This window comes from Panthera tigris, chromosome A3 (genome assembly GCF_018350195.1).
Source record: "Panthera tigris isolate Pti1 chromosome A3, P.tigris_Pti1_mat1.1, whole genome shotgun sequence".
Lineage (NCBI taxonomy): Eukaryota > Metazoa > Chordata > Mammalia > Carnivora > Felidae > Panthera > Panthera tigris.
This window is the reverse complement of record NC_056662.1, coordinates 110245267-110317355: the sequence shown is the minus strand read 5'-3', so window position 1 is coordinate 110317355 and position 72089 is coordinate 110245267. Positions and strand designations below refer to the sequence as shown.

Sequence of the window (72089 nt, the reverse complement as noted above, 5' to 3'; positions counted from 1 at the left end):
AATTGAGATGAAGAATGAGAAATTTCAGCAAACGGGACTTAAAAAAATAGACAAGGAGGAGGAAATAGGCGGTTTAAATAAAAAATGACTTTTCCACCCATAAATATAGGGTTGCCACTTTCACATTACTACACAATCAATTTAACATCCTTGGGTATCATAAGATAACTTTATCATCCATGGCTTATATCCATTTCAAGCAACATTCTTCTGATTTCTAATTTTAAAGTGAATTCTAGATTGTACCAGAATATGCAATAACATATGCCTACACACAAGACCACATCACATTCCTTACGTTAGGCTATATTTTACTGTATTGACACTCCTTACAGTAAAGTAGCATCTGAAAATGTATTTGAAACTGTAAATTAGTATTAAAAATCACACTTTGTTTTATTTCTTCCAACTAAAACCAATATGCTTCATTTTAAAGTTAAAGATTATGATTTCAAATACATGTATCAAGAGCATTATCCTAACTATTAATTACAGATTTACTTTGAAACATAAACTTCTACTCTTCATCACTGTGCCAGTGTTCTAGGGGTGCCATAACAAAATACCACAGATTGTGCAGTGTAAACAACAGAAAGGTAGTTTCTTATAATCCTAGAGGCTGGAAGTCAGAGATCAATGGGTCGGCAGGGTTCATTTCTTTTGAGGCCTCTCCCCTTGCCTTGTAGATGGCCACCTTATTTTTTTGTCTTCGATAGTATTTCCTCTGTTCCTGTCTGTGTCCAAATTTCCTCTTCTTATAAGGATACCAGTCATATTGGATTAAGACCCACCCAAATGACCTCATTTTACCTTAATCACCTATTTATAGACCCTGTTTCCAAATAGAGTTAACATTCTCAAGTATTGGGGGTTAGTATTTCAATATGAATTGGGGGTAGGGAAAGACATAATTCAGTCCAGTCATCTACTAGCACATGATATCTCACAAAGAAAAGTAAGTGGACCTTTTCCTGACTTGTAGTTTTTGACTACAGAAGGGTTCAACCATAGGATCTTAATTGTCTCTCACAGGACAGAACATAATGATGCCTCTGTATAGTTATGGGAAACATGAACACTCAACCAACCTATCTGCCTGTGTCTTCTCAGCACCCAATACTTTACCTCTGAGGAATGGTGTGCCTCTATAACAGAGTAGGCTCAGTATGAGGGAGGCATAATGTTGGCCCATAGAACTAATGCAACCTACACAGAGATCAAAACAAAGACATTGGTTTCATCAGCTCCCCTAACCACCACAAGTAACCAAGTTAAAAATAATATTACAAAGGCGGGGGGGGGGATTTACCAATAAATTTTATCTTGTTTCTCTAAGGCAGTATAAGATCCCAATCAGGGTTAAATTTCATGTAAGCTTACTGTTATGTTTATCCTAAAAAAAAGGTTTGTTTTAATTTTTTTGTTTTTAATTTTCATACATTATTCCCCTTTTGTGAAATAGATTCTATTCTTCCTTCATGTTCTCAAAGTTTACTTATTTTCTAATACTTAATTCCAATCCCACCTCTGGTGATACTTCTTCAAATATTTTAGCTTAGATTTCTCTCTCATCCCTTGGCTTAACAAGCAGTGTAACATAGTTTGTTTTTGAATGGTTTTTGTTTAATTTATGCCTTACGAGTTGTGTTCCTCCCAGCCAGAGAATAAAATTGGAAAGAGTAGAGATTGTAGTTTCTAGTCCTCTGTATACAACTGAGGGAATATAGTAGGTTTAATATATATACATTGACTAATAAACTGGAGTATGTCCATCATGACCATTGTTCACAAGATGCTGTCTCTCAACGATCATTTATAGCCTAGTAGGGTAAATTCTCAATGAAATTAGCAATTGCAATATGTTTGATAGGTATTTTTAGGATGAAGTGCAAGTAGTGAAAATGTGGAACCACTGAAAGGTGTTATCTACAAAACACCTGTGATTAAGTTGCATTTTTAAAACTCACTGTGGGCACTGTGGCTGGATATGGCAATATGCCTGGCAAGAATTTTTAGTGGCCTGGACTTGGCTAATGGCAGGAATGGAAAGAGAAAAATACACCGGATACACATTTAGGAGGGGCAAACAATAGGCACAGCTATGGAGTATAAGAAAAGCAATCTTAAGTGGCATGCAGATTTTAGGCTTAAACACCTGAGTGGATAGACATAATGTTTACAGGAAAAACAAACAAGAAAAATAGATATGGGAAGGAAGATGATGGCTTCATGCCTGATCTTGTTGAGCCTGAAGTGATAAATATCTGAGTAGAAATGCCAATAAATTATTCTAATCTGATTCATGATCTAATGACCTCCCAAAAGCCCATTTCCTAATACCATCACATTGGAGGTTAGGATTTCAACAGATGAGCTTAGAGGGACACACATATTCAGTATGTAACAGTGACCTAAATTATCGTGATAATATAATAGAAGAGCCAAATTACTGTTGGAAGAGTGAATGAAAGGTAAGAAAGTAGACATTGAAATAGAGATAATCTTTCAATTGGCACATCTATACTTTTCACTGTCTACACTGTAGACTCAATTACCGAATTACTTGTTTCTTTAAGACAGTGTAAATCCCAACCAAGGTTAGAGTTTATGCAGATTTACTATTATTTTTATTTACCAAAAATATGGTTAGAAAAAATACTTTTAAAAAAATCTTTAAAATGAGTTACAGAGACCCCTTTGCTTTGTCCCTTGTATGGCTGGATCCCTTTGCCTCCATTTATTCTCACCAGCATCTCATCATATTTCCATCCATTTGCCCCGAATACCAGAGCGTCTCACCCTTCCATGTTTTCATGTACAGTGCTTTCCTCTGTATGCACTCCTTGCCATTCACAGCTTCTACGCCTGGCAAACACCTCCACATCCTTCTCCAAAACCTCTCCTGACATCCTTCTTCTCCAGTATAGCAAAGATGACTCTAATACCCATACCATGCTTTATATCTGTCTCTCTTATGGCAATTCTATAGTCTGAATCCGAACACCCTAAGTATGTCCTTAAGTGACCTCATCACATTTTCTTTCAATAGAGACAGATTTCTCAGAAAATCATAGTTAGCAAAACCTTATTTCTTCATAATTCTCATAGTATCTCTTCAAGATAAAAACCACTGAGATCCTGTATTTTCTTTAGCAAAGAGAAGTCTCATAAAGGCATTTTATGTTATAACATCTAAAAACAATTTTTAGGTTATTCCTCATGTTAAACAGAGATGACTTAATGATGCTATCAGTATTTGAAGTTAACTGTAGAACTCACTTTCTTAATGGAAATAGTTCTCTTCGTCAATTTAATCACCTACATAGAGTTTTTCCCCATGCCTCCCAAATGCTATCAGCTTTCAGGTAGTGAGTGTGTTACCCCCACATGAAATTTAGAAGCATTATAAGCTAGCATGTTGGAAATGTGGAGTTGAGGAAAAAGAAGCCCTATAAGAAAGAAGTGTTGAAGCATAATAACAACTTATTTACAGGGTGACACAACTCTACTAGTGATGCTTAACTTTGCAAGAGATATGGGGAATTTAAGAAACAAAACAGATGAACATAGGGGAAAGGAATGAAAAATAAAATAAGACAAAAACAGAGAGGGAAGTAACCCATAAGAGATTCTTAAAAGCAGAGAATAAACTGAGGGGTTGCTGGAGGGGAGGTGGGTGGGGGGAGGGGGTAAATGGGTGATGGGCATTAAGGAGGATACTTGTTAGGATGAGTACTGGGTGTTATATGTAAATGATAAATCACTAAATTCTACTCCTGAAGCTAATACCACATTATGTGTTAACTAACTTGAATTTAAATAAAATAAAATAAAAAGTGAAAAAAAAACATACCAAGAGATTAAAAATAAAAATAATAATCTCCCAAATTATCAGCTTTTATGGAATGGATAATAAAAGCAAAATTAAATAGGGCAAACTATATAATCCCCAAAGTCAGCTAAATAAAGTATTGACAAACTAAAATGAGGGGATCAACACTAAAAATATATTGTTAATAAAAATGTATGAAAGGGAAATTGTCCTGAATAAATTATAGACACTGATCCAGATACCAGAATTACAGAGAGAATTATGTAAAATATAATATCCCTGGAAGAGAGCAATATGATCAGGTTTGTTAAAACCTATTCAAACTTATTTCACAGACTATTATAAAGTAGAAAATATGATTAAATATGCGACATCATCTCAAAATCCAGTGTTTGAAGCATTAAGCCTAGAAATATTTATATTTCTTTTTTTAAATAAATTGAACACAAAACTAGATTTGGAGAATAAGAAGCAGAACAAAATAAATAATGCACCATATTTAGTTAATAATCTTTCTGTTTTATCTCTGAACTGAAATCCTGCTCAGGCATGGAAGCAAATTGCTTCAGAGACTCCGAGAAAGGAAATCAAGTTAGTAATGTGAAATTGGACCAAACATAGACTATGATGTCAGAAGGATTTCTTTTTTTCATAATCAATAGGTGATGAAAGACTTATAAAAATCATCCAGAGATTTATTTGATCAAAACCATATGCTACCCAACCAAAGCAGCTTTGTAGTGAAACTAATCAGATTTTGTATGGTCAGTGCTCAAAGCATGCCTTTTTCACCACAGAGGTAATTGCCTTTCAGTTTCCAAAATATGGCATGTTAATGTTATTTTTTAAATATTTGAATTGGTAATACAGTCATATTATTCAATATAAAAGCAGTATAGTGGAAAGTCTTCCTACCGTCACCATCCCTCACCCAGGTACAACTTTCATGAGTGTCTGGTATATTCTTTCAGAGTTTCTTTACAGAGATAAAAGTGAATATGAATATACGATCTTATTTTCTACCTTTTTATACACAAAAAATATTATATTTTCCAGTTTCTCACCTTGTTTCCATTATTAAACACATGTCTTGGTAAGCTTTCCATATCAACAGAATTTTCAGATATATTTGGAATAGATTTTGGAGGAAAAAAGTAGTCTCTTATGAATTTCCTAATTTCTATCATTTCTCAGGATGCCTTTATTTCTTTCCTGTGTTTTATATTTGTGCTTTCCCCTTATATTCTTGGTAAAGTTAGATTGTGGCTTATCTGTTTTATGATTTGTTGAAATAATACTAATAACACATAATTATACATATACATACATACACATATATATATGTGTATGTATGTATACACGTGTTGTGTGTGTGGTTTTGAAGGGAATGCACTATAAAATAATTTTTTTAAATGACTATAATTTCAGTCTTCCTATCCAAGAATAAAGTCCCTATCTTTAAATTTGCCAAACCTTTTTGTCACTTAGTAAAGTTTGTTTCATGAATTTTCTCATTAAATTAAAAAACTTGTTCTCTGAATCTTTGAATAGAAGCGTAAAAGTTGAATGAATATTCTTTTTTAGATCACAATGATCCAAACCACCATTTTTTTCCTTTCTTTGTTTTTGCAAAACTTAGTTGTTTAGTGTTTTGGGGACTGCCAGGTTGCCTTCAGAGCCATACTTTGCCTTTTACTAGCCGTGTGACTTAGAGCAAGTTCTTCAATTTCTGTGGGCTTCATTTTCCTTATTTTTCATATGAGAATGATATTTTTAATGTTTATTATTTATTTTTTGAGAGAGAGAGAGAGACAGAGCATGAGTGGGGGAGGGGCAAAGAGAGAGGGAGTCACAGAATCCAAAGCAGGCTCCAGGTTCTGAGCTGTCAGCACAGAGTCCGAAGCGGGGCTCGAACTCACAAACTGTGAGATCATGACCTGAGCCCAAGTTGAACGCTTAACCGACTGAGCCACCCAGAAGCCCCTGTATTGTGAGAATGATTATAATAACAGTACCTACATCATAGTGTTGTTATGGTAATTAACTGAGTAATAGGTATAATGAGCTAGTAATGTTGTCTGGTATAATAAACAAACAAAAATGATGATGATGATGATGATGATGATGATGATGACGCAGTAACTTGAAATTGATAACCCTGGCAAGTGCAAGGTGTGTGTGTGTGTGTGTGTGTGTGTGTGTGTGTGTGTTTCAATAAACAACTGCTTACACAAATATAATTTGCTTCCCTATAGTTGTCATGAAACTTGCTTTGGATCACTTATCCCATTGCTCAGGCCAAAGATGAAGAAAGCAACCCTGAGTCCTCTTTCTCACATACCCCACAACTCACCAGCAAGTCCTGCAGTTCTTCCTTTAAAATAGACCCCAATTCATGAGATACCTGGGTGGCTCAGGATGAGTCTTGATCTCTACTCTGTTCATGATCTCACAGTTCATCAGTTCAAGCCCCATAGCAGGCTTCGGGCTGAAGCCGAGGAGGGTGCTTGGGATTCACTGTCTCCCTCTGTCTCTCTCCTCTTCCCCGATGCGCTTGCTCTCCCTCTCTCTCTCAGATAAATAAATATTTAAAAATAAAACAAAATAAAATAGAACCTTATTCAGACCTCTGTGCACCCTCCCCACTACTAATGCTGTGTTCCAAACCATCATCTCTGGCATGGTCTGTTTCACCTGTTCCCCACAAACCCTTCCTGCTTCATCTCTTGTCCTTCCATGGTCTGTTCATATGGCAGCCGAAGTGGTCTCTTTAAATTTAAATTACATCACACCGTTCCACACCCAAAACTTTCTAATGACTTTCCATCAAGTAAAATCCAAATCAATTACAATGGTTGAATGAACCTCCATGATATTCCAACACAGATTTGCCATTTCTCTTCCCTCAACCCAATGCAGCCACGTTGGCTCTCCTGCTATGTCTTGAGCAGTCACATTCATCCCTATGGCAAGGCTTCACACTTGCTATTTTTTAAATCTTGAAATCTATCTCTCTAGATCCAATATGTAGATAGTTTTCTCACTATTGAGATCTTGGCTCAAATATAAGGTTGCCAGATTAGGAAATAAAAATGCAAGATACCTGGTTAAATTAAAATTTCAGATAAACAATAAATTTGATACTCAAATTATGTCTACAATATTGCATGGGACACACTTATACTGAGAAATTATTTGTCATTTATCAACAATTTAAATTTTGTTGGTCATCTCATATATATATGTATATATATATACATATATATACACATATATATACATATATATACACACATATATATACGTGTATATACACGTATATATATGTATATATATATATATATAGGCATTCTTGCAATTAGCTCCTCAAAGAGGTCTTTCCTGTTACCTTGTATTAAGTAGACTCCTCCCTTCCTCTGTCGCTCTCTAATCTTCTGCCCTGTGTTATGTGTCTTTATAGCACTTACCACTACCTGAAGTGTTATTTACTTGTTTATGATTATGGAGAAATCTTCCTATCTAAAAATGTATCTTTCATGAGGGCAGAAGATTTGTCTTTTATTATACCTTACTGCCAATGCCCAGCACATAATAAATGCTAAAATGTATGTATTGAATGGTTAAATGAATGGCACATGGTTACTTTTTAAAATGAGCATGAAATATTTCTGTCTTACATTTTTTAAACATAGAATATTCCTAGAGAAATACAACGCTATTTCCATCACAGTCTCAGACAATTTAAATATCAGTGTGAGACTCTTCTTCCCAAGATACCTTCTCAAACCACAAGAAGAGGTTATTTTTTCCACTTTTATGTTACTCTTATGCAACATCCAGACTCCTTGCTAGAGAAATAAAAACAAATTGAAATCTAAAGCAGAATATTAACTTATAGATATTAGAGGTCAACAATCTAATTTTATACATAGAGAGACTGAGTCTCAGAAATATAAAATAATTTTCCCAAAGCCATGAAGTTAACATATTTGTTTGTAGAGTTTACTACCTATTTTCTCCCCACTATGTTATAAGCTCCCTGAAAACAGAACCTTGATTATTTGGCTGGCTGGTTGCTTACACCACCTCGAAGAGTGCTTAACATATATTGGGTGCTCAACAAATATGTGTGGTTGAATGACGAGTCAATGAACTGAAATCTGGCTCCTATGGCTTCCAGCCAAGTGGTCTTCCCATAAGATATGACATATTGTTTTATTTAACTATCATGGGCATTCACTGAATTACAGCAATCCTTTTATTTCAAAAAACTAAAGAAAAAATCTATCATATTATAAATAAAAACCAAGTTGTCAACATTTAATTAAGTCACAATATCTACATATAAAAAAGAGAACCCTATCTTTGGAAAGTGTTAATTGACTCAAACCTCACAAAATGATACATGAGAAATTTAAAGCTTTAAATTTTCTTTAATTTGTACAAGAATAGATTTATGAAATATAACACTCTAAATTATCCATGCTAATGAGTGTCTTTGGAGCATATCAAATAATAACCTGTCTTTGTTGGATTTCAGTGGTCATAAAACTTGTTCTCTCTATCTTGTTGAAAGAACAATGACATTACAAAAGTATTTGATAATAGCAAAGGATTTTATGAAAGAAAAACAGAGCAAATATTACATCTTCAAAGATAAGCCATGTGTCCAGAAGTATAAGTCAAGGGATTTCTGAGTGGACTGCAGACATGAGGGCGACAGAGGAGCCTGGACAAAGTGGTTTACCTAAATGACTATCAGGCCTGATGGATAAATGAATAAAACGGGAAACCAGTAGACTGTATATTATATTTAAAATGGACAGTCTCCACTCACCAGGAAAAAAAACATGGCTGTAGCATGACCAGATTTTTCTTTTCTTTTTTTCCCAAAGAAGCCAAAATCACTGATTTTTTTAAAATGTGAAATCTGGTATTTTATAAATAAAGAAGCCAAAATCACTGATTTTTTTAAAATGTGAAATCTGGTATTTTATAAATATCATACAGGACAAACAAAATGGGGACAGACTCACTATGAATGTCAGAGACAAAATCAATAGAAAAACAAATTGGAAATTATAGATAACGGAGAGAAAAATAATCAATCACTTTTAAAATCTAATTGACATACGTGGAAAGATTAGAAAAGTATTACACCCATGAAAAAGAACAAGATGCTATTAGTTTTTTAAAACATGAAAGAACATTTAAAATGAGGGGTGTCTGGGTGGCTCAGTCGGTTAAGTGTCATAGTCTTGATTTTGGCTTAGGTCATGATCTCACAGTGAGATCGAGCCCTGCATTGGGATCCTGCTTGTGATTCTCTCTCCCTCTCTGCCCTTCCCCCCATCTCAAAATAAATTAACATTTAAAACATAAAAATAAAATGAGAAATAGTCAAAAATACAAATTAATCATATGGAAAAAATCAGTTAAATAAATGGAATATAAAGTCAAAATAATCTTTCAGACATTATAATAAAAAGGCAATAGGAGAAAAGATAAAAAGAATTAGTAGATCATTTAAGTCTTTCCTCTGTATGATAGGAATTTTAGGAAAAGAAAAATGTGAAAATGGAAGGAAAGATACTGTCATATCAGTAATACAGGATAATTTCCCAAAACTGTTGGATATGGGTTTCCAGTTTGAAAGAACCCAACAAGTGCCCAAGAGAATAAATTTTAAAAGATCCACATATCATTGTGAAATTTCAGAAGATAAGGAATAGAGAGACAATCCCAAGATCTTCAAGTGAACTTCAGTAGCTTTTCAATGCAGAACCACAAGTCATAAACAGTGAAATAAGTATCAAAATGATGTCAGGTTTTTCAGTTGTAATCCCAGATTCTAAAATGCCTTCAATCCTTCAAAATTCTGAGGGACACTGATTTTCAGTCTATAATTCTAAACCAAGTCTATAATTCTAAACCGACTCAAAATAACGTGGTTGTAAAATAGTCATTTTCTCACAAAGATTTTAAAATTTACTTTTTATGCTACTTTAAATCAAGAAAGAAGAATATTTATGAGCCAAGAAACAGGAGATCCAACAAAGAAAACAGCAAGTAAATTACCAAAACCATAGGTGTCTTAGTTGTTCAGTTCAGATGGCAGAGGAGAAGAAAAGTTATGGGGAGAGGAAGGTCTAAGGTGTAGATGTGAAGAATGCAGAGTTAGGTTTTACTAAGGTTAAGTTTTACTAGGGTAGAGGTTTTGTTTTGCAGGACAGCTAAAGAGAGAGGGAGGGAAGGAAAGAGACAGAAAAAAGAAATGAGGCTTGGGTTTAATTACAAGGAAGTTATGATAATTATAAGCCATGGAAAGATGCTAAGCAGGGACAGAAGTGAAGACCAGAAGTTGGCATAGAAGGCAAATTTTAAGACTTTGCATATAGAATTCTCAACTCTCTGCTAGAAATCAGATTAATTCTCTGTCATCCCATTAGCATATCTGCTTGAGTACTCTGCAGTTATCTTAAACATTTCCAAAAAAGAAACATTTCCCCATTCTTCTCTTATAATCCCTCTTTCCAATAATGGTTTGTAATCCAAAAGAATCCTAGAAGCCCTTCAACTAAAACATACTACACATACTATAAACATCTTTCAGGGTATTGCCTTAGTTAAGGTTTTCAACAATTATTTACCAATCTCTTACAACTTACCTTTGCCCCTTATTCCTAATTTCTCACTCTTTCAGTATATGCTCTACATTGATTTTACTATTCCCCAATAAAAACCCTTTGGTAGTTTTTTTGTTCCCATAGAATAATGTTCATCCTATCTAGCAGGATATTTAAACAGAATTTCAATATATCTATCTATTTCAATCTATCTTTGAAGCTTCAACTCCTGTTGTTCCAGTCACCCTAAAAGAATGGACATCTCTTAATATATTCTTTCTCAGCACCATTTCTAACAAAAATACCCCAAAACTGAATGGGATTGAGAAAATGATTTGCAAAAGGATTCCTCCACTCTTAGCTATGAAGGGCCAGTTCTCATGATTTATGTATTAAATCATTGAACTAAAGGTTATTTGAACAGTGTCAACATGTATATTCTTCACAGCAACTCTGCATTTGGGGATTATTATTGTCATTTTACAGATGAAGAAAATTATCCTCATGAAAGTTAACCAGTTTGATCAGGATAAAACAATAAATGATACAGAGGCCATGTTAACCAAAATCCTATGTAAATTAAAAGCTCATGTTTCACAGATGGCATGATCTTATATATAGACAATCCTAAGGAATCTACTAATAAATGAGTTCAGTAATGTTGCAGTATAAGTCAAATCCAAAAATCAATTGTATTCCTATACACTAATAATAAACAATTCACAAATGAAATTCAGAAAACAATTCCATTTAAAGTGGTATCAAAAAGAATAAAATATTTAAGAATAAATTTAACAGAAAATGTATAAAACTTATACACTAGAAACTAAAAAACATTACTGAAATAAAGATGATCTAAATAAATAAATGGAAAGATATCCCATGTTCATGAAAAGACAGCATTATTAAAATGGCAATACTCGTCAAATTTGTCTACAGAGTCAGTGCAATCCCTATAAAACTCCCAGATGCTTTATTTGCAGAAACTGAGAAGATTATAGTAAAATCCATATGAAAATGCAATGACTCATAATAGCCAAATTTTTTTTCTTAAGAAAGAACAAAGTTGGAGGACTCACACTTCAAGGTTTCAAAACTTACTACAAAATTGTCATAATGAAGGCAGTGTAGTACTGGTATAAGGCCAACTATATAGACCAATGAAATAGAATTGAGTATGCAAATAAATCCTCACATTTATGGCCAGTTGGTTTTCAACAAGGATGCCTAGACAATTCTATGGGGAAATAATAGTCTTTTCAACACATGGAACTGATACACTGGCCACATGCAAAAGAATGAATAACTCCTGCCTCACATATGTACAAAAATTAACTCAAAATGAGTTAATCAAAGAGTAAACATAGGAGCTGAAACTATAAAAAATCTCAGAAGAAAACATGCAAAATCTTTATAGTTTCTTATTATGACACCAAAAGCACAAACAACAGAAGAAATATAAATTGGGTTTCATGAAAATTAAAATATTTTGTACTTCAGAGGACACAAGTGAAAAAATAAAAAGATAATTCACAGAATTCAAGAGAATATTTGAAAATCATATATCTGATTGGGGATGTGTATTCAGAATATGTAACTAACTCTTGCAACTCAATAATAAAAAGACAGATAACTCAATTTAAAAATTAGCAAAGGATTTGAATAGACATTTTCCAAAGATTTACAAATGGCCAGTAAGCACATGAAGAGATGTTCAATGTCATTAATCATTAGAGAAATACAAATAAGAGCCATAATGAAGTACCATTTCACATCTGCTAAGATGGCTATAATTTTTAAAAAAAGATAGAAAATAACAGGTTTCCACTGGATGTGAAGAAATTGGAACCTGCATACATTGGTGGTAATGTAAAATAGTATGGTTGCCTTGGAAAATAGTTTGACAATTCCTCAGAAATTTAACCATAGAGTGACCATATGGCCCAGCAATTCCACTCCAAGATATATACCGAAGAGAATCAAAAATATATTCACACAAAAACTTGTACATGATGTTTATAACAAGATTTTTCACATGGCAAAAAGGTAAAAACAACCCAATGTCCATCAATAAATGAATGAATACACAAAATGTGGTATTCTCATTTAATTGAATCTTATTTACTTATTGAAGGGAACAAAATGTTGATAATGCTACAACATGGATGACCCATGAAAACATTATACTAAGTGAAAGAAGCCAGACACAAGAAGGCCACGTAATATATGATCCCATTCATACAAAATGTCCAGAATAGCAAATCCATAGAAATAAAAAAAGGGGATGACTGCCAGAGACTTTGAAGATGGGTGATGAAGAATGCAGAATGATTTGTAATGTGAAGGAAGTTCCTTTGTAGGGTGATAAAAATGTTCTGGAATTAGATAATGATAATAGTTGCAAATATTTGTGAATATACTCAAAATCACGGAATTTTATCTTTCAAGAGAGTTGAATTTTATCATATATAAATTAAATCTCAGATTGAAAAAAAAATAGCTCATTTGCTTCAGGGTATAAACATCATCTTTGTTCTGCCAACGAACCAAATAAACTAAGATTTTGTTGGAGAGCTTTAAGGGGGAATGAATCTGGAAAATAAAATAGTTTTTAGCATCTGACTTTAATAAAAACAAACAAAAAACTGACCTCTTCCTCCAGAGCTCAGAAGTACACCCAGAATGGGGCACTAGGAAATAGGATAGGTGTTTTGTATAGTTGGGCTATAGGATACATATGGGGAGAGGTAGGCAGTGCTTGGGAAAGTACAAACAAGTGAATGAAAGGTTAAAGGGCCTTTCATGAAAGGATGAAGCAATTTAGAATTTTTTTTTTTTTTAGAAAGAGGAAGAAAGAGAGAAAGAGTAGGGAGAGGGACAGAGGGAGAGAGAAAGAATCTTAAGCAGGCTCCATACTCAGCACAGAGTCTGACCTGGGGCTCAGTCCCAGAATGCTGGGATCATGACCTGAGCTGAAATCAGGAGTCAGATGCTCAAGCAACTGAGTCACTCAGGCAACCCAATTTAGACTCTTTAATACAGAACAAGTAGTTTCAAAAATTAGCATTATTTAAGAATCACCTGAGAAACTTTTGAAAATATTCCACTTCCCTCAGTACTATCACTTCAGAGCCATTAATTCTATCCATCTCAAAGGGGCTAGAAATATGTAGTCAAAATCCCCCCAAATGATTCTAACAGTAGCAGGTTTCAGAAATGCTTTAATCGGCCATGGCTACTTTGAGAGTGCTGATAAGGAAGAACAAGGTTCTAAATGAAAGCAGTGGCAATGAAGTGTAAAGGAAGGGAAGGATGAGAGGACACTTAGGCCTAGTAAAATTCATTCCACACATTCATTTTTTTCTACATATTTTTATGAAGTATCCATTCTGTATGAGACACAGGATCTAAAACATTAAAATCAGTCCTCATTGGGGCACCTGGGTGGCTCAGTCGGTTGAGTGTTCAAATCTTGATTTTGGCTCGGGTCCTGATCCCAGGGTTGTGGGATTGAGCCCCATGTTGGGCTCCACGCTGAGCATGGAGCCTGCTTAAGATTCTCTCCCTCTCTCTCTCTGTCTCACCCTCCCTCTTTCTCTCCCTCTCCCCTCCTCATGCACTCTCTCTCTCTAAAATAAGAAATATATATATCCTCATGGAGACTTTATTCTATTTGAAAAAATAAAGTATGTATGAAAGAATAAGAATTTAAGTGATAACTGTAAACTTTATAGCAAGACTGACTGGATAAGTGGCCCACGTTTGCCTCATTCATTAAGGAATAAAATAATACTATCAGGAAACCTTTATGTGTCAGGTGAGGACTTTACACATTCATTCTTTCATTCCTCACATGTGTGGAACCATATCTGTGTTTTAGAAATATGGACCTGTGTCAAAGGGGGGCTGGTAGGCTGCCTCTTGTGCTACAGCAGGGGTGGGGTGAGGAGATGTGGGGAGAGGCAGGGGAGAGCCAGGACTTGGACCAAACAGTTGACTCCAGAAAGAGGCTATGATGAAGTCAATGTTATACTCAGCCAAAATCTCATTTGTATTGGAATAGCCTACCCCTGAATTCCATTTCTAGGATCTTCAATATATATTCTAGAGAAGACATGCTCCACAGGAGTCTCCAGATGAGTGGCACGAGGGCCATGAATCTCTGAAATAGTAAGGAAATTTTTCAGGTGTATGCTTACTTACATTCTTTTTGGAAAGAGAATTCTTAACACCAGTAAAATGAGTTCATGTAAAAAAAAAAAAACAGAAAAAGTTAAAATATCTCTTCTGACACCCATTTAACTCATTTTGTCACATGTCTGATGAAATTTGTGGGAGAAAGCTTCCTGTGCAGGCATGCATGGTGACAAAGATTGTCACCAATGATTTCGAGTGGAAGCCTCTCCTCCTTTTCTCCTGCCTGCCTTCCCCTTTTTTTTTTTTTTTTTTAATGTTTTAATGTTTGTTTATTTTTGAGAGAGAAACAGAGCATGAACAGGCAAAGGGCAGAGAGAGAGGGAGACACAGGCTCCGGGCTCTGAGCTGTCAGCCCAGAGCCTGACATGGGTCTTGAACCCACGAACCTTGAGATCATGACCTGAGCCAAAGTCAGATGCTTAACGGACTGAGCCACACAGGTGCCCCCTTCCTCCTCTTTTACAACCACACTACTGAGTACCAATCAGCCAGACTGTCTCCAACTTCATGTCTATAGCTGGGTCCTCCCAATACAGGGGGAAATCATGGATCTGTTCCTTCACCATATCACTAAAGTTTTACCTGTCTCTGAACATATTATAAAATTTCATTCATTCATTAATCTATTAAATGTGTCTGAATGTGACTTCTCTGACGCCATTGGCTCACATTGTCCCCACTTGTTTTGCTTTCAGGCACAGTTCCTGTTGACATCAAAAACAGCCCACCTGGGTGGCTCAATTGGTTAAGTGTCAGACTCAATCTCAGTTCAGGTCTTGATCTCAGGGTCGGGTGTGAAGTCTACTTAAAAAGAAAAGAAAAAGGGCTCTTCCCTTGAGTGAGGGAGGGGTTGACGGTTGAGGAGGCAGCATTAGTTGGTCCTTGGATTTCTCAGTGGTGTTGGCTTTTCCCAGGAGAGGTATGTTCCTTCTGATAGTAGCCCAGCCTAACAAGGCAAAGTTCTAATTTCAGAACATTGCCCAGTTAAGTTTAATTTTTAAAGAGAGTTTTGCAGTATTTATTCAAAAGTAGCATCTCTTATTGCTGTATATCTTGAGTGTTGAAAGGAAGAGAAAGGCATTTTGAAGGCAGGCCTGGTATTTACAGCTTGTTTTTAAAAAATGTAGTTCCTAGGCCACCTGTATTAGAATCACCAAAGCTGCTTGTTGAAAATTGCAGATTCCTGGACCCCATACAAGTGTTCTGCACTAGACCTTCCATAAAATCTGTTGGCAACCACATCAGGTGATTCTTATGCAATCAGAAGGTAACTTCGATGTCTGGGAAACTCTGAAGCTAGATTTTGTCATAGTGAAGTACTAAAATCATGAGACTCCATATCAGATTTCTAGAGATTGTTCAGTCACACTGCTGCTTCCCCTTAACTCCTACACAACCTTCAGGGCAGAGGAAATGATGCAGACAGGAGGCAGGTGCTGAGGTAATCCCCTGTCGCATCATGGCTTTCAGAGTCACTAAGTCCCACTTTGGAGCAGAAGACCTCCAGCTTGTACTTTCTCACTCTCTTGGCTTCCTTGCAGTAGGTTTGGCCATATAAGCTTTTCAAACCAAGAGGCTCCATTCAAGTCAATATTATTTCAAGAGTTGACAGAAAAGCAAAATAAAAACAAAAACAAGCAAACAAATGATTTCAGTGGCATAGAGATGAAAGAAAGAACTGTTTGTAAATTGTCCTCCTTGTACCATTTCAATCCTTATTACTTACCTGGGACTGAATACAAAAAATGAAAGCAAGGAGGAGAGAAGCAGCTACTAAAACTCAACAATTTTGGTAGTTACATAACGTGGAAGTGCCCTCTTCTGTCTTCCCCAACTGCCAAATATTACTTTGATTTCCTTAGTCTTCAGTGAGTTCCTGAAATGTTCTTCTAAGTCAATTTTTTTTGGTCCTCTCTCAGACTTAACCTCCTGCTTACTTCCAGATGCCCTCATATCTTGCTTAACTCCAGAACCACCTGCAATCTCCATTTTAATAACACATCTCAATATGCACAATTTTCTACAAAGCTAGCCCCAGTTCCTCCAATGCACAAGTGTCTCTGAGTCCTCCTTGTTCTGGACTCTTCTGCAACAGTTAAGGAGGGAATGAAAGGGCCATTTTGTGAACAGAATAGTGCCAATCAGGGGCAAGCAAGATGGAAGAAAGTGCTTACTTTTCTCTAACTTGCTTTGATAGAGCCTTCCAGAGCTGCCTGTGTTACAGTCACAAGCGTCTTAATAGTAACCAAACAAAAAGTTAACTTCTGGGGTCACCATGTGGCTCAGTGGGTTAAGCATCAGACTCTGGATTTTGGCTCAGGTCATGATCTCATGGTTCAGGGGCTCGAGCCCCACATCAGGCTCCACACTGATAGTGAGGAACCTGCTTGGAATTCTCTCTCCCTCTCTCTCTCTGCCCTTTTCCCGCCCTTTCTCACTCTCTCTCAAAATAAATAAATAAATAAACTTTTTAAAAAATATGGTAACTTCTGCATGTGTGTTCACCATGCAGCCAGCATTTAACTGACTGCTCTAAATGCAGTATGTCATTTAATCCTCTCAACAATCCAGGGAGTTGGACTCCAGTATTATCCCCATTTCAGAGATAAGAAAACTGAGGGTCAGAAGAGTTAAGAATGATCTATAAAGGTCATACAGATATTAACTGATAAAGCCTCGATTCAAATTCAGTACTGTTTGAGTCCATAGTGAACACACATTAACAGGATTAGGTCTATAGTTTTGCCTGCAAATAACAAAAAAACCTTAGATGAGGTAACTATTTCAAATAACAAGAAGATCGAAGTTATAGGTTTTCAAGGTTAGTTCAATAATGAGGCCTCCAGTGTCAGGGCTCTGGGTTATATTCTCTGAGATATTTTTACCTGTCTCTTCATGAACATAGGATGGCTGCCATGGTACCAAACATCATCTCTTCATTTGACAACACGCAAAGGCAGAAACGAAATGGGAAGGTATCTCTTCCTACTTGTGTCTGTTTTTATCAGAAAGAAAAATCTTTCCCAGAATTCCCCAGCAAACACTTTCTTCTAAGTCATGAGTCAGAACTGGGTCATATGCCCCATTCCCACCCCTTAATCACTCATGGGCAAAGGACTACCCTGCCTCGGTTAATCTAACCATGATTCAGCCCATGGAACCCAAGAAGGGATCCACCTACCCTGAGTACATTGCCACTCACCTGAATTACTGAACAAAATCAGAATCTGTTAATAGGGAAGGGCAGGATAAATGCCTGTATGCATTACCTTTCAATTTGGTGCTTCATCTCTCCTGGATTCATCAGGATTTCCTTCACCTATCCGGATTGCTAGTCTCCAATGCCAATATGAAAATACACCGCAGATTCTGCACTTTTGTCACGAATAAGGAGAAAAAATTACTAAGTATGAAAAATTTAGTGTATTTTAATCAGGTAGAAAATATGTGACTCAAGTGATAAATATATGACTATTATTCTCAAATAATTATAATGTAGGGCTAAAAACAAGTCAAGTTACCTTCCAATTTATAATGTTTTCACTCTATTTCACACAACCCCCTTCTGATGCTCTTTACAGATGGATTATAGATCTTTATTTTCTCTTAAAAACTTCCTTCTCCAAATTTCTTCATGGTCCATCTATTTTTGTGTCACAATAATTATTTATGGATGAGAGAGAGGTTCTAATTTTTTCTCTGTGTTTTCTAAACTCTTCAAATACTTACACACACACAAAAAATGTGTTATTTTTCTGTTATTTTCCAAATTGGTCAAATATTGTCACAAAATGTAGATCTATCTGCATAATTGGGAGTTTATGTAATTGGGTAATTCATCACATTGAGGCATTCTGATTCTAAAAGTTGTATAATTGGAACCTTCTCAATAAAGAGGTTCTTTTAGGTATGAGTATTTTTTTTTTTTGTCTTTTTGTTTTTGTTATGTGTATAACAAATCTCTTGGCCCTGTTGGAAACATCAGGACAGAGAAGCCCATCTCTCATCTCTCACAGTCCTGGCCCATACATGTCACTGCAACCACATTTATTTCCTTGCTGCTCCTGGAATTTGGTTATTTCTTAACCCCAAGTTAAGTTGTTCTGACTCCACTAATCCCCCTTCCTGATTTACTTTAAGGCATATGTTAAAATTTATGTTTTATAGGAATTTACCTTTTTTTATAGTACACTATACTTTATTGATGGTACATGACAAAGTAGGGTTCCCTGAGCCCTCCCCTTCTTCAAGGTGTCTGGGATGGAAACTGTGGAGGTTGGGAGATTCTCAGTGTGTTGGAGGATGAGCTGGGGTAAGGACTCCCCGGAAGCTGAGGGCCTCTCTCTTTCTCTTGTTCTCAGCCCTCAGCTGGTCCCAGGGTCTCTGACTCCTTGGAGGCCATGTTAACCCATAAGGTCCACAACCTAGTTTCTACAGCCAAATCATTGTTATACCAGGAAATGAGCTTGACAGAGTGGCCATTGAGAGCAGTGCCAACCCTAGCATCGAAATAGAAGAGTGGGTGTTCCTGTTAAAGTCATGGGAGACAAACTAGTCCACAGTGTAGCCAAGATGCCCTTAAGAGGACCCTCCAATTCCTGTTTCACCACCTTCTTGATGTCATCATATTTGGCAGCTGTCTTCAGGAAGTAGGTCAGATCCATGATGGACACATTGGAGGTGGGGACACAGAAGACCATGCAGATGAGCTTCCTATTTAGCTCAGAGATGGCCTTGCCTATAGCCTTGGCAGCACCAGTAGAAGCCAGGATGATGTTCTAGGCAGCCCCTTGGCCATTACACCACAGCTTCCCAAAGAGGCCTCTCTGACCTTCTTGGTATCAGTGATGGCATGGACTGGAGTCATGAATTTCTCCATGATGCCAAGTTGTCATGGATGACCTTGGCTAAAGTAGCCAAGCAGTCGGTGTGCAGGAGGCATTGCTGAAAATCTTGAGGGAGTTGTCATACTTCTTATGGTTCACACCCATCACAAACATGGAGGCATCATCAGAAGGTGAATAGATGATGACCCTCTTGGTCCCACCTTTCAAGAGAGCCCCAGCCTTCTCCAGGGTAGTGAAGACCCAAGTGGACTCCACAACATACTCAGCACCAGCATCACTCCATTTGATGTTGGCAGGATCTTGCTCCTGGAAGGTGGAGATAGGGTTTCCATTGATGGCAAGTGTCCCATTCTCACCCTTGACTGACCCATGGAATTTTCTGTGGGCAAAATCATACTGCAGCATATAGACCATGTACCTGAGGTCATTGAAGGGGTCATTGATGGCAACAATATCCACTTGGCCAGAGTTAAAAGCAGACTTGGTAATCAGGTGCCCAATATGACAAATCCTTTTACTCCAACCTTCATCATCATGTCTCAGGGATGTGGCTGGCACTGCACCAGAAGATGCAGCTGTCTGTCAAGCAAGGAGGAACAAAGAACCAGAAATTTACCTATTTTTTTTGAAAAGTATCTCCCATTCCAAAGCATTCTTTCTACCTTATAATCCACCAAATCATATTTTCAGCTTAAAAAGAATAATAAAAGTGACCTTGACAACCTCTTCCATTTTATACACTAGGAACTTTGGACCTGGGTAGAATAACGCTGTTCATGGTCATGCAACTCCTCATTGCTTTAAGAGGGATTTTGCTCCCCCAAACCAGATAAGAATAGGGATAGGAGAAGGGCATGGAAAATTACTGGGGGCAACAGTGAGAAGGGAGAGTAATAGTCTTAACTAGAGAGTCTGGGAGTGCCAGAATGGGTGTCTGGGGTGAAGAGTCCATTTAGGGACTGATGACACTTGGGTAGCATGTTTACTTCCCTTGAGTATAGACCATCTTCTCACCAACCTGTGGATAATTTGTCTCCAGATAGCACTCAGCACTTTAAACCACCACTATCCCAATTCAGTGCTGCTGGATAGTCCATTACTAAACCCTGCAGGGTAAGCAATTTTGTTTCCTGCCAAACTCATCTCAAGAAAAATAAAGCTATGTAGGAGATTCCATTACTTCTTGTCTCTTCTGGCAGCAAGTGACTGAAACTCTGATTTCAGTTGTATATTAAGCAATCAGGTTCAGGTAACCAAATATGCTGCCAGGACTCTCACTCACCATCTCTTATCTGTTCCTGCACATCAACCTCATTATCTCATGTTGATGATGAACTTGGTAAGAACCTCACTGCTTCCCCCGCAGTGGAGAACTGACCTCTACTTTCTTTCCTTCCTTTGTCAAAAATCCCCAGACATAGAATTAATCAGAAGCACATTCCTCAACGTGGGAAAAAAAAAAAAAAAAAAACTCCAAAAGAACCCAGGGAGAACCTGGAGTATGCAAGACCTCAGCAGCTGCCATTCTACTCCTGGAGACCATCTAAGTAGGGTAGCAGATGTGGTGCTGAGCAAATGAAAAATGAATTGTCCACAGCAGGCTTGCATTCGGGAGACAATGAGGACAGGGTCCCATTCAGCAACTATTTCTTTAATCTCATTACGATACTCTTTCAGTGTTTTAAAAATATTTAAGTAGATACTGGATTACATTAACCAAATAATTGATAACAAATCTGATATAGAGAATCAAATATAACAAATGTAAAATTAAAGCAATAAAGATCAGTTACTTAAAAGTATCTTTTCATTTCAGCACAGACATATTGTTTTGATTAAAGTTGTGACATTTAGTGGAAAATGAACTTTGGATTCCTATAGCATGTCAAAAGTAACTTAACTAAATTTATTCAATTATTTTTATATTAATTGCATATAGATTAGGTGCGTTTGACATAACTTTCTAATATTTTGAATATGGGTGTACACTACACAATTTACCATTATAAAGTTATAGAATTTATTTTTGCAAGTATTAGAAAGCCCAACTCAAAAGAAAACTTAATAATAAATCACAGTGAGTCCTAAAGGTAGTGGCAGCTCCAGCCTTGAGCGGTTTGAAATTTTCCTGACTGGTTTGGACTCCGCTTGATACAGAAATAAATTTCCCTCCCTCTTCCACGCCATGCTGATCTCTATATTTCCCATTTGTTTAATGTTTACTTAGACATATCTAAAATTTTATGTATCTTTATACTGAAAATTAAACAGAAATGTCTATTTCTTTTTACAGTAATAGATCATACACTATTGGCTAAGGTTCTCAGTAACTGAAAACAGTATCAAATATAGCTGGTTTAAGCAGAAAGGGATTTATTAGAGAACATTAAGTACCATACAGAGTTTCTGGCAAAGCCAGAGACAAATTTGCATTATAGGCAGTCCAAAATAAAAGGAGCCAGGAGAAAGGCTCATCTACACCACAGACTATTCTAGCAGAAAACCTACTCCTGAGACTACACAATTGGGCAGCCAGAGCACTGGGACTCGACACCTGGTACTATACCAGAGCTGCCCCAGAAGAGCCAAATGTCCCAGCATCCCTTATTAGAGATCAGACCTTTCCACATACAGCTGTGTCTCAGCTTGTTCTTCCTTATCTCGTGTCAGCCCATGAGAACCTTGGCCACATCAGGCACCCAAGATTCACATGATCTTGGGAAATACAGTTTCTTCCTTCAGTCTCATAAGTGCACAGAGTCATGCTAAACACAAAAGTTAGAATAGACCTTGAACAGCCAACCCTAAATATCTGCCTCAAATTCTGTTCAGTTCCTTGACAATTTTCTCTTTCTACTTAACAGCCTAATGTTTTTCTAAGTCAGTACACATGGAGCTATGTTATGGTTAATTTTAGGTGTCAACTTGGATAGGCTATAATACCCAGCTGTTTAATCAAACACTAAACAGGGTGTTGCTGTGAAGGTATTTTGTAGATGTGTTAACATCAACAATCAGTTGACTTTAAGTAAATGCAATTACTCTTGAATTTGTGGGTGGAGTTCATCCGATCAGTTGAAGACTTTAGACCAAAAATGACAAAACATCTATCATAACAAAGCTCAGATGCACAACACAATAAATGTTTATTTCTTAATGATGTAAATCTGGCATGGGTGGGGCAGTCTTCCTCTGTATTGTAACTATGCCATCTGGGACACAGGCCCTCCAACGCCCACATAGCAGAGGAAGAGAAGGATGGGAGAAGTCACACCTCTCCCAACTGCATCCACATATCTTCCCTTTTGCTTATATTCATACACCAGAAATAGTCATGTGGTCTCAAGCTAATTGCAAGGTTGTTTGGGTTATGTAGACAAGGCCATGACTGTTTTAGAACACTAACAGATTCAGCCATAAAACCTTCTACTGCAGAAGGACATTTAATTAAACCATGTTAAATGCATGTTTCTTTAAAAAAAGATATATTGTTGGGGTGCCTGGGTGGCTCAGTTGGTTAAGCTTCCGACTTCAGCTCAGGTCATGATCTCACGGTTCCTGGGTTCATGCCCTGTGTCAGGCTCTGTGCTGATAGCTCAGAGCCTGGAGCCTGCTTCAGATTGTGTGTCTCCTTCTCTCTCTACCCCTCCCTCTCTCCCTCCCTCCCTCTCTCTCTCTCAAAGACGAATAAACATTAAAAAAAATTTTTTTTAATATATTGTTAACAGAAAGGGATGAAGGGGAAAGAGGAGGGAGGTAGGAAAGAAAGAAAGGATACTCTTTATACGTTATACTTCTAATGGAATAATGGGACAAACTATATTCACATTTTAACTGGAACTTAAAAGTAATTACTGATAATATGTGACAGATTCACTCCTACCAACAGTAGGAAAGCACTTGTTTTTGCATGGCCTCATCATCACTAGATGTTACTAATATTTTTAAAGTTTTCCATTCTTTTTTTTAATACGAAGTTTATTGTCAAATTGGTTTCCATACAACACCCAGTGCTCATCCCAACAGGTTCCCTCCTCAATTCCCATCACCCACCCTCCTCTCCTTCCCACCCCGCATCAACCCTCAGTTTATTCTCAGTTTTTAAGAGTCTCTTATGTTTTGGCTCTCTCCCTCTCTAACTTTTTTTTCCCTTCCCCTCCCCCATGGTCTTCTGTTAAGTTTCTCAGGATCCACATAAGAGTGAAAACATATGGTATCTGTCTTTCTCTGTATGGCTTATTTCACTTAGCATCACACTCTCCAGTTCCATCCACATTGCTACAAAAGGCCATATTTCATTCTTTCTCATTGCCAAGTAGTATTCCATTGTATATATAAACCACAACTTCTTTATCCATTCATCAGTTGATGGACATTTAGGCTCTTCCATAATTTGGCTGTTGTTGAGAGTGCCACTATAAACATTGGGGTACAAGTGCCCCTATGCATCAGCACTCCTGTATCCCTTGGATAAATTCCTAGCAGTGCTATTGCTGGGTTATTTTATTAAAAATAAAAATCTATTTTTAATGTCTTGAGGAACCTCCACACTGTTTTCCAGAATGGCCGCACCAGTTTGCATTCCCACCAACAGTGCAAGAGGGTTCCCGTTTCTCCACATCCTCTCCAGCATCTATAGTCTCCTGATTTGTTCATTTTAGCCACTCTGACTGGCATGAGGTGATATTTCAGTGTGGTTTTGATTTGTATTTCCCTGATGAGGAGTGATGTTGAGCATTTTTTCATGTGCCTGTTGGCCATCTGGATGTCTTCTTTAGAGAAGTGTCTATTCATGTCTTCTGCTCATTTCTTCACTGGATTATTTGTTTTTCAGGTGTGGAGTTTGATGAGTTCTTTATAGATTTTGGATACTAGCCCTTTGTCTGATATAAATATCTTTTCCCATTCCGTTGGTTGCCTTTTAGTTTTGTTGATTGTTTCCTTTGCAGTGCAGAAGCTTTTTATCTTCATGAGGTCCCAATAGTTCATTTTTGCTTTTAATTCCCTTGCCTTTGGAGATGTGTCAAGTAAGAAATTGCTGCGGCTGAGGTCAGAGAGGTTTTTTTCCTGCTTTCTCCTCTAGGGTTTTGATGGTTTCCTGTCTCACATTCAGGTCCTTCATCCATTTTGAGTTTATTTTTGTGAATGGTGTAAGAGAGTGGTCTAGTTTCATCCTTCTGCATGTTGTTGTCCAGTTCTCCCAGCACCATTTGTTAAAGAGACTGTCTTTTTTCCATTGGATGTCCTTTCCTGCTTTGTCAAAGATTAGTTGGCCATACATTTGTGGGTCTAGTTCTGGGGTTCCTATTCTATTCCATTGGTCTGTGTGTCTGTTTTTGTGCCAATACCATCCTATCTTGATGATTACAGCTTTGTAGTAGAGGCTAAAGTCTGGGATTGTGATGCCTCCCGCTTTGGTCTACTTCTTCACTATTACTTTGGCTATTTGGGGCCTTTTGTGGTTCCATACAAATTTTAGGATTGCTTGTTCTAGCTTTGAGAAGAATGCTGGTGCAATTTTGATTGGGATTGCATTGAATGTGTAGATAGCTTTGGGTAAAGTTTTCCATTCTGATAATATTTTCAAGTTATAAATTTTTCTATTAGGTTTAACATGTTTTCATTGTTTATTTTTTGTTTATATTTCCTCTTCTGTAATTGCCTGTACATACAATTTGCTCATTTCTTTATTTGACGGTATGATTGTTTACTTTTAGAAAATAGCTTTACTTATTTTATAGAATTTGACCCCTTGTGTATTATTTTGTTGCAGATATGTTCTTGCTGTTATATACCTTTGTTTTGTTTGTTATCTCTTGCAATCTAGACTTTATTTTTATCTGCTCAAATCCATTATATTTTTCCTCTATGACATTCCTGTTTTATTTAGGAAATGCAATCAAAACCAAAGTTATAAAACCATAGTTCTTTACAGATAAATTCTATTTCATTTTTCTAATTAGTTTTTTCATTTATCTTAAATTTACTTTTGAATTATAGGAGTTAAATATCAACTTCGTTTTCTTCCAAATCAATGGTCAAATAGCTAAAAACTTTTACTGAGTAGCCGTTCTTTCCTCTACATAATGGAATAGAATCTCTAATGTATATTTAAATTTCCATATAAACTTAAGCTTATTTTGGGCCCTCTGTTCAACCCTATTGCTTTGCTTGCTTATTCCTTTTCTTAATCCACACACTTATTTCAAATTTTTAAGATCTGGGATGAGACAAGTCCCCTTCTATTATGTGTAGTTTTCAATGTTTATTAGCAATGTTATACTTGATTCTTTCATATGGTTGTGAACATCTGTGTTTGTCTCTCCAGTCGAGAGACTGTGTTGCTTGCCTCTCTCTACTACCCTGTTCTATCTATATCTTAGAAGGCTGGCATCTATGGCCTGCTCTTTTTGAATCTCCTGCCTGCTGCCATTCAGGTTCGGTCAAGGAGAGGCATCCATAGGAGACTGAGGGACAGAGAAGGCATTTGTTGACTCAGCTCTTTCCCATCAGGACTACCAGTCCTCAGTGGCTTCCACCCAGTAGCCACACTTTTCATGGGGTGGTCCCCTTCTACAGCTAGAGTTGGAACTCTCTGGTCACCACTCCCTCCCCTTTTCCATTTGTTTAGGACTGATGATGGTAATGTGGGTCTAGGGCTTTACCATCTCCTGCAGATTCCACTTCACCCTACCAAAACCTTCGTAAATCATCCCTTTATTAAACTTTCCTCAATTATTCCCTTTGAAATTTGGATGTGCCATCTACTTTCTGTCATGAAGTTAATGATATACAAAGGAACTGTGAATGGAACACAAGAGATACCACTGGGACTATTACTGGAACCATGTTAAATGCATACACTAATTTGGGAATGATTGATATGTTTGTCAGTAAATCTTCCCCATCAGAAATATCATCACTTTTCATTTCACTTGTCATTCAATAAATGTTTATCTTTAAATACATTTTTTAACATTCTTGTTCATATATTCCTATCAGGATTAGAAGGTTTTTAAATTTCCATTCTAACAGATTTTTGTTAATACAAAGGAAAGTCACTAAACTGTATATTTATCCTGTATCCAGGGAACATACGATATACTCTTATTATTTATAATGATTTTTTTCTGACTCTGGAATTCTTTTGGTATACTTACAGATTGTATGAAAATCATGATAATTTTATTTCTTTTTTTATATTTTTATTCCTGAGAGAGAGAGAGAGAATATAAGCAGGGGAGGGGCAGAGAGAGAGGGAGACACAGAATCTGAAGCAGGCTCCAGGCTCTGAGCTGTGAGCACAGAGCCTGATGCAGAGCTCAAACTTGTGAACCATGAGATCATGACCTGAGCTAAAGTCGGACACTTAACCAACTGAGCCACCCAGGTGCCCCTTGATAATTTTATTTCTGGTTTTCAAGTAGAGATACAACTTACTTTATTTTTTTGTTATGTTGCATGAAACAGAAATACAAAATAAATTGAAAGTAATGATTTATAAGGACCATCCCTCTCCTTTATTTGATTTTAACATCAATGACTTTACTATTTCATCATTTATTAGGATTTTTCTTCTTTTTCTTCCTGGATAACAATTTTTACCATTTTTATTCTCAATTTATTTTTTCTTTACTTTAAATTATTTCCCAGACTCTATTGCTATTGAGAAGCTCTTTTTTCCTGTAATTTAATATTACAAGTTGTATAGCTAGATCTTAGCTTTGGGACATTCTTACATCCCTGTAATAAACTATTTGGCCACAGTAATTATTATTATTATTATTATTATTATTATTATTATTTTAAAACACTGCTGTGATTCCATTTGCCAAGATCACAATTGGGATATTTCTATCTACATTCACAAGTGACCTAAACTAAAATTTTGTACCACATCTTCAAATTTTTGTGTGAGGGGTTATGTTCACCTTATAAAATGAATTTTTCAAGATTTTTTTTTCCATGCTCTGGGAAAGTCTGAATACATAGAAAATGGCTGTTTCTTGAAGGCTAATTAGAACCTAATTATAAAATCATCCAAGCCTTATACATTTCAGTGGTAAGTTGTTAGCAATATTTTACATACAACACAAAAATACATACAGCTATTGGTGTTTTCAAATACTTTATCTCTTCTTGAGTAAATATTTTATTTTATAGATGGCTAAAAATCATTTCTTCAGCTGCTTTTGCTTTCATTTAGTGTTCCATTCTACTCTTCATTTTGTCTTTTAATTCTTTAGTTTACTTTTCCCTTATAAATTTTATTATTTTATTTGCTTTCTTTTACTTTTCTCTTTCCTTAAGTAGAACACTTAAATATGCATGTTCTCTCTCTTTTGCTAAAAAATAAGCTTCTAGATTATGCATTTTTAAAATTTAAGCCATATCCCATAGATTTTGATAATTAGTGTTCTTATTCTTGTCAACTTCTAGATTATTTGTAATTTCACTTTGGTATCTCTCATGGATCTGGAAATAACTTTTAAAACATTCTTAATTTAAATTGAAGTTCTTTTAAGACTTGGCTAAAGTTTATTTTAGTTATCTCATTCTTGAGGTGTTATTCTTATATTTTTCTTATATCTTATAAATATAAAACAATTATATTTATATATTGTTTTACAGCCAAATAACGAGACTTTTAAAATAGCCACATTTGGGGATTTTTTTGGTCAGGTACATGATAATTTTGTAATTCTTACATGTTCTGCGTGAAATCCTTTTAACAGCATTTTTTTCAATATAATCTATCAAATTCTGGAAGAGGGATATTAAAGTCTCACTGTCCTCCTTGAGTATTCTGCCACTTGCCAAGTTCTTGTCTCTCAGTTCCAAATGTACCCTTCGTTGGCCTACTTGTAAAACTTTAGCTGGACGCTATGAACATTTCTCCTTTGACACCTCACACGGTGTTAATTAGCCTTTGTCGGCAGAGGGTGGTGGAGGAACACCGCAGGAGTAAGGAACATCTCTTTCTAGTTCCAGTCAGCTTCCCTTTCTACCTCATGCAGGACCTTCTCACACCCCCCAACCCCTTACCCCCAATCCCTCAACATTCCCCAACCCTCATCCCTGCCCCCACTGGCCAGCACTACTGGGTTCTATTTAAGTTTCACAGGCACCCTAGATAGCTTCTAAGCAGCTCAACTGCACCTCATAGGCCACCTCCTAGCAACGTATGTTGCTATTCCAACAGGCAGTGCCTGCTTGCCAGCTGTAATCTGTATATCCTGATGAGCTTCACCATCCAAGGGCTTTAATCACATCCCTTCTAATGATCTCTAAATCTTAGGCTGGGGTAGAGGGTGAGGTGAGGGAGGCAGCTCTCCCACACTTGTTCCTTCCTTAGGTGCTCAGTCTCAGCCCTAGGGGTGGTGTCTGTTCCCTTTATCTGTTCTTCTTGCATTGTTTAGAGCTCACTTTACTTCTTAGAAGCTCATCTCCTGTTACTAGCACAACGTTCTTTTATATTAAATTTTCCCTGTTCAAATTGCAATGTGATTATTATCTCCTGATTGAACCCTTTCTGATACATATACCAGGGAGTTTTGTAGCTTTTTAAAAATTCATTTATACGTGTCTGATACATTTGCTGCTTTATTTTTATGTGGCATTCCTTATTTTTTGATATCATTATGACCATCCCTTTTTCTTTGCACTTACTGTTTATGTCTTTGACTTCTTTTATTTACAACCCTTGGGCGTGTTTTTTTTTATTTCATTTACATATCTTATTAAAAGCAGACAGCTGCACTTTGTTTTTTAATTGGAGAATTCAACCTATTTACATTTACTGTGAAAGGTGATTTGTTCTCATCCCCATCTAATGTTATGTTAATTTCTTTTTTTTATACTCATTCTTATGCTTTTCTACTTCTGCTGAATTGAACAAGTTGTATGTGGATGCCATGTTTATTTTGTTTTTTATTCCAGTTGCCCCTAACAATAATTTGGAAATTATTTATATTTAAAAAATATTTATTTATTTTTTAATAAATTATTTACTTTATAAATAAATTAATTATTTATAATTATTGATAAATTATAATATTTGGAAATAACATAATGTTTCTCTATCTGCTAGTTCACTAGCATGTACTTTAAACAGTCATATTAAAACCGGTATTTCTCTGTGATTTTATTAAAATTAATAGTACTTTTACCATTCCCCATAATGATGGGACCTTAAGAATATTTTACTCTCATTCATTCACACCATTTTCACATCCTAGATTTTCTGAACTACTCCAGAAATGTAATTCCATGTTATTTTTCACTTTTTCCTTCGAGTAGGCCTTTTCTCAGTATACTTATTCAACAGTGCCAAGACAATTTGCAATCACTTTATTCTCATCCACATAGTTTACTGGATTCATTGCTCACTGCTCATTCTTGTCTTCTTTATTTTCCACTTGCTTTAGATCTCTATTCAAATTTGCTATCATTTATGCTGCAGTACATCCTTGAGTAATTTTGAATAAGAATATGAGTAGAATACTTTGAGTTCCTACATATCCAAAGAAGTCCCTCTTTTGTCATATGAATGGTAACTTTTCTGAGGTAGGATTTTAGACAACAGTGCTTGCTCTCAAAAGTTAATAAACATTATTCCACCGGCGTCTAGTGTGGCATGTAAGAAGTCAAAGTCAAACATTCTTTTTCCATTACATTCAAACTTTTTTTACCTGTCTGAAAATGTATATTTTTTCTCTTTCCACAAGAGGCCAGAAATTTCACAAAGATATGTCTAGATGTGTGTGGAGTTTTGGGTTTTTTTTTCATCACTTCTGACATTTAGTAAACTCTTTTGATCTTCAGATCAGGGAGTTGAAGATTATTGCTTTGATTATTGATTCCATTTCCATCTGCTTTTTTTCCTGGAATGCTGATCATTTGCATATTACTTCTGCTAGGAGTGTCATCCATATCACTTATATTTTCAGTCGTGATTTACATTTCTTAGTATTCCTCTTTTGTGTTGAAATACACTTCCTCCATTTAACCTTCTGATCACAAACTCGGGTTTCAGCAGTATTGACTCTGTTTTCCACTCTTAAGGATGCAATCTCCCCAGTCAGAGCCACCTGCTTCCACTTTTCAGCTCTGCCTCGTCCTGAGCTTTGTTTGCGTACTCCTGTTAGAAAGTGAGAGTCTCTTCATCATGAGCTTCCACCCTACCTCTTCAGCAGTAGTGGGTTGTCAGGCAATGAAAGATATGGTGAGATTTTTCTCCACCAGAAGACAGGAGGTGACAGGGCGAAATCAAGTCCTCTCCACTGGGGCGGAGGCAGGAGGCTCTTCTAGTGGAGAGAACCATCACCTTTCAGCTATATGGAAAAGGAGAAATTCTACCCTATCTGGACATTTTTCTCAGACAAGTAGTATCAGCAGGAAAAGTATTTCTTCTGGAGAATGCCTGGGGTAGGAAGATAGGTCCGTTCTGTGTTAGTTCAACTGCTTCACCTAAGTCAGCTGTGAGGCAGAGAATCTCACGATGGGCTTTGCCACAGATGTAGAGTCACACTGAAATGACTAGGTCCTTGGTCATCTCAGCATTGACAACACGGGTGCCCTGAACTTGCATCTTCTCATTAGTGAATCTAAGCCTCACATGTCACATTTGGGATCTTTTCTGTCTTTTCCAGTTCTAGGCTAGGCTTAGCTTAGTAATTCAGTGCCCCAACAGAAGGGAAGTCGTGGTGATATATGCTCAGGACATTTCCCCATGTTGATGTTAATCTTTCTTGTTTGGGGAAGGGTTTCTTTCTGGCTACAAAGGAAATTATTCTCTGTACAAAATTCAAACATTTGAAAAAACACAATGCACTAAGAGAAAATTGCTATAATCTCATATCCCATTCCATTCCACTCCACCCCCAAATCACCATGAACAATTGGGTATGATTTTTCTTCAGGTTCTCGGTGTATACACTAGTATGGTAAGTATACAATTGATAGTCAAAATTTTAAGCAAATTTTCTTCATTTTTATAATCCATTCATTCCTGGCTCTGAAATATCAGCTTACCTAATGTGAACATATTACTCAGATCAATTTCAGGATTTCTCACAATCCAATACAGTGATTTATTGATGGTTCAGGTTTATGAATCAGTTACATCCTAGCTTCATATTAATTTCCAGAATTTTCTCTACATCTGCCTATTCTCTGACTTGTCTATGGCCTCCTGCCCAATAGGGTTAGTAAGTGTATTAGGGTTCTCCAGCAAAACAGAACCAACTGGAGAGAGAGAGAGAGAGAGAGAGAGAGAGAGAAGGATATTTATTATACGAATTGGCTCATGCAGTTATGGAGACAGAGAAGGTACATGATCTGTGAAAACTAGAGAACCTGAAAAACTGGTAGTGTAATTCAGTCCAAATCAGAAGGCCTAAGAATTGGGAGTCTGATGGTGGAAGCCCTAGTTTGCATCCAAAAGCCCAAGAAGCAGGAGGGCTGGTGTCTATGGGCAGGAGAAAATGGATGTATCACCTCCAGCAAGGAGAGTAAGTTTGCCTTTCATTCATCTTTCTGTTCTATTCGGGCCCTCAACAGACTGGATGATTGCCACCCGCACTGGGGAGGACCATCTGCTTTACTTAGTTCAGTAACTGATACATTACTCTCTTCCAGAAACACCTTCACAGACACACTCAGAAATAATGTTTTACCAGCTTTTTGGGCATCCTGTAGCCCCATCAAGTTGACACAAAAAATTAACCATCCCGATAAGAAAAAAGAGATCATGTTGAGACTTGGGTCATCGTTAGCACTCTGTACATATGCCCCTCCAATCTGTGCCCACGCTTGCTAGAGCTTCCCCACGCTTTCAGCCCAGGCTGTTCCCAGAGTATGGCTTTATGGAGCTTTCCACCACCTGTGCTGACCATCTATGACCTGGGATGTCCTGTACCTCCCCACTACTGTGCGGTTGTAAATTTCCCCTCACCTTACATTTCTTCAAATATACGTAGGTCTCTTGGCCCTGCCCCTCTGCTACTTCTCCATTCCCTTTTGTGGGGTAGTAGGTTCTACTTATATAAATGGGTTAGAAAAAAAGCTTAGGGCGGAAAGCCGCCACCACGGGGCGAAAACGCCCGAGGTTAGCTAGCGAGATATTGTAATGGGATCACAAGTAACTTGTTATATCACCTGCAGGAAATTACTTTCCATCTGACACCAATATCACAAATTCCACTTGCCCCCCCCCCCCACCCTTTGCTTCTTACACACACAAGTTAACGATTACAGTCTGATTGTTTTCTCCACATCCACGGGTAGAAGATGTTGTTTTCTTCGTGTTCACCACGTGGGTAATATCTTGTGAGCTCAATAAATACAACGACGAAGCGCCAGTACGAGCTCTTGACTCTTTCCGAATCTTAGGCCTTCTCGTATCCAGTTCTGTATCTGCCCTCTTGCTGGACAAGGGAGAATTCCAGACTCATAGTCTGTGACACCTTTGACTAGATTCCTTTTGGAAGCCAGAGGAAGTGTTCTCCTGTCTCTTACTTCTTTTATCTCCACAAGCCATCTACCCATTTCTTCTCTTTCATACCTTTTGGTCTGGGGTACTTCAACTAACTTACCAGCCAAAGAATTAGATTTTATTAATCTTAGATCTTTAAGTCTTCTCAAGCAACAAGGGAAAACCTGATTTTCTTTCTTTCCTTCCATTGTGTATATCGTGGGGGTGGGGGGAGGGGGTGTTGGAAGGCAGAAAAAAGCAACCCACTTACTTCATTATATCCTAATTCTTCCTCCTTTTCCTGCCAAATTCAGCCAAGCTTTGCAAATATGTCTTTACTTTCACACTAGGAAAGAAGAACAAAACTAGCCATTGTCATAACAAATTATTGCTATCAAAGTATTGGTCTACCACAAATTAAAACCTTACATAGCAATAAAGTGTATCAACATTTTGTTGTTGAACACCCAGATGTGCTGGCTAATATCCCATGGATATTAGCTTTTCCTCCACTCACTTTAAACATCACATGGGACATACTTATACTGAAAATTTGTTCATCGTTTATCTGAAATTCAAGTTCACCTGGATGTCCGGTACTAGTCAGCCTCCTGACCCGCCTGCCTTCTCAATAATCAGCACATTACTCCATAACCTAAAACGTCTCTGAATGCCAGACTTTCTTCCCTATGGCTCTGCCCTCCTTAGGATTCTCGTTCAGTAATTCACATTAGTTTGTATATTTGTTTTTCAGTACCTTTAAAGAAAATCTCTATGTAGTATCTGTGGTCTAGCTGAGTTCAGTGACCATTGACATGAATTGCCTACCATATCTGAAAACAAAAGTCCCCATGTCTGTTTCTGAATCTGTCCTCTACCGTGGTCCACAAGATAATGAAGGGTTTAGTTGCTACTCAGGTGATATCAGGAGATCTATATTTTACCTAAACAACCATCCTGGAAACAATGTAAGGTTGTGGGCCCCACCCCAAGGCCATGTGCTGGCTATTAAGCCCTTTTCATTGAGGGGAAGTACCTCCTAGGACCTAGCCTGTGCGACAATCTCCAAAGGATGATTGCCTCTGGACTGCTTCCAGCACCTCAAGTGAGCACTGAAGCTTCAAAGAACTAGCATAGAACACAGTTTTGATGCCCAGAGTAATCAATAAAACTTCCCTCTCTCCTCCTCCTACAATGTTTCACTAACAGAATTTGGGGCTCCTCTGTTTCCTGGCAAGGTACGATTTTTTCCAGTAAGGCTCTGACCTGCTCTAGCCAGACCTAAGTCTCCAAGCTCCACCTATATACTTTGTCAAATGGCTCCATCCAGAGTCCCGTTGATACATGATAGGGTTAAAGTGGGCAGCCTCTCACCTTATATATCCTTCAACAAAGGTTAAGCATTCAGCTGCAGAAACAAAGGAACATGCTGTTATAAAGCCATGTTCAATTTCCAAAGCTGCACCCTGAAAACTTCTGTCTGTTGCCTACAAACTGGTAACATTCCAGGGGTATGTTCTAACCACAGCTTATTTACAACGTGGAGATCATATTATACATACTATGTTGCATTTGATTTACTATCTCTGAAATTCCCTTGTGTAAGCATATATAGTACTGTCTTAGTACTTTTAATATGTGTAGTGTTCAATTGCATTTATATGCCATGGCTTATTGGACATTATTTCAAAATTCGAAATTATCAGAGCTTTTCTTACTGTCTTAGGAGGGAAATAGCCTCACTGCATATATTTAACTTAATAGAGTAACCTAAGTGAGAGAGTTGGGCTTTTTTAGCCCCACTCTCCTCCCCAAATTAATATCTGGGTAGATTTAAGTGTTGGCCGTCCAGAGGTGGCTTCGTCGACATTCATTCTAAAATTGCATCCTGGCCATATAGCAAATCTGCACTGGCTACATGGGTCTAGGAACTTGACAATTGCTCATTATTGTTTACCTTGTCCTCGTCATCCTCCTATACATTTCCCATGGCAGCTGCTCTAAGATGTTATGATCCCTTTTAAGCTTGCTTTCCCAGCTCTTCACCATAAATCCTAATATTGCTGTGTGCTCCACTGAGAAAATGGAAGTATTTGAGCAGAATCTTCCTTACCTACTGCAACCTCTGACTGACCTAAAACATTCTCCTCTTTTCTCCTAGCATTTCATGTCACACAAAGCTATTTCTCTTCTCCACCTGGACTCCAGGAAATGGTCAGATGTCATGTGAGTGCCCAAATAAGAATACATTTGGTACCCACGGGATTACACCAAATGAAAGTTTAACATGTGTGCCTGACCTCCGAATTATGAAATAGAAGGAAAGAGTGCATTGAAAGAAGGGGGGTAAATGTGCAATATATTAATAATACAACAACGAAAATACTGAGCTTCGTGATACTGCAGACTGACAAAGTTACAGAACAATTTTTGAGTGAAAATTCAATCATTGCTCTCTCAATGTCTATTACTTCTTAACATTCCTGACAGTGTTGTGTGATCTTAGCAGTAACTTTACAAGATGGAGAAAATAGGGGGACCTCACAAAGTGCAGAAAAACCCCAGCCTTCATTCTCAAGCCTGAGTCAGATTAATAAACATATAGATTTTATATTGAAGATTAAAATTGTTATAGGATTAAACAATAAGATTGTTGTAGTTAAAGGCACTAGATAGAAACAGGGAATCATAAACTTGAAGGAATAGTATTCGTTCTTTTCAAGGACATCGAAACACCTCTTTTATTTTTGCCAATGTGCATTATTCCTTTCTATTATAAATCAGTTTTCTGGTATGGTCATGATTGTTTCATATTCTTTTTGCCATTAGCCACTCACTAATGACTGTTAATCATTATTATCCTGTTAGAGAAAAAATATCTCCTTTTATAATTACTTGTTTCAACTTATTAAAGAGTATCTTTTAAATTAGGACATTTATGATGTAGAATATTTTTAAACAATATTGATTATCCAAATAAGGTATAGGTAAACATTTTGCAAATTTTAATCATTGAAAGATTGTACACATTTTTAAGCGTACAGACTACGACAATCTTTACCTATTAAAGGACTGGATTTCACTGCAGTACTAGGTATTTAATGACTGGAAAGTTCCTTTTGAACAGGTTAAAGTATGAGTTATAAACAGTTTGAGCAAAGGGTATTCTTTATAAAAGTTTTAGGTTCATTCAATGACTGCCTACACAAAGTCATTCATTCATGTCTTGAACAGTTCCTAAAGAAATCTTTTTTGCAAATGCTTAGGGAACCTGTATGAGGAGTCATTTGGACTTAGTGATCAAGAAACAGAGCTTCGAAGTTAGGCAAACCTGGATTCTAATTTCAACCAGACCAATTGCGCACTTTATAACTTTCTATAGGTTATACAAAGTACTTAAGTTACTTCCCCAAGCCTCAAGTTTCCCATCCATACACAGCAATGGGAATATCCACTTCATAGCTTTGCTGATGGGATTAAATGAGCACATGTAAACCATACAGTTGACCATAGAATTCCTTCACAATAAATGGTAGTTACTAAGATTAGTATAATAAATTATTAAAGAGCTGTCATCTGCATATACCCGGTTTATATTTGCTCCACAAGTTTGTTTAAAATTAAAAGCATTTCCTGAGGGACTCCTGGGTGGCTCGGTCAGTCCAACAGCTTCAGCTCAGGTCGTGCCCTCAGGGCTTGTGAGTTCTAACCCCAAGTTCCTTCAGGCTCCGTGCTGACAGCTCACACCCTAGAGCCTGCTTTGGATTCTTTGTCTCCCTCTCTGCCCCGCCCCCGCTCACACACTCTGGGTGTGTGTGTGTGTCTCAAATAAATCTTAAAATCTTTAGTAAATAAACATTAAAAAAATTTAAAGGCATTTTTTGAAATATTAAACATGCTGAAATTTGCTACATTTGCTAAATGTATATTTTAACCCAGTCTCACTTGGATAATGCAAATTTAAAAGTTCATTCATTTTTTAAATTTTGCATCGTTATGGAAAAAAATATTGCACTACAGAAGCAGAGCGTTCAGAAGGCTCAGAAGTTAGTGAGAGACGTAGGGAGCTGATGAGAAGAGTAGCAGCTCAGAATAGTTCCAGCCATGGCCATACTGAGGGCACATTCATTTGGAGGCAATTATGTTTCCTCTCATTTTGTTGTACTTTTTCACGCTGCCATCCCCGGAAGTGTAAAGAGCTAATAAGGTTTTTTAAATGGCTGGTGCTGGTACGTCGTCAAATATTTAGGGGCCAAGGGTCTTTAATCACCTAAGTGCTTTTCAATGAATACCGATGTGACAAAGGTTCATATTTAATTGATTCCAAAGTGACTTTATGCTAAGTAATGGTTTGCTAAAGAATTTGAAAGTGTAGCTACTCCCAATTAAAAAGTATCCATCTTCTTCTGTGTCAGAGTTGTTACCAGACATGTCACCAGGTCACGGAGACTCTGCGGACACACGTTGTAAATATAAGCACGTCTGTGTGCACTTGTGCAGCCGTGGAAGGAAATTATTTCAAATTTGTCTTATAAATAGAAGTGAATTTCCCTTAAAGGTCTCTTAAGACACAGCTCGTGGAACTGATCAAAATACAACATTTTGAGAACTGAATACACATACACCAGAGTAATCTCAGTTAGCCAATTACCAGTGCTGGAAATAGGTGTTTTGTTGCAGCAAAACGAATCCCAACAAGGCTTGTGTAGATCTCTAATTTTGCTAGAGGGCACATCTATATTTCAGATATTCATAAGTATTTCTTCTACCATTAGAACTTCTTTATTATTGCAAAAGCTAATGTAAACCTAAGAAGCTCGGTGAGCATTAATGTATAAAATTACCATCCTCTCACATGGACTTATCACTGCCATCATTATTCTAACTAGAAGCATGCTAGAACAGTTTGAAAGCCAAAAGAGAATAATCAGTGATTTAAATCACCGGTCTTATTACCTATTAACAGAAACCACCAACAGAAGTTGATTTTTTAGGAGAATCAGAACAGCTGGAAAGAAAGATAAGGGGGAAGAAACTTGTGTTGAAATCCTATTTTCACTGAGCCCTTCTGTGAAGTTTAATGAGAAGGATGTTGTACCCTGTAAAGGCATTTTAATTTCACTTTCATAAGGGTGGAAGAAAGCATTTACGATGCCATTTCTTTAACAAACACTGTATTTATGATAAATATTCAGCCAGTGTTGCCAAGAAATCATTCACACAGGTGATGCATTACTGTTGTGTTAATCAAAGTTAAGATATTTTAATTGTCTTGGCTAATAATGGATTTGAATTATCTTGAATCACATACCTATTGCATATTTCCCAGCTAATAATTGCTTTGATAATTACAGTATAGAAAGTTTCTCCCCTCATATCCCCACACACATGTAAACAAAACACAGACGTAAGAATATAAACATACACACCAAAGCACACTATAGCTAAAAAGTTTGGTTTTGCTGTTTACAGAGGAATCCAGTAGCTTTTGAAATGAATTCTCGTTAAGAAGGCACATATTTAAACTACCCAACTGGCAATCCTGTTGTGAGCACTGACTATCAAGAAAGTGGTCACCTTGTTTAGTCTGCTTAAAATTTCTAACTATTAAGGGAAAAAACTAGGTAAGTGAGGTTTGGCTAGTTGACACTGATAAAATCTGTATCTTTGTTGTTGCTTTCTAAAGTTCATTTACTTATTTTGAGAGAGAGCACAAGCCGGGAAGGGGCAGAGAACAGGGAGAGAGAATCCCAAGCAGACTCCACACTGCCAGTGTAGAGCCCAATGTGGGTCTGGATCCCAGGAAGTGTGAGATCATGACCTGAGCTGAAATCAAGAGTCAGACACTTAACCAACTGAACCACCCAGGTGCCCCAAGAAAAATGTTTTTATTTTGTTCGATGTAATAATATATGAATTTCATAGACTTAAAACATACTTGACAATATTTTTAGCACTGCAGAAGGTACTAAAGTTCCCAGCCCTTAACAGCCTCATACCTGTTGAGGGAGGGAAAAAACAAAAATTAATGCAACATTTGAAGCACAATAAAAACTGTAATATTCAGGTACCAAAATGATTGCAAATGTCTCACAACTGGAAACAAGAAAGGTCACCATTGGGTAAAATTGAGTATTTAAAAGTTGTAAGAAGAAAGCTGTGTTCAAATAGTTCCTTGACTATTCAGGATTAGAAAGTCCTAAAGGATGACCTACTTCCTTCCCTCAAAAATTTTAGAATATCTTTCATTTTCCCATAAATGTATATTCACAATATTAGCATAAACCTGAATCGATATACCCTTGCCATTTGAAAAAGATATACTGGAGGACTTTCAATCCTGGATTCACAAATGCTGCACTATCCTAAGAATTTCCCCATAAAATAAAGTAAAATTGATTATTTTAAGTTGCCCTTTCTGACTCTTAATGAGATTTACTATATAGAGAAGAAAACTCTGGGAGATACTGCTGGGTGTAGAAGAGGGACTAGATCCTTAGCTCAAAGAGAATGAGACCATTCACACAGTGACCTCAGTGACATCTCAACTGGCCTTTGGGAGTGCTTGAGAATTCAGGAAATCTCTAAGTCCTGAGAGTTTACTGAATAACCCCAAGTGAGGAGACTTCTGGGCACACCTGAATCATCTTTAGAGCTTTTTAAAAAGAAATGCAGGGGCACCTGGGGGGCTTAGTGGGTTAAGCACCTGCCTTCAGCTCAGGTCATGATCTCATGGTTCTTGAGTCTGACCCCCACATCGGGCTCTGTGCTGACAACTCCAAGCCTGAAGCCTGCTTTGAATTCTGTGTCTCTCCCTCTCTCTCTCTCTCTGCCCCTCCCCTCACTTCTTTCTCTCTCTCAAGAAATCAAGAAACATATGATAAATAAATAATAAATAAATAAAATGACAAATGCTTTTACTCCCTTCTGGACATTTTGGGGAAGACCAAGGCATCTGCACTTTTTTTTAATTTCTTATAGGATTCTGATGTTCACTTACTGGAACCACCTACTGTAAAAAGTCACCTGAGCAAAGTGTTTCAGTAAGTCATATTAAAACATGTGAGTAATTAACTCCACTCTGACATATCAGAATTTCATCCCATAAATATTTCTGAAATATGAAAAACTTCTTAATGTAATAGTTACTTGGTTATCAAAATAAGGACAGTAAAATATCAAATGCTTATCAAAGAAAATGCCTGTGAATAAAATTCCAGAAACTTCAGAATTATGAGGTCTTTTGTGAAAAACATGATTTCAGTCTTTAAGAACTACTTAGGGTATACTCTAATGCAGTGTTGTAGAAATTGTACTTTAGAGAGATAATGCAGCTTTATATTTCCATTTCTTCATCATCTGTAATCATATAATGAACAAAATTTGCTCACAGAAGAGACTTTCAAAAGAATAAAATAACTTGGGGGAAATTGTAAGTTTATCCCTTTATGCTAACCTCTTTTAAAGAACCAAATTGTTTCTCCTTATATAATATTATTGAAGTTGACCTGTTATGCCCAACTCCTGCCAATCTTAATGGCACTCCTATTCCCTCTGTGCTTATGTTTACAGAGGAATGCTCTGTACAGTCGCTTTATAAAAACCATTCTCCTGATTCTCTGAAAAATGAAAACTCTTTCATTGGAAAATACTAGTGCAAGAAATTTCTCAAAAAGCTACACAATTTTAATCAAAAGTAAAATATACACTTTCTTGGAAGGAAACATTGAATATTTAAATATGTCAATTCTTCACATATTAATGAATGGCATTAATAAAATTCAAAAATATCTCATGAACATTTTTTTATTAAATTGGTATATTAGTTCCCTATGGCTGCTGTAATTAATTACCACAAACTTGTTGGTTTAAAAGAACATATATTGATTCTTACACAGTTGGAGAGGTAGAAGTCCAAAATCTGTTTCACTGGGCTGAACTCAAGGTGTTGGCAAGACCTTGTCCCTTGAGAGGATCTAGGGAAGAGTTGCTGTTTCCAGCTTCCAGAGCTGTGTTCCTTGCGTTCCGTGGCTCATGGCCCCTTGCTTTATCTTCAAAGCCAGGAGCATAAATCTTCAAATTTTTCTCTGCTCCAGCATCACATGGCTTTCTTCTCTATAGTCAAATCTCCCTCTGCCTCCCTGTTAAGCTCTTGCGACGACCTCTAGAGCTTGCCTAGATAATCCAGAAGGACCCTTCTCCAGGCCCTTGATTTAATTATAACTGCAAAGACCCTTTTTCTGTATAAGGTAGCATTCACTGATTACAAGGATTAGGGCCTGGATATCTTTGAGGGACGTTATCCAGCTAACCAGAGTGGACAAGATGGCTCTTTATCTGCAAGAATGAACAAGTAATAACAGGTGAAAATTTTTTGAGAAAGGAAAGTTGAGAGGGGAAAATCGTCCTACTAGATATTTAAGAATGATTGAAACCTAAAGTAGTTATAGAAAAAAAGGCACCAGTGTTAAGTTTCCATCTGGCCATCCTGTATACATGATGAGAACAGGATGTGTGGTAAAACATCATAAACCAATGAGGAGGAAATAGATTTTTTGGAAAATACAGAGTTATTTTCTATTTTTAAGAAAAGACAAATTAGAATATATCCTATGATACCATACCTCAGGATATATTTTAGAAGACCTAAAGAGTTTAATCACAAGTGGCAAAAAAGTAAAATATGTCCAAGAAAAATGATATTTAACTGATTCAGTCATTTGTAAGGACCTTCTAAATACATAGGAAGTGAAAAGACCATAAAAAGTCCAGTCAATTTGACTGTACAGAAATTCCAAAGGCCTATCCATCAAAAATATAAACAAATTTAGGGATGCCTAGGTGGTTTAGTAGGTTAAGCATCTGACTCTTGATTTGGGCTCAGGTCATGATCTCACAGTTTGTGAGTTCAAACTCCACATCAGGCTCTGCACTGACAGTTCAGAGACTTCTTGGGATTCTCTCTCTCTCTCTCTCTCTCTCTCTCTCTGCCCCTCCCTCACTAATTCTGTGTCTCTGTCTCGCTCTCCGCTCTCCGCTCTTCTCTCTCGCTGTCGCTCTCGCTCTTCTCTCTCGCTGACTCTCTTCTGTCTCTCTCTTTCTCTCTCTCTCTGTCTCTCAAAAAACAAACTTAAAAAAAAGTTAAAATATAGACGAATGTAAAAATCAAGCAATTGGAAAAATCTGCAATAATGTTGTGGACAACTGGCTAATATTAATATAAAATTGACTTTATAAACGTAAAACCAAAATAAGAAAGTGAGCAAAAGCCCACTGATAGAAGAAATACAAATATCTAATAAACATACAAATATGATTACTTCTGATTAAGCAAGTTAAATAAGAAATGTTATTTGTTGCAGGGGTGCCTGTGTAGTTCAGTTGGTTAAGCGTCTGACATCGGCTCAGGTCATGATCTCACGGTTTGTGAGTTCGAGCCCTGTGTAGGGCTCTGTGCTCACAGCTTAGAGCCTGGAGCCTGCTTCAGATTCTGTATCTCTCTCTCTCTCTCTCTCTCTCTCTCTCTCTGCCCCTCCCTGGCGCACGCGCTCTCTCTCTCTCTCTCTCTCTCTCAAAAATAAATAAACATTTAAAAAAAATTTTAAGATGTAACATTTTTAACAAAAAAATGTTATTTGTTGCCTATAAAATGGCATTATTGATGAAGAATAAAGTTCGTTGTTCTTCACTGTATGTAAGATAGGTATCTTCAAACACTGTCACAAGAATATACGTTATTATAATTTCTCCAGAAAGAAATGTGGCAATAGGTAGCCAGTCTTTAATCCTGTAAGTCCACCTTCCCATAGTGCATCCTAAAAAAATAATCAAAGATGTAAATGGAGACATCTGTACAAACATATTCATAGCAATGCTTCTTAAAATAGGTTTTAAAACATGAAGATATGTAGTAAGAGTTAAATAAGTAGTTAAATAAATGATCCATGTGACCAAATAATATACAAACATTAAAAGCTAGGTCATAACCACATTTTTAATGACCTGAAAAATGTCCACAGTAAAATGGTAGCTTATTAAAGCAAAATTCTAAATGGATATATATATATATATTCAAACACAGATGCACACTACATACAGTTCTCAGAATATTTCTGGGCAAATCTTATGTGGACAAGCAAGTGGCATTCAATAAATAATAAAATTTAATGACAAAGTGCAAGATTAGCTGTGAAGGAGCAGAGAGACCAGCAATAGGAGATAGCTGGGGATGAAGGTAGTCTCCTTAGATAGGGCAGTCATGAAAGGACTCTGTGAGGTGGTGACTTTGAACCTGAGACAGGAAGGAAGGAAGGAAGGAAGGAAGGAAGGAAGGAAGGAAGGAAGGACCCAGAAAGGAGCCTATTCGACAATATCCTGGGCAGAAGGACCAGTGTCTAGAAAGGCTCTGTGGAGGGAAAAGCGCTTAGTAGGTTCAAAGCTTTGAAAAGAGACTAATGGGGTCGGGAGGTAGGGGGTAAGTGGCCTAGTGGCTTGGGATGTGGTTGATAGAGAGAAGTGTTCAGGTGGCATAGCCATTGAGGTCACTGTGGTATTCTACCTAATATTAATATCTCCATGTTATTTATGTAATAAGCCATTGTAAAGATTCATGTTCTTCACCTAAAATCAAGATTGGGCAATACTCTCAATGTTAAACAAAAATCTCATTTAATTTTTACTATTTCCCCTTTCATGAGTGAAGAAACCAGGGCTCTGGCAGTACCAGTAGGTAGTAGTGTGTGGCAGAGTGGGATCTGAACAGGGGCCATGACAACTCCAAGCCTGTGTGTTAGCCATTCTTTTATACTGCTTTTCCGGAACATTACTCATTAACACATAACTTAGATATTGCGAATTTGTGGAAAAAAGGATAAATACTAAACTTGAGTTGTAAGATGACTGAGTACTAGGGATGTGATGTACGACATGATGACTACAGTCAGCTCTGCCATGTGATAGGACAGTTGTTAAGAGATTGACTCCTGAGTCCCCATCCCAAGGAGATATTTTTTTTCTTTTTTCTTTCCTTCTTGTTGTATCTGTATGGGAAGGTGAATGCTGGTTGAACCTATCATGGTGATTATTTCAGAATAGATGTAAATTGAACCCCTGTGCTACAGGCCTTCACCTTATATAGTGATATATGTTGGTATTCCTCCATAAAAATGGAAAACAATAAAACAAAAACACTGAAAAAGGTGAGGGTAGGGATGAGTACTGGTCTTCACACAGCCATTTACTAATTATGTAATCTTAAACTACGTATCTCTGCACCTCACTTTTCTTGTTTCTAAAATAGGACTGATCACACAGTCCTTTCTACTGTACAAACTATTATCAGACAATATATGCAGTTGTTCTTTGCAAATCGTGTGTGTAGGACACCATGATATACCTCTGAAAGCAACTAAATCTACTCAGCATCTGGTCACTATACAAGAAAGCTCATAGATGAAACAGCAGGCATGAAATAATATAAAAATTCAAGAAGTAAGTTTACAATAATAATTCTAAAGATGTGCTTCAAAGTACAGAGCGCCATTAAATCAATTGTAACATTTCTGTTATTACCACATTATATGACCATAATGAACGTAATAAATACCTGGCATTTACAGAGTTTCTTTCATCTAAATATTCCCATAGAGCTCAATCAACTTTATGTGCAAATTGATTATGAGCCATATACAGGTGATACAGAGCAGGCAGCATAAATCACACTAACAACAACGCAGATCTCTCTCCTTTACACCAATTCCTTTTATCCAAGCTTACTAATTGGTGCAAGAACAAGAGTCAAATATTTTTTCAAGTAAGGAAAATGGAAGGTAATTCTAAGAAGCCTCTCATCAATGGCCTGGTCTAGCAAAAGGACTTGGAAAATAGAGTGAGCCATTTGATAATACAGTTATCCTCATTTGCATTTTATGCTTAAGGCAGGGATATACTTTTAGAAGAGAGGTGAGCTTTATAAATCCTCTGTATGTGAGAGAAAACATGGTAACTCTCTTCATGGCTGGTTATGACAATGCCGGTCTGTGTCTCCTGGCACTTTCCCAGACTAGGAGAATCAGATGCCCATACTCTCATGCGTTCGTGGTTTTATCTTCCAAAGGGCAGTGTCCAGTTCTCACCTCTTAATCTCCATAAAACAGTACATAAACCCCAGGAGCGATCAATAGCTTCTTAATGATATTAGCTGTTGGCAAATATGCAGGCACTATCCAATACCACAGCCACTGGCCACATGTGGCTGCTGAGCACTTGAATACGGCTTTGTGATTCAGAGCCTGAATTGTTTATTGCATTTTAGTTAACATAAATTTAAACTTTAAAACTCTCCAAAATATAATTGGGTTTGAAACAACCTGGGTACGTGAATCTACTTTCTCAGCAGTGAATTAAATGAAATCTCCGTAGAGGTCAAATATTTCTGATAAAAATTTAGCATCCAAGTTGAGATGTGATGACAGCGATTGATACACACAAGATCCGAAAGACTTTGTAGGAAAAATAATGTGAATTATCTCATTCGTAACTTTTATGCTGATTAAGAGCTGAATTGATAATGTTTTAGATACCTTGGGCTAAATAAAACCTATTAAGTCTTCTTTCTTTTTTATTATGGATATTAAAAAAAATGTTTAAGTACTTACAAGATAGATCCACCTTATATTTCTATTGGACAGCTGTTTCAACATTTGAATTTCTGCTTCCACCTTTTTTGCACTTCCTCTTGATGGCAGCAGTCACTGAGATAACTTAAGGAGCTCTTGACGCAGCTGAAGAAGTACAACATAGATTTCTAATGTTGATTTGCATTGTGGAATGCAGTCCTTCCATTTTTCCTTGCTGTCCCATTCTGACTGTAACTGAGCCCATCCTTCAGACATCCAGCCCTTTACCTTCTTCCATTTTTTGGCCCTTCCTGGCCACCATCCATTCCTTCAGCTCTCCTGACTAGCATTTTCTATCCCTAAGCTCTTGCTCATGAGTCCCAGTAACCCACCCAGTAATCCACCCACTTAACTGAATGCCCCACAGGAACAGTTGAAACCTTTTTAGTTCTTTCCAGCTTCTTAAACTTTTACCCACATCAACAGTTTTAGAGAAATTTAAGGTCAATGGATCTCTCAGCTCCCTTCCTTTCAGCCTCAAAGATTTTCTGAATCATCCCTTTCTGCCTCTTCTCCTTGTTTGTTCTGCCTCATTCCAATCCAGTGACTCTCTTTACTCGTATTTGGGACTGAATCTCTTTCCCCAACCTACGTCACCTCAGCCTCTCATACCTTCCTCTCTGCCCATCTGCTGATTACCTTTCCCCACCTCTTCAGATAGAGAAGTTTTAGTAACTCCTGGACTCTGAGTTAGGGCAGGGAGTTAAGCAGTAGGCTCTTCTGGCTTCTGTGAGGCAAATCCCCTCTCCAGGCTTCCAGGAGAGTCACACATCCCCATTCTCTCGTTCAAGGCTGACTCCGTTCAGTCACGTTGACTAGTAAATTAGTGAGCCACCTGGTTTCACAATGACATGATTTCTAATTTAGTACGGATTTTGACCAAAATCAGAATGAGGTGACAAGACTGTAATACCTGGATAATGTCAGAACACCAGCTTGGAGTCATGTGCTTTTGCTGAACTCCAAACATCTCCCTCCTTTGTTCTCTTTCTTTACTCTCTCCAGGCTCCTGCTGGAACTATATCAGGCCACACTTCCTGTCATTATCATGTCATCATAGTATGGGGAGTGGCTAGTGCCCAGGCTCACTTGTTGAGCCCCTCCTTGGTCTTGCCTTGAAGATAACCCTGTTGCTAGTTGGTTTCCCTCCAAGTGTGTGCACACCATATGTGACCCAAACTGCTGTGATCAAAACTACTTAAGGAGCCTAATATCCTTTTCCGGCAGAGCTCTCTGATGCCCGTTGATGTTAAATCAGCCTATCTGTTTTCTACCATTCTTATCCTTTGGGTCTGTTTTTTGCCAGAGGTCTAGTTTTATTGGCTTATATTGGCTTCTTTCTACAGCATGATTATTATTAATTTAATGTGTAGTTCATTCTCTGTGATGATTCTTTCATTCCTTCTCCTTCACCTACAAGTGAGTCTGCAGTTGTTTTCTTTCATCAAAATGTTGAGCAAAGCGCTAAGCTCCTATTGTGCCCTTGGTAGATATGTGTGGGCTGAATGAGTAAAATGACAAAACAGAAAAGAATACAGACAAAATGTATTCCAAGAATTGGCCCCTTCCTTCTTCCTCCTCAAGCTCCTGTCCCATTTTCTCCCTTTCGTTAACTCCTTGGCCTCATGCAATCTGAGTTCCACCCTCTATGTCCTCTAGGGAAATTATTTTTCTAAATCATTCGTATCTGCCTGATTTGCAATTTCAAGTCTTCACATTCTTTTTCTACTCATTCTGTCTGCTGTTCATAACTCTCTTGACCTCCTTGGTAGAGCATTCTCCTAGTGTCATCGTTGGACTTAGTCTTTTTCTCCAGCCAGACTCTCTATAAGTATCTGTAAAGGTTCTAGTCTCTTTCTTTGCCTTTCCTTCCCCATGACTTAATTGCCACTGTAGTAATGATTCCCAAACATGCTCCTCACTCCTGAGGCATCTTTAATTACCCATGGGACATCATTTCATAGATGACTTATAGGTGTTTGAAATTTTAATATGTGTACCACCAAACACGCCATCTTCTTCCACTAGTTATTCTACTCCTCTCTACCCCATATTTCCTCTGTTACATTCTGTATCTCAATAAATAGAATCACCATCCCCCAGTATGTCAAGCTCAAAACTTTGGAGACATCTTCAAGAACTTTACCTTTGTATTAAAGATACACTCCCATGCAAGTGATATCAAATCCTGTCCATTGGCTCCTGGGGTATCTCTCACCCCCCAGTCCTTCAATCTGGTCTCCTTGCCATTGTCCTGGGTCTAGTAGTCATAGGTTTGTCAGTAGCATTCCAGTGGTTTCCTGAATACTCTCTTCTTCTGTCTTGTCGCCAAAAGTTAGCTCCAAACCCGAAGCTGATAGTATCAGTCATCTCCCTTCTGAAAACATTAAATGGCCCTCGACTGAGCATAAAATAAAATCAATTATCCTGTGTGAACTGGCTATAGCCAACTTTCCATGTTACGTCTCCTATGCCACTCCCCTTGTAACTGGTGCTGTGGTCACATATGTGATTCGCTGCATCACAAACATTTCCTACAGTTTCCTGACTCTGCCTTTCCCATGCTGTCCCCCAAGCCTTCAATACTCTGACCTCATTTCCCCCTATGGAATTTCTCCACTGTCTTTAGGCAATGCTTCTTCTATCAGGTCTGCTAGGGATTCCCTTCAGACAAAATTAATCTCTCCCTCCTCTATTATTGCACTTTCTACTTCCACTCAAATCCTTGCCATGGGCTGCGGTGTTTCTTTGTGGTGGTGTCTCCACTAAACTGTGAGTTTCCAGATGCAAAACCATGTCTCGCTCAATTTCATTTCCCTCCTACTCCTCAGAGTAAGTAGATACACAGTAAACATTTGCTGTGTTGTTGAAATAGAAGAAACTAGATTATAACCAAAGGCAACCTTTCCTTAGAAATTGTAAAATTCTCAGAAGAGCTCTAGTATTTGCCAGACTGGCCAGGGCAGGGAATTAAAGTCCTTCTTTAAAGCTAAACAGATACTCCAGAGTCCTGAGTATGGCATAGCTCTTAGATATTAGAATTGCTTTCTATTGAAGAAACCTATTTAGTTTTTCCTTTACTCCTCTCCCACTCTTAATCTTCTAAATAAAAAATGAAATTGTACAAACTTTCCAAAAGTCAGATTAAAACATGAAAGTCGGTGTGTGTCCTACAGCTGAACTCCAAGGGGTTGTCCTTCAGATAACATCACAGCTTCTTTTCTGTTTTGTCCTTTTACATCCTCATTCAGCCCACACATATCTACCAAGGGCACAATAGGAGCTTAGCACTTTGCTCAACATTTTGATGATTGAAAGAAAACAACTACAGACTCGGGTGAGAGTTACTAAGAAAGCTTCCATGGAACTGAGCCTTGGAAGGGGGCTCTCCCCTGGGCTGATACATGGTAGGTAAATAGAGAAAATGGAAAGAGCTTTCCAAGTTGGAAGAAGAAAAGAGAATAAGCAAAGACATGCAAACAGTTGTAACATGTATACTATTGAGGGAGGCAGACAATATGATGAGCAGTCTGATGAGAAAAGATGGTCTGTGCTAGAATCATCATTTTCAAATGTATTAGTCACTGACTCCTTTCAATCAGATCAGATGAAGGAGTACAATATGTAAAACAAAAGCACTTTAATCAAAGGTCAGGAGTGAAAGACTGGAGGCCTGCCTGCTGAGGTATGCCTGCCCCTTCCCATTTCCTTCTCTGCATCTCCTCTCAGCTAATTTGGAAAACCACCAGCCAGGTGAACAACAGGAAATAAGGAATAAGCAGGATGGGGCCCAAATCATGGAGCGCTGTGTTACCTGTCCCCAGTGCATACTCCTCATTGAGGCTCCCTTAACACAGGGCACTAGCCCACTGCTCGTGCAGGGCCTTCATAATTTGTAAGCCAAAGAAATTGGCTTTGTAAGCCAAAGAAATTTATGTTTATAAAAACATAGCTGGCACCCAAAATTATTTTAGAAATTTTGAAGTGAACAGGCAAATGGATAGCTGAATGAAGGCCAGCCTCCACTGAAATAAACAGTGTCTCTCCAAAGTCTTTGTTGCAGCGCCTGTGTGGCTTAGTTGGTTGAGTATCCGACTTCAGCTCCGGTCATGATCTCAAGGTTTGTGAATTTGAGCCCCATGTCGGGCTCATTGTTTTCAGTACAGAGCCTGCTTCAGATCCTCTAGCCTCTCTCCCTTTACCCCTCCCCAGCTCATACTGTCTCTCTCAAAAATAAATTTAAAAAAAATTAAAAAGTCTTTGTCAATAATTCTCTGTACTGTAGTTTATCCCCACCCACTTCCAGCCTGGAATTAAGCTATGAATGTGAGTGCTCAGCCTAAGCCAGCCTGAGCACAGGACTTCATTGAGACTCTACCTCTATCAGAGTTAAGAATGCATGTCCAAAGACTTTATGATGAGTCCTGGGGGACAAAAAAAAAAAAAAAAAAATCCCAGGCACACTTCTTTCTCATTGCCTTAATTAATAATTCACCAGCTTCCTCAAGGGGCAGAGACCGCACAGGCTACTTTACAGCTCTCTGAGGAAATGGCAGATCCTTTACTTAGAGTGAGAGAAATACTCTAAAGGCACAATGTGGTTGGAGGTTTAGCCATTTCTCAGCACATGCAAATAACCTTAGTGTGTGGAAGAGACATCTGGGAATGGACTTGAAAGAATGGCAACCGGCTGTTTTTTATTAGTTCCTTGTAACCTGTTGGGCCGTAGCATACATACACTTGTGTTCTTTATCTTGGGGGTAATACAAGGAGAGAGGCGTCATGATTAAGGGAGAATTGCACACGAACAGGCTGATTAAAAACCATACATTCTGTATTTCATCCAAATAGAAAAACTAAGGGGAAAAACATAAAACCTCCTGGACTTATAGGGGAAGTGAGAGCAGTAGTTTGATTTTTTTGATGAAGATATTAAATAAAATTTGAAAAACTACCATGATTTTTCAGATCCCCAAAATTTCCCCTAGGTAGCCTTTACCTCCCTAAATGCACCTTAAGTGTGAGAAGAAAAAGAACGCACTGTGCATCAGAAATGATAGTTTTCTTTTCCTTCCCTCTTTTTCTCTTGCCTTACATCCAATTGCCAACTAGATTTTTCTGCCTATATAGCTCCTAGGCCCCTAAGTTTCATTTCCTGACTGATAAATCTCATTATCGGCTAGCACAAAGCATTTGTTTAACACATTTTTGCCAGGCATCTACTTAGTGCAACACCATGTGTTAGTTGCTAAGGATGTACTGATTTAAAATAAGCAAAAGTGCAAACCCCTCCTCTAATTCAGAATCGAGCGTGAGAGACAGACATCAATCAAATAATCATAAAAACACATGTAATGTTAGAACTTTCACACGAGATATATGGTATTTTGCAAGGATAATAGAACTCATCTCTGTGGTAAGCTCAGGGGAACATTCCCTGAGATGTGACAACCGTTCTTAGAGTAGATGGGATGAGTAAGAATAAACCAGGCAAGGGGAGTTGGGGAAAATGGATGGTGGTAGGGATGAATATAATACTTAGCAAAATGGAACATCACCGCCAGTGCTTTCACGGCTCTCAGTAGGACTAGTGCGGTTAGTGCAGAGAGTGTAGGGGCATGGTTCCAGATGCAACTGAAGAAGTAAGAGAACAGCCGCATGGAACACTTTGGCCATAACAAAAAATTTGGTCCTATCTTAAGCACAATGCAAACCTATTGGGAAGTTTTGGGGAAGTTTTGGAGATGTTACATGATTAGATTTTTTTTGAAAAGACTGCTGTGGTTGCATCATTTAGGAGGTTGAGAGGCTGGGGTGCATGTGTGGCTCAATCAGTTAAGCAGCTGACTTCAGCTCAGGTCATGATCTCATAATTCCTGGGTTCAAGCCCCTCATAGGGCTTTCTGCTGTCAGCACAGAGCCTGCTTCAGACCCTCTGTCCCCCTCTCTGCCCCTCCTCCATGGTCTCTCTCTTTCTCTCAAAAATAAATTAACATGAAAAAAATGTTTTTGAAAAGAGGCAAGAGAGCCTGGAGGTAATTTAGAAGTAACGATAGATTGGACTAGGGTAGCAGCCATGAAGATGAAGAGTAGATAAAGTGGAAACCCATGTAAAAGGAAAAATTGCAGAAAAGACTGGCGATAGACACTAAGGAAGAGAAAGGTGTCAAAGAAGGCTGAAGATTCTGCTTCGTAAAAGAAGATGGCTGTCAACTGTGAGATACCCCTACGTCCCTGTTAAAATTGCTGAGGTCGAAAACACTGACAACTCCAAATGCTGGAAAGAATATGGAGCAACAGGACCTCTCATTCATCGCTGGTGCAAATGGAAGATGATATAGCCACTTTGGAACTCACCTCAGCAGTTTCTTACACAGCTAAATGTGGTCTAACACATCCATAATTGTGTTCATAGGTATTTATCCAAATGAGTTGAAGAATTATGTCCACACAGAAACCTGCACACTGATGTTAATAGCAGCTTTTTCACATCTGCCAAACATCAGAGGCAATCAAATGTCCTTCAACAAACGAATGACTAATTCAAATTAAGGTGCATCTATTTACTGGAATATTACTTAACAATAAAAAGAAATGATCTGTCAAGTTTGAAAAAAGACATGGAGGAAACTTAACTGCATTTTGCTAAGTGAAAGAAACTAACATGCTGTCTGATTCCAAGTATATGACATTCTGGAAAAGGCAAGGCTATGGAGACAGTGAAAAGATCAGATCAGTAGTTGCAGGAGAGTGGGGGGAAATGTAATGTGAGGATAGTAGGCGAAGCAATGGGTGTTTTCAGAGCTGTGAAAGTATCCTGTATGAGACTGTAAGTGCACACATTCTGTCATGCATGTGGCAGAACCCATGGAATTATGCAGTACAAAGCATGAACCTTAACGTAACCAATGTAATTTAGTTATTAATATATCAATATTATTTCCTCAATTATAGCAAATATACCACATCAATGCAAAATAGTAACAATAGGATAAACTGAGGGCAGGAAGAGAGGAAGAATATGGGAACTTTCTGTAGTGTCTAGTCAATTCTTTTTTTTAATTTTTTTTAACATTTATTTATTATTGAGAGACCAAGAGACACTGAGCATGAGCAGGGAAGGGGCAGAGAGGGGGAGACGTAGAATGGGAAGCAGGCTCCAGGCTCTGAACTATCAGCACAGAGCCTGATGCGGGGCTCAAACTCACAAACTGCGAGATTACGACCTGAGCTGAAGTCTGACGCTCAACCGACCAAGCCACCCAGGCACCCCTATTCAATTATTCTTTAAATCAAAGACTGTTCTATGAAATTAAGTCTATCGACTTAAAAAAAAAAAAAAAAAACTCCAGGGGTGCCTGGGTGGCTCAGTTGGTTAAGTGTCCAACCTCGGCTCAGGTCGTGATCTCACGGTCCGTGAATTCAAGCCCCACATCGGTCTCTGTGCTGACAGCTCAGAGCCTGGAGCCTGCTTCTGCTTCTGTGTCTCCCTCTCTCTCTCTGCCCCTTCCCCATTCATGCTCTGTCTCTCTCTGCCTTTCAAAAATGAATAAATGTTAAAAAAAATTTTTTTTTAACCTCCAAATACATATTTTAGGAAATGAATAATAGTGATATTTGTTTAAATATGAATGACTGGAGAAGAGGTTTGGGAAAAGAACATTATTTTGGTTTCAGATATCTGGAGTTTAAAGTACCTTTGGGGGGCATCTGGATGGCTCAGTCGGTTAAGCAGCTGACTTCAGCTCAGGTCATGATCTCACAGCTTGTGGGTTTGAGCCCCACGTTGGGCTCTGAGCTGACAGCTTGGAGCCTGGAGCCTGCTTCAGATTCTGTGTCTCCCTCTCTCTGCCCCTCCCCCACTCACACTCTGTCTCTCTCTCAAAATAATAAACATTAAAAAAATAATAAAGTACTTTTGGGATACGTAAAGTACCTTGAGATAGGTCAAGGAGTAGTTGAATATACAGCTCTGGAGTTCAGAGGAGAGGTGTAAACTGGAAATATAAATGTTAATCATCTGCAATAGTGATAATTTACATTAAAAGCATTGATGGAATCTTCCAGGCAAAACTATACTGACCATGCTTTGGCCTTGTTTACTAAAAACATATGGACAAGAAAAGAAATAAAGGAGAATTGGCTGCATTCTGTATTAGTTTTGTTTGTTTTGTTTTTGCTTGATTTTGTAAAAAGTGGGTGTTGGAGAAATTTGGGAAGCAAGCATCTCTGTGAACTAACTGACCGAGAAAGAGAAAGAGATGATACTGGGGACCAGAAACATGTTTCTCCGGTAAGGAAAAATCCACAGAGGAGAGAGGAACAAGGGAGCAAAGATTAGTAAAAGACACAGCTGATAAGATTAAATAGAATAATGATAGTTTATTCAAAACCAGGATGAGTGTGCATTGACTACTGTGTTACCTCTGGACACTTGGCATGGGATGAAAAAAATGTGACTTGAGAGTTCTCTAAGCCGGTAGGGGGTCAGAGCCAGTGATAGTAGAAAGAAAGGCAAGAAGTTAGCTATAGTAGATTTCAGTGGATCTTCCTAGGCTGAGGCTTACATATGAACTAACCCTGCAATAGTTGTGCTCTGAAAATATATTCAGTTTGACTTCCAATGGGAGCAGAAGTTGGTGCATAAGGGGGTTTTTTGGAAATTTGGGAAGGCAGGCAGCCTGGAAACAGAGACAAGTTGCCACCTCCTAGTTTGACATACCAGTTCAGGAGGATTTACATAATCATTTCAAGGTAAAGTTAAGTAGAGTTGGCATAAAACCAGATTTCCAGGATCTTCTAAGTATCTAGATGTGGCCTGTACAACTTATGTCCACAGCTAAGTTTTTTTTCTATGTGAATAAAACTTTTCAGTATAATTCTTGGTAATAAGTGTATGCCTAGTATTCCACATCTTCCTAGAAGTAATAATGAGACTATGACGCTCTAGGAATAACCCATAAAATAAATTACCTGAGGAAAAAAAGTACATATACATATTCATTGAGACAGCAACATCTGGTAATGGCAGACTAGGTAGTTCAAACCAACATTCCCTCTTGGAATAATTGGGAAGAGTAGACATCAGAGAGCTAATGAGATAGTGAACTATGAGAGCTTGACGTGGGTGAATGCTGATTTCAAGAAGCCTAAACTTTTCTTTAGAAACATTTATTGGTTTCAGAGAGGATGGCTAGGAAGGGGAGAAGTACTGTGGGCCACCTTGTGGGACTAAAGGGATAAAGACTGAAAGCCATAACCCACTAAAGGAGGCCCCAATTACTCCTCCTTCCTTTAGGTTGGAATCACAAAAGGGTGACAACTAAAAGTGAGATTGAACTGGAAGGAGGAAGTAGTCATATATTCACAGGGACTATAGCTCAGTTTCAAATCATTTTCATCTATAAAGTTGGATCAAAGTGTTTCTAAATCATCAGTACCTGCAGGTACCTGGCAGAACCAACTGTGCATCCTTCTCTGGAAGTAGATGGCATCATCTGAGGTCACACACTTTTTCTGGAAACAGTTTTGCAAATATAATGTCTGGCATAGAATCGTGAACAACTGGCATGTGAGGAAAAGGAGACAGGACAACATGAACGAAAACAACAGAAACAGTAGACAACAGAAGAGGCTCATAAGGGCCCAATATCCTCAAATCCTCATACATACTTTTAAAAAACCATGCTTACTGTGCTTAAGAAATAAGAAGAGACTAGATTAAAAGATTTTAACCTGACATTAACAACTATTGAAAGAGCACCAAATATAAATTCTGGAACTGAAGAATAACCAAAAATAAGAAATTGATGGATGGGTTTAATGGCAGATCAGACATAGCTGAAGAGATCATTGGCAAACTAGAAGATAAATCAGAAAAATAAAATGCTTCCAAGGAACAACCGAGAACAGAGTGCTTAAAAAATAAGAGAAAGAAGTAGCCATGCACTATACCGTCATTGGGTCTAATAGGTATATATGGGGAAAGACAGAGAAGACCTTATGGGACAGAAGAAACAGTGAAGAGGTAGTAGCTGACAGTTTTTCAAAATGAATGAGAAACATCAAGCCAAAGAGTCAAGAAAGCTTGGAGAGCTTCAAGAAAGATAAATAGAATAGAATAACAAAATAAAATAAAAGTACCCATAGGCTCATCATATGAAAATACTGCACACCAAGAAAACAAATTGTTAAAACAGCTTGAAAGAGAGAGGGGGAGGGGAAGAGGGAGGGAGGGAGGGAGGGGAAGAGAGAGAGGGAGAGGGAGATTATCTTTTAAGGAGCAAGAATTAGAATAACCACTGATTGACGTCACAAGAACTATACAATTCAGAAGACATGGAATACTTTCGAAATGCTAGGGAAAACACTCAGGTAATAAAAATTCTATTTCAAGTGAAAACACCACTCACATAATTAGATAAACATATATAGATTTTCAGACAAACGAAGATGAGTGAATGTATTGCCATCAGACTCACACTCAAATAAATACTAAAGGTATTTTATAGGCAGAAAGAGAATGATCCCAGATGGGAGATCGGAGATGGAGACAGGAAAAAGAAGCATTGAAAAAGCAAGTCTCCAGGAAAATAAAAGGTGATGTTGACTGAATAAATCAATATTAATAATGCCTTGAAATTAAAATATACAATGAAATAAAATATAAGACAACAAATAGCATGTGGGTTGGAATATTACCTCATTGTCTGGGTAAAAGTGCGAATTAATATTAGCCACTGACAAATTAAGAATGAATGCTCTAAACTCCAGGTAACCACTGAGAGGATGTACACCCTCTGAGCACCTAGAAGAAAAATAAAAGAATATACAAATTGAAAAAAGGAGAGAAAAAGAAACCTAGAACACTAAGATTGCAATTTAAACCAAAATACATCAGTAATTACATTAAAGCAAACAAACTAAATGTTCCAATTCAAAGATATACATTGTCAGATGGCATTTTAAAATAACCTTATATGTAGTTAATAAAGCAAAAAGGGTACAGTAATCTTAAGCAAAAAATGGAAGAAGGGTCATGAAGACACTAACCTAAAAAAGGCTGGGGTCACTACATTAATATCAAAATCAGTTTTAAGGAAAAAAGCATTACTTGGGAGAAGGAAGCACACATCACAGATAAAACATTTAATTTACCAGGAAAATAAAAAACTACTAAAATTTTTTGCACCAAATAAAATAGTTTTAAATCTTTAAAGCAAAATCTTCACAGGGGTAAAAAAAAAAAAAAAAAAAAAAAAAAAAGTAATTCCACAATCATATTGGAAGATTTTGAACACATCTCTCTCAGTACTTCATAGAACAAGCAGACAAAAATTTAGTAAGGATGTAGAATATTTGAATAACACAATTGATCAATTTTACCTATTGAATATATATAGAACAATTTACCCAACAGCTGCAGAATAAACATTTTTTTCAAAATACACAGAACATTTATAAAAATTAATCATAGTCTGGTAATAAACAAATATCAACATATTTCAAAAAGTTAAAATCTTAAAATCATGTATGGTCTCTGACAATAAGGACATTTAGCTAAAAATTAATAACAAGGATAACTACTAAATCATCGTATTTTGAAATTAAGAAATACAGTTTCAAATAATCGATGGGTCAATAAAAATTACCACTGTTAAGATGAGTAAAATCGGGGCACCTGGGTGGCTCAGTTGGTTGAGCATCCAACTTGGGCTCAGGTCACGATCTCACAGCTTGTGGGTTCGAGTTCCATGTCGGGCTCTGTGCTGACCGCTTAGAGCCTGGAGCCTGCTTCAGATTCTGTGTCTCCCTCTCTCTCTGCCCTTCCTGCACTCACGCTCTGTCTCTCTCTGTCTCAAAAATAAAGAAACATTAAAAAAAAAAAAAGATGAGTAAAATGTTTTGAACTGAATGATAAACACAAATACACTATACATCAAAACCTGTGTAAAACAACTAACAGTTACCAGAGTAATAATTGAGAGTTTTAACTGCATACATGAAATAAACTAAAAATTATGAATAAATTTCTCTCAAGATCCAGATGGAAAAATCCTAAACAAGCTATATACAAACCAAATTTAGTAATATTTTGGAAAGGAAATAACACACCAGACCAAACTGCTTTATTTTAGGAACTCAACAGAACTCAGCATTCAACATGCAATTAATGTAATTCAAGCATCAACGGAATCAGGAAAATAAATTGCAAGATTGTCTCAATAGTTGCCGAAAAATGGTTTGATAAAATTCACCATCCATTTGTATATGGCAAATTAGGTATAGAAAGGAACATCCTAAATCTGATAAATCACATCTATTAAAAAAAAAAAAAAAACACCTTCAGCGAGGATCACATTTAATCATGAAATGTTAAGAAGCTTTTCCACCTAGACTGCTCATACCACTTGTATTGAAATTCTACAGGGGTTTGTGTCATTCAGATTCCTGACAGGAAACAGAGTACACGCAAGCAGCCTAATTGAAAAGGAATGGTAGAGCATCAGATATTAAAAAAAAAAAAAAAAAAAAAAACAACAACGAGGCCCCGTTACCATTGCTGGGCCAGAATAACAAAAGGAGCCAATGATGATGGAATTCAGTGGCGGAGGTCTGCAATCATGTCTGCAATTTTGGCAGTGTTCCATTCTCGGACTCTGGTGGTCCCATGGAAGGCTGCTTTGTGACACAATCACTGTTTTGTGTTTGCTCTCTGCGCAATAAGAAGGTTAAACATTAAAATAGGAACATTGCTGATGCAAATGTTGCATCTACATGTCCATGAAAGTAACTGGATGTCACTGTGCAGAAACAAAATAATTAGAATAAAGATAATGACGTATTCACAAACAGGTTCATTAAAGCAATTATAAGGTGGGGCATGAAAGCAATTTCCTAGGACTTCTAAGGAACCCACCAAATTACAAAGAAGCAAAAGTAGGAAAGTAAACACAAAAAGGAGTTCTGATTTATCCCTTAAGATCTTATTCACAGCTTCCCTTCTTTCCTCTCCCTCACCAGTGGTTAAGGGCACTTCCTGAAGCCCAACGATTTTGTGGCCAAATCTCAAAGACTAAGACAGGATCTAAGAGAAAGATTCAGTGGGCAGGGTTCAAGGATGACTCACTACCTAACTTCAAGCAGAGTAGCTCTGCTTTCATCTGTCCAAATAGATGAGGTTTCTCTGTGAGACCAAATTTGAAGAAAGGCATAATTAAAAAAAACAAACAAAACAATTTTGCAAATAAGTAAACCAAGTCCCAAAGGACGGGTGACTAACCCGAAGTCATCATACATAAATATTAATATTGTCATTTGGCTAAACCATGTCTTTTGAATCCCCAGCTCATGCTTTTACTGCAACACAGATCACTCAATCATAATGTTCTCTCAGTGTACAACAATAAAATAAAGAAACCAACAAAGGAAACAAAAATCCATTCTGTCAATTACTGTGACTTGTGCCTATTTTAATACGTTACACTTTTTGTCAGGAAGATCTCTGAACTTTACCTTGTCAAGCTTATAATAGCAATTGCCTATGCTCCCTGAACTTGATCTCTTCACTCCCTAAACCTGTCAGACCTTCCTGAAGGAAGCCCAGCTAGTCAGCACTGAACTTTGGTGATCACACCTGTATGACTCAGATACTAGAAAAGAGGAAAGAAATATTATCCTATTCAATGAACTTTGGGGAAGTTGATTCACGTCATTCAATGGCTGAATACCATATAATTAAATTGTTAAGCATTTGGAGGCATTACAATTTAAAAGGTAAAAAGCTTCTATGAACTAACAAACTATAAAAAGTATAACTTACAAAGAGTAGCTAAATCTATTGTAACTCTATTATTTTCTAGTTGCAAATAGTTTGCTTAAAAACACTATCATGTAAGGGCCCAAAGAGACCAGCCTAATATATGTTTCAGTTTAGTTGAAAAGGAAGGTCAATGATATCTTAACCCCAAATGCTAATGGCTAATGAGAGCTTGCTGCCTAAGGCACAACTAGATCTAACAAAATGAAATCAAACTCACAGAAATCAATATTTAAACGCAGTTACTAACACATCCCATCCATCTATTTTTTCTGGCAGATCTGTACACAGACATATTTGTTATTTACATTTTAAGATTTATCAATAGAATGTTAGGGAGTCGGCCTTGGGAGCTTACTTCTAAATAAAAAGTAATAAAAACCACAGTCTCTTAAGAACAATTTCAAGAATGTCCTTCTTCTTTTAAAAAGTTTACTTATTTATTTATTTATTTATTTATTTATTTATTTATTTATTTAGAGAGCTAGTGAGCATGAGCACAGGAGGGGCACAGAGAGAGGGAGAGAGAGAATCCCAGCTTTCACACGGTCAGTGCAGAGCCTGATGTGGGGCTTGAACTCACAAACCATGAGATCGTGACCTGAGCTGAAATCAAGAGTCAGCAGTCACCCTACTGGGCCACCCGAGGGCCCCAAGAATCTCATTCTTGAAGATGAGTTTTTATAAACACAACAGCTTTTGTTTACCATCAGGTCATTAAAACATTATTTTACACAAATTCTATAGAAGCTAACTATCATTGGTACTGTTAGCTTGTAAGTCAGTATTTGTTTCCTTCTTGCTTAAAACCCCTTTGTTGGGGCGCCTGGGTGGCGCAGTCGGTTAAGCGTCCGACTTCAGCCAGGTCACGATCTCGCGGTCCGTGAGTTCGAGCCCGCGACGGGCTCTGGGCTGATGGCTCGGAGCCTGTTTCCGATTCTGTGTCTCCCTCTCTCTCTGCCCCTCCCCCGTTCGTGCTCTGTCTCTCTCTGTCCCAAAAATAAATAAGAAACGTTAAAAAAAAAAAATTTAAAAAACCCCTTTGTTGAAGGCAGACATGTGACTAGATCCATGTGGGTCTGGCTTTCCTACCCTGTGTAGGAGGAAGACAGGGTGACTCATCATTCTGAAAGGGAGCATGAGCAAAGGCACCCTGGTAAAGGGAATATATACTTACAGTGAGATTCTCTCCCCTTTTTATAGCATGTAGAAGCATGCAATTGCCAGAATTGGAGATATTTTATAACCCACAAGGCAACAAGCATTAGAAGACTAAGAGAATGAATTCCCCATTTGTCTGCCTCCAAACCACTTGTTAATATGAAAAAACAAAAGCAAAAGACAGATTCAAAATGTTAAGCCTCTGTGAGTAGAATATGCCATTATTTACAGGTGAAAGCATTTCTAAGAGGCTTTTTATAATTTTACTTCTATTTGATAGAAATCTTTCTAAAATACCACATTCTCCTCCCTTACTAAAAATAAGAGATTGGATTATTTTACATCTGTCCCTTAATGACTCAGCATCATACTAAGATGTAAAGTTAGGTTCTTTTCTACATGCTGCCGGCCAGAAAATGACATTTCTATTGTTATATCCTGGGCTGGGACTAGGGTAAGGCATGTGAGGTACTTACCCAGGGTGTAAAATTTTAAAGGGATTCAAAAAGCTCAGCAATCAGTAATTATTAAAATATTTATTAAAATACTAAAAAAGATATCTTTTTAAAACTCAAAAGTAATAAAATTCATGATGAACAAAAGTTATCAAAGTATTTTAAATTTCAAGATCGGTATTACTGGTTTTTCCTTTCATCTCGGGCTCCGACAGGGCCCAGAATAGTGCTGTTCTCACTACACCCTCACTAGTACCATTTATTTCATAACAGAACCAAGGAGAATTAAAGATGGAGAGACAAGCTAATGACAAAGCTCTCCTGTACGTAGGCTTTGTGACCATTTCTTTCCCTTCCTATCGTTTAGAAGCCTTAGTTCAATTACATGTGGAACTCTGGTTGTGCTTCCAAATGGTTATAGTCACCAGAATGCTCTATTCTCTATCAATGGGATGCTATATTAATTCAATAACGTCCTAGTCAGACCCCAAATTCATGAAGTTATCTAAATATTAAACATGTCTGTAAAACCCGTAACTATATACAAAATTCCTGGAATGACAACTGCTTAAGATTTTGATTTAGTTCAGTAAACATTTATTGAGCACTTTACAGTCATCAGGAACTGTAGGCTGCGAGGATGCAAAAATGAGGGGAAAAAAGATCCCTATGTTGTTTGCAATATTTTTAAACACTCATTTTTCAATTGCCTGTGGGACTGAAATATAACACTGTCTTATGATTAAATATCAGGTGAACTGATGATAGAATAGCTAATATTTCAATAACAAAGAGACTGCCTTTTGCAGTAAATGTGAAATTACACCATGTTTATCTAAATCTTCTAACTGTCCCAGGGGGATAGCAACTGAGAGCAGGTGCAAATGTGGAACAAACGTCTGGAAGGATACTAATGGAGCATGGCATATTCTCCAATCCACCAGGAATAAAATTGACTGGATTAGAGCCCTTGTGGGAGGGAGGGTCAAAGAACAAAGGCCTTCTCCTTTCTGTCCCTTGGCAAGCCCATCCAGTTCAGAAAGGACAGAGTCAAGCTCTATGTGTCAGATGTAGGCCTTTTCATGCCACCATTCAGTGAGATGAGAGGCTCTTTATGTTCCCTATAGGATATCGGTGGAATTAGTAATGAGAGGCAACATGCATCAGTGAAAACTCATTATGACTCATCCCTTTTCAATTATCTAAGAATCTCCCTCTGTGATAAAGGAATCATCAAAGAACTGGGACTTAAGTGATTTAAAATGTTTTTTAAAAAGTCATAAAGAATAGTAGATGATACCAAGTTGAATCACATCAGAGGTAAGTTACTTGTCTGCATTATAAAACAAGCTTTTTGCCCTCTGTCAATAAGGTCAAAGAACCACGCTTATCTGGCTCTAAAATGGTACCTTCAATATCTGCCTCTCTAAACACAGGCAGGGTATCAGTAATCACCACCTGAATTTGAAGTGCCAATAAATACTATAATGGAATCCCCAAGCAGGGCTCACTGAATGTTCTGTAGATTGGAAAGAGCTGTACAATTGTTAATTTAATTTGGAAGCAGCCTGATACCATGGTAAAGCATGCACTTTGATGTCTGGAAGACCTGTGGGGTTTTTTTGGTTTTGTTTAGGGTTTTCTCCACCCTCCCCCCCACCCCTGCTGCACTGCCTATCTTCCTGCTTACCTTCCTGCCATTCATTCTTTCTCTCCAAAGACCAAGGATGCTACAGTCCGCATCTTTGTAGATCCAGGTACCCTGTAGGGATCATGTCCACGGTATACAGTGACTCTTCGATCTTCACCTATTATGTTAGATCTTCCAATCCATTCATTACTAACACCCATCGAGAAGCTGACATATCTGTTTTTGATAGTGCTTCAATCCTTGAATTAACCAGGATTCCCTAATTGTATAGTCCCTTAGGAATATATCAAGATTATATCAATGCACACTACGGTAATGAGAGCCCATGAGGAAGCTGCTGACCATGGTCCACGCCCATCCACAAACTTGTGTGTGTTTGGTGCATATTGTGTTTTACCAAAAATCAAATAATTTACCAACCTTTTTTTTTTTCAGTCAGGGAATTAAATAAAAATCTAAATCCCTACCTTCTTAAGAAGTTAGACAGTGTGGCAATACCAGGACTGTATTCCTGTATGGCAACATTGCCTGGGGCTGAGTAGGATTTGCTGGTTTTAGAAGTGTGGGTTATTCAGTGTGCCACAATTGCCCCCAGCATGTTGTATTCATTTGTTGACACCTTTAGACATTTGAGTTTGTAACACCTGATGAATCCTTGGGACTACTGCAAAATGGCTCTAGGACCTGATACACTTGTAATCTCCAAACCACGGAGAACAGTAATTATGCTAAATGGCAGTATGTTTACTAGGGCAACGTGATTACCAAATGTTTTACATAAATTAACTCATTGAATCTTTGTATAACCCCCATTTTACCGATAAGGAGGCTGTGGTACAGGGAGGTTGAATGACTTACCTGCTCATCTGACTAAGAAGTAGCATTGCTGGAATAAAGTGAGATCATTGCTGCCCTAAAATAAATTAAATGCTATGCAAATCTGAAATGTATTCTCAGTGTTACTATTGGTGTTGTAGCATATCCATTCAACAATTTCTCCAGCAAAGAAGGCACAGTTATTGTTATATGAAAAAAAATGCAAATTGCCAGATAATATGCTTGCTATTAAATTTCTTCCTATGAATGGAGAAATGTATACAAAAGAAAAAAATGAGAATTATGCAAAAAGGAATAATTTTGGAATGAAGTAAATATATAATTATGATAACAGATTAGAATTTTTAGATAGTTGACTTAACCTTGAAACTGAAAACTGTCACATTGTTTAATTATAATTTTCAATTTAGTTTTTGCCTTGTTTTTAAAATAAAGCTGAGCATTTTATGAAACCTGACTATATTTCTTTCCATGCCACTCTGATGCAGACATATTGTTTGATGGTAAATTAATACCAGTACATCCATCTCTTGTGCTTATCTCAATGCCTTTCCCTAGGTCTTAAAGTCTTGTTATTCCCATAATAGCATATGGTCATTTTTCAATAACAACAAAAAAGTTAAAAAAGCAATTGCACACCTTCTTCAAGTAAAATCTCCTTCTTTCCAATTTACATTCCAGGCATACTGACTTTATTTGATGTCCCAAAAAGCCACATAGTAAAAGTAGAATCTGGATGTAATATTTCACTGTCTGTGTGTAATTAATGACTGACAGTATTTCACTTTACAGTTTGTGAATTTCTTGCACATTTTCTCTTTTAATCTTCACAATAACCCTGTAAGATATTAATGCATGGGTGATTGTTAACCTCTCAACAATATAAATGTTACTTATCCTGAGATAGAATATTATGGGCATATAAAAATAAAGGGCATTAGCTGTGAATTTCTGAATTATTTAGATTGTTGTTATGATTTCATTACTTGGATTCAAAAGGGACTTTATGGATCCTCCAGACCAACTACTTTATTTTCCAGAAAAGAAACCAATTCTCGTGAGTTAGTGGCAGAACCAGGGCAAGAAACACAGTGTCCTGATTCCCATTTCAGATTTCTTTCCATTCTAACATCCTTTATTTTCTGAAAATAAAAAGGTAAAAGAATATACAGTTTCCCTCTGTTTGAAAAAATTTACGGAGGTAAGCTATAAGGGAGAAGTTTTAAACAACCATGAAACATTATTAGAACACCAATATAGGTGAAAAGCAGGTTTTTTTCTTTGGTTGGAAAAGATGGGGGATCAGGAGTAGGTAATAACTCCCATTACACAGACTATAGTTTTCAATAAAAAGACTCTCACTTCTGAAAGTGAAAGTCACACTAAATATCCATTTCCTAGGTTACCACACAGATTTTTAATTGTCACAGTTTATTAACATTGCTCATTTCAGTGATTCAGTCATGTTCTCCTTGATAGCAGAAGGGTAATTCTCTGGATAGCCTCCATGTTCAATGTCATTAACCATCACTCACTGGAATTTACCCTGTGCTTAGCAGTATTCATATACGCAGATCCAGAATAAATACTGTCTCTGCCACCAGTCAGCTGGCATCCCAGCCTCTTAACAACTTTAGAGTTGTAACTACGGATGGATTGTTTGTGCTCTCAGGAGCAACCGTCCACCTGTGCCAGGATCTCATAGCCTCTCATTTATGCCTCAGCAATGCTGCAGCTTTCATCAGCCTACAAACACACTACAGCTTTTTCCATCTTAAACATTAAAAAATTCCTTTGATCCTACCTCTTTCCCCAACTGTCACAATATTCCTCTGCTCTACTCAATAGAAACACTAGGAAAACGTGTTGATGCTCACCTTCTCTTTTTCCTTTCCTCCTTCTATTCAACCATCGCCAACCAGGCAGCTCTGTCATGGCCACTAATTGCCTCCCCATCCAGTGGTCAATTCTCAATCTTCATTTTTTATTTTTATTTTTTTTCTTCTCAGCAATATTTGATTCAAGTGACTGTCCCTCCATCTTGAAACACATTCTTCACATGGCTTCCATGATATCATACTTCTGGTTTTCTTTCTTTTTTTCTCTGGTCTCTTTTTCTCTGTCTCTGCTGGATTCTTTGCATATCCCCACCTTTTAGTAATGCCCCTGCCTATAGTCATCTGAGTATTTCATGTCTCTATCCTCTCTTCCTTAATGATCACCTTCATTTTTGTAGCTCTGTGTACCATCTATACAACTCCCCAATTTATATCCCTAGCCCAGATTTCTGAATGTCCCTATGAAATCCACAATTTGATATCCAATACTTACCTGATACTCAATAGTTCTCTTGGATATCTGATGAATATCTCCAAATTAGTTGGTTAAAAATAAACTCCTAATTCTCAGACCCAACAAAACTATACACCCCCACACACACTCCTCCCCATCTCTGAAAATAACTATTCAATCCTTTTGGCCATAGTGGCCCTTCCCTGGTTCCTAATCACCCTTTAAGGCAGCCATACCCCTTGCCCTGACAATATCTATTCTCCTTACCTGCTTAATTTTTTTTCCTTAGATACCTATCACTACCCAGTATATGAACACCAGAATGTAAACTCCATGAGGGAAGCAGCTTCTTCTGTTTTTCCTGCTACCACATCCTGAAAGCCTGGAGCTCTCTTTGTCTTATAGCAGGGACATGAATGTCTGCTCAGTGAAAACTATCATTTAGAAATAAATATCCCTTAACACACTTCTATATAAATAGGAATCCACCATAATTTCTTTAACTCTTCATGTCCTTTTGAGTCCTTCATCTTCTCTTTATAGCTTCGCCTCCAGCTCTTCGTACCAATGGCCACAACTTGAACTGCGTCATCAGTCAGAAATGTACCACCTCAGAAACCTCCAGCATCCTGTTTTCTGTCTATAATCTTTTCCTACAGAGTTATCCTTATTCCATCTCCTTTACAACTTCTCCCCAGACTCAGGGACCTTCAGTTCTTTGGTCTTCCACAGGTAGCCAGTGGTCTTCCTTCCTGGCATTACTTCCTGATTTGGCCTGGGCTGCATGACCGTGTCCCTGAACAGTTTAGTCTCCATGCATTATTGAAACTTCTCATCATGTTTGGTCCTTAACAGCCCAAGTCTCTTATTTAAAACAATGTACTTCCAAACCTAAACAGCTGTCCCAAAGCTCAGTCTCTGAGTCAGACTGCCTGGGTTGAAATAAATAGTGATAAATAGATATGGGCAAATTTCTTAGCCTCAAATCCTTTATTTTCTTACTGAAATAATAACCGTACTTCGTTCAGAGGCTACCTGTGAAGACCAAATGAGCTAATCTAAGTAAAGTACTTATCACAGTAAGTTACCATTACCATTATCACACCCAAACTACTGAGCACAGCAAAAGAATATCATAAAACCGCCATCCATATTAACGCCCCTACAATGAGTAGGTCCTCCAGTACTGCTCAACAACGTATTTTTTTGATCTTTGTTATCTGCCCCTCTCCTTTTGCTGACCCCTTTTGCAAATCTTCAGCCTCCCATTAAGCGCTTAAGGTCTAAGAGTATCTATGTATCCACACCTATTTTCCTCTTCCTTCCAGTCTCAAGGCTGAAGAATCATCATTTTATTCCAGGACAACTTGTGTATGTTTCTCTTGATAACTTCCACTCTGGTCAATTACTTCTCACTCCTGATACTCAGTCTCTTCTTCACTCCTGGCCTTATTCCTCAGCTTATTAAAATAATCATGCTGACCCTACACATCTTCTTTTTTCTTTTTTTTTTTTAAGTTCCCTTTACTCTGTGATCTCATTTATACTGTCTTCATGATCTCATATTCTTTTCAGCCATGCTTTTGGGAAGAGCAGTGCCATCTTACAATATCCATTGTTGATTTCCAACTGAATTCTTAACTCTTTACTTATATTTTTAGCATTTTCCATAACTGATATTCTTGAACACATAATCTAAAGGCTGTGTAATACCTTCCAAATTTCCACATTGTTTTAAGATTGCAATCTCACACAACAGAAATGTTTTTGTAGTGTAATAAACTAGTAATTATTTCTCTTGATAAGGATAGTGAAGTCAGTGACTATAGTCTTTCTAGCCTCATTTTGATTAATTCTTTTCACTTAAAAATTTTTGCTTTTACTTTCAAGTTTACTTTCAATGAAATAAGGTCAGATATTTTCTTTTGCATTTTGGTCACAATGTAAATCCTACCCTCTTTAGGTACTTATGGAATGTTTACTAAACAAATTAGTAAGAAAATTCTAGTTAGGAAAATTTATGAGTAGACTCAAGTAATATTTGTAAAGATTGATAATATATTTTTGTTTATTTGCAGTGCTGCTCTATGGGACTGAACCCCATTAAATAAAAGAAGTCTGGGACAATTGTGAAGGTTCCTTTTGGGGCAGCTATGGAGTACTAACCCCATCAGTCAATTTAGCCAAGTAAAACTCGTCAAGTAGTTAGTTGACACAATGGGGGTAAAAAGATGGATTGATTTTCTACCTTTTCAATAAGTTAATTTTACTTTGTGAAATAACTTTTTGAAGAGAGCTTTCCGTAGCTTCAGACATTGGCTTCAGACTGTTCATCATTCAACACTTTCTAAGTTAGAAGTGGGGACTGCAAGAGACTCATTTGGCAGGAAGGGAAATTACTTGGAGGAGTGGAGTGTGCCAGTCAATTTGTCAGGTGCTTTCTCATTAAGGACTTTAGAGATAAGGGTCAGTCTTTCAGCTAGGAACAGATTCTAAACACATACTTTCCTATTAAATGGTCTTACAAAAAGCCAAATTCCAAACCATTTGGAACTTTGAAGATAAGGATACACACATTGCCAAGTTCCTATCAACTGAGCTGCCATTGTTATTAATTATTGTAATAATCGCTCACACACAAGAGGTATTACCCGACATGCATTGACTCAGTGCATTATCGACTACAAATGGAGAGACCACAATAATAACAGATGTAGGGAAAATGTAGCAGTCCCTTTCCATCAAATGACTTTTGTTGTGAATAATTAAAATTTTATTTTTAATTTAATCCAATTGATCTTGGTTTCAAGTTTTTCCCTTAATTGAAAATGACTGTCCCACATTGATAAAATTCATTAGCTCAACCTTCTGTAAATATCTATGAAGAGAGCCATGGAAAATGCAAAGATGCACAAATCAAGGCCCCACTCTCAAAGTATTTAATAACCATTAGGGAAGCTGTATGTAAAATACCATAATACAAAGTAGTATATGATTGACATGAGAAGTACAGAGCAACTTTGTGGATTAGGAGAGCATGGGATCTCTTTCATCTAGGGAAATCAAGGAGAACCAAAGAACTCTTGTTGTGATGGTTAGAATTTGGGGATGGATGGTTAGACCTGCAAGAGGAAAGTGCATTTATGTGAGGGGAACAACTTTGAGCATATGACCCTTGTGGTATTTATCAAGTGTTAAGTACATCAGTTTGCCTGGAAGACAGATTTGTTTAAATGAGTGGGAGATGAGAAGGGAAAGGTAATTTTGGAATATATAAAGTAAAAAAAAAAAGACTAGAAATAGGGCAATGGTGGTAAAAGTCAAGAGAGGAAGCTTTATTTTCACATGTATGAAAGGTAATTCCCAAACTTGTAGTATGTCCCCAAGCAGTTATAATACCAGTGTTCATATTTATTCCACAATTCTGTAGATACTTCTATCCTGATATTTTTCTGTCTTTATTTGCCTTTGTGATGTTACTATCACAATCACTTCTGAAATATTTTATGGGCTAAATTCAGGTTGTACTTACATTCATACCCTTCTTTGTTTGTTTTTAAAATAAGCTCTTTATTTTAAAATAGTTTTAGATTTGCAAAAAAGTTGTAAAGATAGTACAAAAAGTTCCCATGTACCCAGAACCCAGTTTCCTCTGTTGTTAAGGTTTTATATTACTATGGTACTTTTGTCACAATGAATGTCACAACTAATACTGATACATTATTACTAACTAAAGTCCATACTTTTTTCAGATTTATTTATTTTTACCTAATATCATTTTTCTGTTCCAGAATGTCATCCAGAGTGCCACCTCTCCTCAGGCTCCCCTACCCCTGTGACAGTTTCTCAGACTTTCCTTATTTTTTATGTGTTTGAGGAGTAGTGGTCAGGTATTGTGTTGAATGTCCCTCAATTTACGTTTGTCTGATATTTTTTCTTTTTTTTAATTTTAATTTAATTTTATTTTTTAATTATTTTTGTTTTTAATTTACATCCAAGTTAACATACAGTTCAGCAATGATTTCAGGAGTAGATTCCTTAATTCCCCTTACCCATTTAGCCCATCCCTCCTCCCACAACCCCTCCAGCAACCCTCTGTTTTTTCTCTGTATTTAAGAGTCTCTTATGTTTTGTCCCCCTCCCTGTTTTTATATTATTTTTGTTTCCCTTCCCTTATGTTCATCTGTTCTGTCTCTTAACATCCACATAAGTGTGAAGTCATATGATACTTGTCTTTCTCTGACGGACTAATTTCACTTAGGGTAATACCCTCCGGTTCCATCCACATAGTTGCAAATGGCAAGCTTTCATTCCTTTTGGTTGCCAAGTAGTACTCCATTGTGTGTGTGTATGTGTGTGTGTATGTGTGTATATATATATATATATATATATATATACATATATATATATATGTATATATATATATATCACATCTTCTTTATCTATTCATAGGTTTGTCTGATATTTTTCTTATGGTTAGACAGTATATGAGTTTCAGGGAGGAAGACCACAGAAGTAAAGTGCCATATTTATGCCATCATATCAAAAGGGCTCATGCTGCCCATTATTGATGTTAAGCTTGATCACATGGCTGAGGTAGTGTTTCTCAGGTTTCCATACTATAAAGTTACTCATCTCCATCTTCCCTCCTTTACATATTGAACTGTTTAGAAGGAAATCACTGTTTAGCCCGCACTTAAGGAATAGGGGAGGGATCAGAGTTACGTTCCACCTTCTTGAGAGTGAAGAAAAATATCTACATGAATTGTTTGGAATCCCACACAGGAGATTTGTCTATTCCCCCTCATTAATTAACTTATTCAATCAAATATTTATGTTAGAATGGACTTGCGAATATTTATTTTGTACCTTGGATTCTAATCCAATACTATGTTATTTATTTTGTCGCTCAATTGTTCCAACTTTAGCTTTTGGGAGCTCTTTCGGTTGGTTCTTATATCCCTTTGGAATGCTCCGTTGGCTATTTTTTCTTCATCACTTTCTTATATTTTAGTACTACAGTATGGTCCAAACTCATCTTGTGTATTCCCTGCTCCTGCTTCTGGTTCCTTTTATTGGAGAATGATATTAGAAACCAAGATACGGATCTTGGGTGTGCTCATTGCTTGTAGGCCTTCTCAGCAAACAGAACTTGGAAATATATGTCTGTATACTAACCCATGCATAAACACATATCTGTAATTGTTTCTATATTTAGCTATCTGTATCTGTAGAAAACTAAACATTAGTTCATATCAATGTATCTCACCATAATCCAGTACTGAATGATTTTTGCTAGCCTTCCTCCTTTTATGTATCTGTAACCTTCTCTTCCATTAGTAGTTCCCACCATGCAGGCATTTATTTACATACTTTTCAATCCTAGAGTACATGGAGAGTAATTTCAGAATTGTTAGGCTGTTCCCCTATGAGACACAAGTTTGTTAACAAGACTGCGGTACTTATGTACAGTTCCTTTTGTCTTTAGTCTTAATGTCTCCACTCATTCCCATAGTTATTAGGTCAGCACCTGTTTTTTAATTTTTTAATTGATTTTTTATTGCAGTTCTAGGTTTATAGAAAAAGTGAGCAAAAAGTAGAAAACCCCCAGGTACCTCTTCCCTGTATCCCTTTACACAGTTTCCCTATTATTTCTCAGTTGTTAACATTTCCATTAGTGTGACACAACGTTTGATGAACAAATGTTGATATGTTATTATCACATATAGTGTCCACAGTTTACATGAGGGTTTGCTGCTTATGTTATACAGTTTTTAGGCTTTGACAAATGTATATCATGTCCACCATTACAGTATCATATAGAATAGTTCCACTGCTTCTAAAAAGGTCCACTGTGCGCCTGTAAGCCACTGATCTTTTTATTGTCCCTACTTTCATTGTTTTGCCTTTTCTTATAATTGTTTTTAAACTGTGGTAAAATATACATAATATGTTTTATCATTCTAATCATTTAAGCGTATAATTTCTTCTCATGCATTTTATTTTATTTTTTTTTTATGTTAATCTTTGAGGCAGAGAGAAACAGAGCATAACTGGGGGAGGGGCACAGAGAGAGGGAGACACAGGATCTGAGGCAGGCCACAGGCTCTGAGCTGTCAGCACAGAGCCGTACGCAGGGCTTGAACCCACAAACCATGAGATCATGACCTGAGCCAAAGTTGGACACTTAACCGACTGAGCCACCCAGGCGCCCCTCTTCC

The 72089-nt window shown here is 37.4% G+C and overlaps 1 long non-coding RNA gene and 1 pseudogene across 2 annotated transcripts; both read right to left on the bottom strand.

The window, feature by feature from the left end:
* Positions 1–18940: 18940 nt before the first annotated feature.
* LOC102952356 lies at positions 18941–20053 on the bottom strand (annotated as a pseudogene).
* Positions 20054–40839: 20786 nt separating this feature from the next.
* On the bottom strand, positions 40840–46641 carry LOC122237062. 2 transcript variants are annotated; one of them, XR_006215269.1, is made up of 4 exons: positions 46567–46641; positions 46293–46488; positions 45633–45758; positions 40840–41313 (listed from the first exon to the last, which is right to left on the bottom strand). It is a non-coding gene; the product is annotated as an uncharacterized LOC122237062 (long non-coding RNA). The 2 variants fall into 2 exon arrangements; XR_006215268.1 differs by lacking the exon at positions 40840–41313 and adding an exon at positions 42659–42791.
* Positions 46642–72089: the final 25448 nt, after the last annotated feature.